Consider the following 71,241-nt stretch of genomic DNA (forward strand, 5'->3'; position numbering starts at 1 on the left):
CTTTCTGGGAGCCTGGAGCCGGTGCCTGCTCCCTGCCCACGGCTCTCCGTGTCCTGCACCTGCTCAGCCATCCATCACTTGCCAAGTACCTGCTAAGCCACATATTCCTTTCCTGGAGGTCCCAGCTGGCTCTGGGAACACCAGGAGAGAACACTGGATCCTCAGCAGCACCAGGCACTGCTCGCCCTGCTGTCACATCAGACCACGGCAGCATGGTCCTGGCATACCCGTGTTTGCTTCCACTCCTTCCCAAATCTTACAATTAATTTCACTTGCTCAATGCTACTAGAAAATGTAAATACAACTCGTTCAGACTCTGTTTTGGTTCACAGCATGGAATTATTCTGCTTTTCCACGTAAAGGAAGACATAAAAGTAGGAATTATGTAATTATTCTTCAGTTTAAGGAAGAAAATGTACAGAATACGTTCACTCACGCTTTGCAGAAGCGATGAAAAGAGTAACCCTGCACTTGTAAAGAAGGAGAATCAAAGCTTTTATTAAACAAAATATATACATACTCAGGGACCTGAAGGTTTGGGTGCTGGTTATCCATCACCACTGAGCCTTCACCCTGTGCCTGATCTTCTGATATTATTCAGTGCAACATAAAAATTACTCTGTGCAAATTCCCAGTGCAAAAGAACAACTAAATAAACTAGCGCACCACAACACCAGGCCTTTGACACAACAAGCACCAGCAGAAACCAAAAGAACAACAAGAACAACAAAGGGATGGGAGGGGGGGAACCCCCAGCACGCTCTGAGGCTGTTGTGACATTGTGACACAAAAGTGTCCCCAGTTCAGCCGCCTGCATGCATGGCTCACGGGGGCAGGAACAGCCTGTCCTGGGGATTTAAGAGTCTTTGGAAATAGGTACCACCAGAGAAACTTCTGCTGACTGAAAGCACTTCTAGGGTTGGCCACAAGCCGAGAATTTGGTTTTGTAATTTGTTTTGCTCCGCATCAGGACAAAAGCAAGATCTACTGAAATTTTGTGCAAGAGAAACCAAAGGGAATCCACGAGCACCCCGGCACGGGCAGCAGGTCAGCAGTTACCCCTCCCTTGGTCCTCTGCCTCCCACATCAGTGTCCTGGCCACAGAGCAGCCTTGCACTCTGCTCATCCAGAAATGCCATAAAACCATCAACAAATTTTTGATCAGGATGATACATTCTGGCAAAAGCATAATATTTTTGGCTGTGGCACTTAGAACAAGAGGTGAAAAATTCCCAAACTGTCCCAAGAAACATTTTATAATTCTTTAGTCAAGGTGTTGATGCTGCTTCCTATGGCTCTGAAATCAAATACACAGTAGCCCATAAATGTCCTGGAAGGGTCACACTACAGTGGGTGGGGGCCTTTCTGATGAGCAGGGTAGTAATGGAACTGCTTGGAGAATTTGAGCATCAGGCATAAGTGTTCAAAGAGTGAGCAGCAGTGTAGTTAAAAAGTTATTTAATCGTGGAATGGGTTGGGTTGGAAGGACCTTAAAGTCCAGCCAGTGCCACCCCTGCCATGGCAGGGACACCTCCCTCTGTCCCAGGCTGCTCCAAGGCCCAGTGTCCAACCCAGCCTGGGACACTGCCAGGGATCCAGGGGCATTCTTCCCACCTAAGCCCAACCCACCATATTTCCAATGGGAAGTTTCAGTGGCCCAGTTTGGAGCCATCTCCCAGGGGACTGAGAGGAGATTTGCCAGAAACAGCAACAGGGAAAGAGAACCATCCACCTGTAAAGGCTGCAATGGCCAAAGGCACCAAACTGGAATAAGGGAGAGGGCAGAGCCCTTCTCCTAAGGGTTTAATTTGAATTCAAGATCCTCATAAAACCGAGCAAAAGACATGGAGAACATGGAGCTGTGTCAAGATTCGCATGCAAATTCTTTTTAAAAGTGCTTGCAGAGGAGACACAACTGCAGGTTCTCTCAGTTCAGCAAACAATTAGAAACAGCAAAATACCTTTGATTATTTCCTGGTTTCAGCATCCTTTCTCCCAGTGGAGAGGGGCTGTCACACGTTTCAGATTCCCACAGACTCTGGTCACAAGAGCCTTGGCAGTGACTGTGCCCAGTGTGAGCGTGTCTCAGGGAAAGCTGAAACAGCCGGGGCACCTCTGGCCACGGCACGGATCCACGCCGGGCTGGCACGGCCAGGGCTGGAGCCCGGGCACGGAGCAGCCCTGCCCAGCTCCTCGGGGCTGCCCCAGCTCCTGGGCAGCTCCAGCTGTGCTCAGCTCCCTGCGCTGCCCGTCCTGCACACGGGAAACAGCCAAACCACAACTGCAGGCACTACATGGGAGCGCGTTCAAGGCTCCGGCTTTTCCAGAACACGGCAAGAATGAAAAGAGAGCCATGCTGTGAATCTGAAATATCCATGAGACTTGGGAAAAGGATTTTTGGGTGGTGAAAATTGGAGAAAACTGCTGTAGAGACCCATGGGGGAGGAGATGGGGGCGATGCAAAGTCCTTGACTCCAGCTGGCAGCGCAGTAAGGGTGTCATCATCTTTTAAGATCCAAAGAGCAAGCTGACTGCAAGTTTTAATGTCTTTAACCAAAAAATCCATGGCCTTGCTAGGTACGATTTCCTTCTGGCACAGTTTTTCACAGTTGACACAGGGCTTATCTCTGAGCTTGAACAGAAGAAGAACAATACACAGGGATGAGAGGAAGGTATGCGTGACCTTTTCCATGCCGTGAAAGCCACCAAAAAACACCCAAAAGAACCTTTTTCAAAAATCTCTCCATGATACCCATGGGAAGAAGAAAAATCCAGGTGTTGAAGCTTTTCATTTTTTGAGAGGAAAATATTTTAGCACAGAAAAGCCAAGACCAAAAAACAGAAACCAAGACCTGGACTTGCTGACACTGATGCCAGTATCTGAATGCTGTTGATTTTAGGAGATCAGGGTAGTTTGGTGACAGTAGAAGTGGCAGTCACTGCACTGGAGAAGGTGGTCAGTGTTTGAGTGGGGGCTGCAGATGGAGACAAATTATTGATTACTAATGTTAGATACTTTTTAAAATCCACCTCAGAGGTTCAGACCTGGGAGAGCAGAGCCCTGAGGAAGGGACAGGAGCTCCAGGGCTGACTCTGGGTTTTGACACAGAGCTGGATGTCACACAGCATGACACAGGGCAGTCACTGTGGTACCGAGGGGACACTGGGCTGTGTCCCCCTCGGCACCACATCCCAAAGGGACACCCCCCAGTCTGAGAGCTGGCAGACACTTTGGTGTGCTGTCCCATAGGCACCATCCCGGCCCCTGGCCCCGAGCCCCGCGCAGTCGGGCTGGCACAGAGCAGGGTGATCCAGGGTCAGGCACCATCCCAGCCCTGGCCCCGAGCCCCACGCAGTCGGGCTGGCACAGAGCAGGGTGATCCAGGGCCAGGTGTCCCAAAGCCCCGGCAGATCCCTCCCACAGCACCAGGAGCTGCAGCTCACACATCCAGGGGCTGCAGCTCACACACCCAGAGGCTGCAGGACACAGCTCACACACCCAGGAGCTGCAGGACACAGCATCTTGGAGCTGCAGCACACACACCCAGGGGCTGCAGCACACAGCACACAGCACACACACCCAGGAGCTGCAGCACACACACCCAGGGCTGCAGCTCACACACCCAGAGGCTGCAGGACACAGCTCACACACCCAGGGGCTGCAGCACACAGCACACACACCCAGGGCTGCAGCACACATCACACACACCCAGGGGCTGCAGCACACAGCTCACACACCCTGGGCTGCAGGACAAGGCCGTGCCCCCTGAGAAGCCGCAGCCATGGGGCAGGTCCCAGCCCTCACCTGCAGCCTGCTCCTCCAGGAGGGGCTGGCTGGACACGAGCTGGGTCCAGCAGAGCTCGGCCCTCCCTGGCAGGCTCTGGCTCTGTCCTGGCACAGCTCCGTGGGCCAGGCACTGAAGGGTGCTGGGGTTTTTCCTTCTAACTGGGAATGTAAGGCCCAGGTGCTATTCCCAGGTGAGAGCACCTGCTACAGTACCTCAGTAGCTCGACACTGGATGAAACACTTACTTTTCCCACACAGACCTTATCTTTTAAATGTATGCTGTGCTTGAGATTCTCTCTCTATAAATGGAACAGCACCTGGACTGTCTTTGCTTCCTTTCTCCAGTGCCAAGCACTGCGCCAAGGCTCAGCATTTTGTACAGCAGACATTTTGCCTCACAGGGAAGAGAACTGTTCCTATCAAAACAGTTTAATTCAGGTAAATAAAATTCTGGAAGCCTTCATATGGATTTTTGATGGATAATTCCAGCCCAGAAGGCCCACAAGGGAAGTTCCAGCTGAAGGGGAGGAAGCCTTCAGTGACTTCTCAGTGCCCAGCCTGAGGCTGCTCCCAGCAGCTGTCTGTCCCCAGGACACCTTGGAGTGCCCCATATTCCTGACCAGTAACAAACCAGCCTCCTGTGTATGGAATCGTGGAATCACAGGATGGTTTGGGTTGGAAGGTCCATCCCATTCCTTCCCCTGCCATGGCAGGGACATCTTCCATTATCCCCGGCTGCCTCAAACCCCATTGAACCTGGCCTTGGAAACCTCCAGGGATGGGGCAGCCACAGCCTCTCTGGGCAACAGAAATCCAAACAAAAAATCTACATTTCCTGTTCCCCTCAAAACCTGACACACCTCTGGTGCCATCCAGCCTTCCTCGCGTGACTGCTGGGGACCGTCCCCACCGGCAGGACAGCTGAACCCCAGGGCAGTGCTGCTCATCAGAGCCCTTTTTCCAGGCAGGGCCTCCCCCAGCAGGCTCAGATCCCCAGCAGGCAGGGCTGGAGCAGCTCTGTCCTGGCTGGTGCAGTGCAAACCCGCCAGACACATGAATAATTCAGCAGCAGCAGCAGGGAACTGCCTGTGCCATCGCCATAGTAATAAAGGCAGCGACGCCCTGACTGCAGCAGATTATGTATAAGAATTCCAAATCTCTTTAGAAGATTAGATTTTTGTGGAGGTACTAGAGGAACAGTGATTAATGAACGCGCTGGAAAGCAGCATGGGAGGCTGGGGTGTTCCCTTCACGTGGAACCTCCCCCTGTGCCCAGGCACCTCCAGGGAAAAGCAGCAACAAATGTTCTCCTGTGACCGTGCAGACACCTGGAGACGAGGGTAAATCACACAGGCAGCACTTCCCGGCTGTCACCGAGCTTTCCCTTCTCTGCTCCCAGGCCTGCCACACTCCAGCTCCCGGTTATTCCCGCTGGCTTTGGGCCGCACAGACCCTGCCTGTCCTCAGCAGCAGCTGCACACCAGGACAGCACAGTGCTGCCTGACTTATCCCAACCAAGGGATGAGAACTTGCCAAGAAATAACTCCCAGTGATCACTTTCCTCTTCACTTTCTTGATTCACATTTGCCAAATAGCAAAACAATTCCAACACACACACTAGCTAACACTTCAAATAGTTTGGTCGATGCCTGGACCAGAAGCATTCAGTAGCAGGGGGGAAAGTGAAAAATGTTTAAAATAAGCCCTGGATGCTTTGCTATGCAGAGGGCACTCTCAGAGCAGCAGCAGTGACTGTGACCCTGCCCAGCACACCCAGGAGTGCCCAGGACTCCCAGCACTGACAGACTCTGCTACCCTACCAGTGGCTTTTCCAGATAATCTCCTTTACCTGACACAGGATAAAGAGTATTACTGGGGTGTTCCCGTGGTTGTGGTTTTATCCTTCTGTTGGTTATCCCGTGTGTTCAGAGAAGGGAAAGGAGCCCCAGGAGCAGCTGAGGGAGCTGGAAAGGGGCTCAGTCTGGAGAAAAGGAGGCTCGGGGGGACCTTGTGTCTCTGCACAATTCCCTGACAGGGGTGGAGAGAGAACCGTGGTGTTCTTGCTGCAGGCCCCGTATCCTGCAGCATCCCAAGCAGCCCCAGCACAGCTGACAGCCAGCACCCAGCGCTGGGGCTGGAAAACCCAAACCCCACCCAGAGCTGCTCCCAGCCTGCAGCCAGCGCTGCTCTAGGACACAGCCCTTTGCAGAGGATGCTGCAGTGCAAAGAAGAGCTGGAGCAGGTATCTAACAGCTATTTACCCATCTCCCTAATGCCCAGTGAGATGCTGTGACTCAGTGGCAGGGCTGGAGGGACGCAGCCCAGCTTCCAGCAGCACAGCCAGAGCTGTCACTAACCCTTCAGCACAGCAGGTTCCCTCTCTCTTCCAAGCCCTGCGCTGGAAAACACTGGAGAGGTGAAAACTCCAACCAAAACCTGACCCCACACACCACATTCACACTGAACTGCCACCTCTGCCCCTGTCCCCACTCTGCAGTGCCACCTCCTGTCCCCCCAGCCTGCCCAGACACCCTGCTGGCCTCACCCCAAGCGCCTCCACAAGAGCCTGCCTTGCCTCCCGCTCGGTTTGAGTCCTGCTGCCCGTCCCACCAGGGGCTCCAGAAAGGCAGCTGTCCCAGCAGGGCCACTGCAAGCTTCAGGCAGTGCCCACAGAGCTCCCAGCACTGGCTGCTCTGCTCACAGCTGTGCTTGTCACCAGCGAGCTCCCCCTTCCAGCAGCGCCAGCCCAGCCCCGACTCCCTGACACTGAGAGCCCATCCCAGGGCACAGCTCACACACACCAGCTTGGGGCAAACCTAAACACGTTCAGGCATTTGAACTCCTGTTACAAGCTAAGAGAAAAACTCATCGAATCCCACTTCTCCTGGTTTTTTTCTCATCACATATAATTAGAGACCTGTCAGCCGGTGCCAGCTGCGGCTCTGCAGAGCTCCACGCCGTCTCTCAGCCCCAGGCAGCACCTACCCCACACACTTGGCTGCTGCTGCTGCTCCTGCACCGGGAACGAGGCACCGCGCTCGGCTGGCACGGGACAGGGAGGATGGGGCTGAGCAGGAAAAGCGACAGAGAGGCAGCAGAGCAGAACCTGGTAGAGCTGAAGGGAGCCTCAGGGAAGTGCTTCAGCCCAGAGGGGAAGCGTGGAGAGGCTTGGGATCCCCCAGGTGATCCAAGGCACTCTCCGCCCAGAGTCACCCGGGGGATCCCAAGCCTGTGAATGCAAGAGCTCTTCCCCACGGGTGAGAGGGCACTGCCACTCCTGCTGCCCCACGGGGTGTAAGGAAGGAGGGCATGGAGAGGGGGATGGAGAGTGATGGGAAGCCTTGGTGCCCACCGAACCGGCCCCAGGGCTGGGACAGATCCAGGCAGAGCCCTGCACCTCCTGCTGCACCTCCTGCTGCACCTCCTGCTGCACCTCTGCAGCCTCAGCACCTGGCAGGGCACCAGCAGCCCCCGGGACCCTGCGGGGACACCTGCTCACTGACAGGCAGTAACACAACTGAAACACTCCCACGTTTGACTTGAAAACATTCTATTTAATTTATACAAATAACTACTAAATAGAAAAAGTAGATTAAAACAAAATAGTTATTTTTCTGGCAGAGTTTAAATGCATATTATATAGCTTAGAAGAAATAAAATGCATTTTCCCCACAGCATTCATGACCTAATATTCTAGTTAACTCCTCCACTGCTGTCCTTTCCCAGATCACTAAGATGCCAGACACAAGGTCCTGGGGGAAGTGGCTATATACGTTCCATATTCCAACTGAAAATATGGTACAGACCACACACCTACAAATGTGAAGCACTTAAAATGTGACTATCGAGTTGTAATATGATAATACAGAAAACAATTCATGTTTCAGGTTATATTGTGTTACAAAAACGTCTGTGTAAGAAATCATGAAAGAGGCCACATAAAAATAAGCTTTAACTTTATGCACTTATCTTACAGTTTAAAAAACTGTCAAGTGCACTAGTAATAAATAATTTGCAAGTTTTGGATAAACAAGAATTTCCTAATGTTCAGCATTATTGTAAACATCAGTACACATGTAAAATGCAGCTAAAGTCTGACTGTTATATTTTCAGTTTACCGAATTCTTTTCCTATTACTCAGGCATAGATCAATGCAGGATACAGCCAATCATATTTTTGGCAAGTCATGTCGTTAAAATTAACAGTGACAGTGCAAGTAAGGAATGCAAAGAATTCCTAGTGCAATAAAGAAGAGAAGCACAGGCAATATTGCTGATTAAAATTTACCACTTCCATGTGTTCACCTTGGGAGTGATTAGGAGAATTAAAATAAAGTATTAAAAAAAAAAAAAGGGAAAAAAAAGGAGAAAAAAAAAAAAAAAAAAAGGGGAAAAAAAAGGAAAAAAAAAGAAAAAAAAAAGTAAAGGAGTTCGTTCTAAAGCCCATCTCATTCCCCTGATCTTGTCTTAGGATTTCTCTGTCTTCCTTCAGGCCACTAGCTCAGCCACAGCACGCCCAGCTGAGTCCTCGGCGCTCGCCCAGGTGTGCTCGGGGCAGTGGGGTCCCCAGCTGCCCCCCAGAGCTCCTTGGGGACCAGGGCTAGGAACTGCCTGGCCAGAGCCTCCGGGCCAGCCCAGCGCCTTCCTGCCGGGAGAGCACCACGAGGAGAGGTCAACAGTCAGCTTTCAGTTTGTCCAAGGAATTGTCAATTTTGGTCAAAGTCTTTTTGATGCGCAGGGCTGTCAGTCTGGCCGAGGGGTTCTGGTACCAGCACTCCTTCATCAGCTTGGCAAGGGACGTCAACGTCTGGGGAAGAACAGAAACCACACAGCACAGGGTCACTCACAAATAGCAAGGCAAGGAAGCACTGGCGGGGGCCAAGCACCCACACAGAGGGGTTTTATTGCCTAATGAACACCCCATTCTCAGGGCTTCCCACTGTTTATCAAGTACAGAGCTTACATGTTTTGAAAAGCTCCTGAATCTGATAACTTGATTAAACCAAGAGCACAACTGGCCCATGGGCTGACTGGAGTCACCAGCTAGTACACCTTTAAACAACTGAGTGCTGGGGTTTTTCTAAGTAAACATTACACAGAATTTCTCTTCAATGAAACCAACTCCAGCAGACCCACAAAGGCAGCTGAGAAGGTTCTGTCTGTGATTTCATCCTGCCCAGCAGGATTTAACTGGCTGGGCTCCCAGCACAGGGCACAGCTCCACACCCAAACCTCAGAGATGGGCACTCTGCCTGCCCAGCCCTACAGATTTCAAACTGACTTCCCCAGCTCCAAGGGGAAGGGCAAAACAGCTGGGCAGCCTGGAGAGGCCAGACTGATACTGATGAAGAAAAATTAACTTGAGCATCAGTCTGAAAAAGAACAACAGCCCCTATCCTGCAAGCAGGAAAGCCCAGCATTCTCTTGTGTGTGCCTGTAAGCCACAGAAAGCCCTGGACAGCTTCTCTTCCCTTCCCTTCCCCTCTGAGGGAAAACAACCACCAGGAAAAGCAGCTGTAAGGTTTTTTGCTAAATCACGTTCCCAAGAGGCCAGTCTGTGAGTGGCTCAGACCTGGCAGCTGCGTGCTCAGTGCTCCCCAAGGCAGGCCAGCACACCCCAGCCCTGATGAGGCCATCGAGAGCCTCCCCAGCGAGTGACAACGGAGAAAGCTTCCCTGGCAGTGCCAGAGAGACAGCACACACTGACCGGGTCTGAGAACCATCTGTTGGGAATGTTGGGCCTCTGCTGATCCACACAGACCACCTTCCTCATGTCTTCAAAACTGGGGTCGTTCGGAACCAAGTCATAAAAGGGTGGTTTGTAGTCTTCCACGATTCCTGGTGAGACACAAACAGACATCACTCAATGACGGTGACAGTGAGCAGCATTTCTGCAGGGACACAGGGAACACAAAACCCACCTGTCCAAGAGGCACAGAAATCCTTTAGAACTCAGCCCTACAGGCCATGCAGCCTCCGAACAACAGAACAGCTCTCACTGCCCCAGGAACAGCTTCTTCTACTCAAAGGTTAATTAACTGGCTCATATTGTAAGTCCACAAAGTATGAGCTATACCCACTTTGCAGATGCTGCAGCTGAAAGGAGGAGAACTAAATCCCTTGCCAAAGGGCTGTGTTTTGTAATGTACACAGCTTTCCTGCCTACCAAAAACTGGGATTTCTACGAGCAAATGGGAAAATGTAAAGTCTGTACTGGGGTTTCTAGCAGGCTCAACACACACTTTGGTGCTTCTGTAATTCCTGAAAGAGTCCAATAGGCATTTCAGCATCCACAGACCCTCAAGCTGGTGCTTCAAAGCATTTCATTCCTTGCTATGAAAACAGTAAAATCCCCAGGGTAACTGGCACCACATGCCATCACAAAACCAAACACCCAAGAGCCTGTGGCACTAGGAGTTCAATGCATCTTCATAAAATCACAAACTGGTTTGGGCTGGGAGGGACCCTAAAGCCCATCTCATTCCACCCCTGCCATGGGCAGGAACATCTTCCACTGTCCCAGGTTGCTTCAAGCCCCATCCAGCCTGGTCTTGAAACCACCAACCAGGCCATGTCCTAGGGTTTGGCACTGAAACCCTTGTGTGTGTGTGTGTGAGCTGCCCCAGCCCGTCACCCGCTCACAGAACTGCCAGGCTGGAGCCCTCCTGCCTGCTCCCCAGGACACACATGCAGCTCTCTGATTCCTCACTGGATCAGGCTCACCAACCATCTGCAGGGAGCCCAGCCTCCTCAGGAAGCCAATTTACAAACTGGTGTTCAAAGACTGGCATCTGGGTCAGCAGTGTGGGAAAAGCCAGAGCTAATGAGGCCCTCTGTGTCCAGCAGGAACATCAAATAGCTGCTGCTGACAGCAATTCAACAGACTGAAATCTGCTGTCCCACAGCCAGACATGAAATCCAGGAGAATCTCTGCTGCTTTGGATACCCTGAAACTGAAAAGAGGTTTTCAATCTTTCCTACAGCAGTTGAATTCTAGTTTTCCTGTTCTACTGGAGATGAAGATCAAAGTCCATAGATATTCCTGTGCATACTCCACAGAAGTCTGTAAACCCCTGTCTGTGATGATTAGTCAAAAAGGGAAACAGGAGATTACAAGTGCCTTGGAGAGCAGTAGGGCAATTTTTGGAGACCTGGCTACCCAAGCAAGCTCCCACAGAAGCACCAGGCAGCCTGCAGTTTGCCCGGTGCTGTTCTGACATGGACACAGGACAAGTGACATGTGACAGCGTCACCCACCCTCCTGCTCAGAGCGATTCCCAACCACAACTACCAAACATCACCTGCTGGGCTCAATTCCTACCTTAAGAATCCCCTTTACTGTGAGACCTCATGAACACAACCCCCCCCGTGCCCTTGCTGCCACACCTGTCCTGCAGGTAAGGCCAGGGCTTGGTGAGGGATCAGCGCCCAGATCCGGCTGTCACACAGCTCTGGACACGCTCCCAGGGCCACGAGGACATCACAGATGAACTTTATCTCTGCAGGGAGCGCTGGCTCTGCTTCACTGCTGTCATGTGCTCTTTCCCCAGCACGGGACACACAACTGGCTGCTGCAAAGACACGCAGTCCTAAGACAAAGGCAGCAGGGCTGGCCTTTACTCCAGTGGTGGCTGCGGAGCGCTCCGAGCTCTGTCCAGCCTGGCGGGAGCCCTCGTGGTGCCAGGAGCCACCCGACCTCTGTCCCACAGCACGTCCCTGACCCGGGACACGCTGCCCTCGCCCGCTGCCCGGGGACAGCCACAGCCTGGGCTTCCTGCCCTGCCTGGAGCTGACTCCTGGCACTGCCAGCACACCCTCCTGCTCTGCTGGGGCTGCTGGCTTGCTGCTCTCCAGCCACCTACAATCCACAGGCGCCACAGTGGCTTCTTACCTTTGCTCCTTGTTACTTCACAGACTCCCAGAATGGTCTGAGAGGGAAGGGACCTTAAATCCCACCCCATTCCACCCCTGCCATGGCAGAGCCCCCCCTGCCCTAACCCAGGCTGCTCCAAGCCCCATCCAGCCTGGCCTTGGACACTGCCAGGGATCCAGGGGCAGCCACAGCTGCTCTGGGTACCCTCTGTCAGGGCCTCACCTCCCTCACAGCCAAGAAGAACTTCCCAATCTCCCATCCATCCCTGCCCTCTGGGTCCTGTCCCTCCATCCCTTGTCCCCAGTCCCTCTCCAGCTCTCCTGGAGCCCCTTCAGGCTCTGCCAGGGGCTCTGAGCTCTGCCTGGAGCCTTCTCCAGGTGAGCACCCCCAGCTGCCCAGCCTGGCTCCAGCCCTGGGACATGTCCATGGCCCTGAGCTGACTTTAAGTCCAGCTCGTCCTGGACAAGTCTCACTGCTCAACCTGACACAAAGCACGGGAACAACAACCAGGGTTCCTCTGAGCAGGAACAACCTCTGAGCTTCTGGTGTCACAGCCCTGGGAACAAGCATGACAACTCCCAAGGATGTGAGCTGTGAGTGCCAGGCTCCAGGTAAGTGCTGAACCAAGGGAGCACATTCCAAGAGCAGGGGACACCCTACAGGGAACCAGCACTGCTCCATTTGAATGGAGGCAAACACAGCTTTGGGGACCAAAATCACATTCTGAGTACAGAGAAAATGCTGGTTGGCTCCTACTGCAGCACACAGACAACACACAAGTAGTTCTTTGTGCCAAAGGAGTTTCCTATCACGTTTCCCTCCTCTTATTAAACAAGAAAATACAAAGAACCATTGTGTCACCTGGAAGATCACTGGGTAAGTTTTTAAAAATAAAAAAAATTAAATTAGAGTAAATAAATAAAAATTACTAACTACCAGACTTAGTAGTCATGTTAGAACAATTTCAAGGTCTCTGTGAGCTGAGTTACTGGAAGGCTGCCCACGAGCCCAGGAGAGCACAGGGAGCTGATGAGTGCCTCTGGCCCCCCAAGACACCACCCTCCCTTGCTCCTGCAGGCTCACTCCCAGTGCCAAAGTCTCACTGCAAAGCAAACAGGGTTATCAGCATGACCACCTGACCAGCAATGATTCCCACACAGCTCAACACACGGAGGCCAGGGAAGATGTTTACTCCATCCCAACCAGTGCAAGGGCATGGAATGACTTACAGCAACAGCCAGGTGCACAGAGCAACTGGTCCTGTGCAATTAGAGTCACCAGCACCTGAAACTTCACACTGTCCTGGTGTGACCAATGCAGGGACAGATCTGCATCACCTGAAGTGTTCCCATGGTGGCACTGAGCTCAGAATCAAATCCCCAGAGCATGCACCTATAAGCAGGTAGGTCTGCAGTCCCATGAGGTCCACACCAACCTGGGGAAGCTGCCAGCACCATCCACCCTTTCTTGTCCAAGAGCAGCTCAGGTAAAGCCTCTGTGAGCTGTACCTGTGTCCAGTACCAGACCTGTACCTGTGCACAGGCCAGTGCTACTTTCCAACTTGGTAAAGCAGAAGCAGTCCTGAATTCTGATACCTTCTGCACTGCCTTTCTTTCTCTGTCTTTTAGGGTCTGTCATGAGAAACAGACACCTACAAATAATCACTATGGTTTAATGACACAAGACAGAAGGATAGAGACCTTCTGATCTAAAATTTTAACTTAGCTATTTGCTCCGAATATGTCCCACCAGGACTCAGAACGAGCAGGGACTCTGTTCTCTGTGCCTTGACAGGAGCGGCAACAGGCATGACCCACTGCACCCAAGACACCAACAGCTCCCTGGCGTGTCAGGGATCGGAGCAGTGCGGGGCCCAGCGCGCTGCTGGGCTGTGAATTCCCCCGTGGCCAGCTCTCCTGGAGCCAAGGGAAGCAGCCCCAGGCACCCACCGTTGCTGACCATGCGCCTGGCCACCTCCCAGAGGACCAGCCCGAAGGCCCAGATGTCCACGCGCTTGTAGGAGTCGAAGCAGTCGGCCTGGATGGTCTCGTCCAGCACCTCCGGAGCCATGTAGCGCTTGGTGCCCACACGGGGATTGTTCCCCACATCCAGCTGGTTGGTGCTTTGGGAGTGCATGACTGCAAGGCCTGAAGGACAGAGAAAACAAAGCGTTAGGGTCCCTTCAGCTGCAGCAGCACGCGCCTAAGGGCCGCGGAGCAGCGACCCCGTCAGACGGTTTCTGAAAGAGGAGCCAAGGGCCCAAAGAGCAACGGGGTCAGCTCCAAACCTGCCAGCAAAACCAGCCCCTGGGGCCACAGCCAGGCCCGCTATCTCCTAAGGGATTATCATCAAGCATTTTATTGCACTCTTGCAAAACACTGTCATGAAGTGTTTTGCAGCCACTGGATGTCCCCAGCACTCTGGGCACGGACACGCAGAGGCCAAACAGCTGCTGCTCAGAACAAAACAACTTTACACAGCATTCAAATTTATTTATAGACCTTTTGGGTAGGTGGATACACCTGAACTGTGGGGAAAGGAGAAGAAAAACACTGCACGAAGGATACACACAAGTTAAAAAAAAATAAAGCTGGAAAACAAAAACACCGTATTTGCAGCAACCTGAAAAATAAACATCCTCAAGCAGATCTAAAATGAGTCAGACAAAACCACTCTACCTGGTTTCTACTAATTACTAAACATTTAAGCAGAGAACATTATGTGAGGGACCAAATTACTGTAAATTTGGAAACACACAGAGCACTCATTTGGCCATGGTAAACAGAGAGCACTGCAAATTGAGCAGCAGTGGGTGCATGGCAGAGCCAAGCGACAGAGAGGGCGACGCAAACTCTCCCTAATTTCCTCAACAAATCTTCTAAGAATGACATATACTATTTACATTTAACAGGAGTTTATTTCAGGTGAACCTTAAAAGGCTTTTTACCTCAGTCCCACAAAAACTAACCTATCACCAGATCATTCATTTGCCTCTCTTTCCAAAGAACAGTCTGTTCTTTAACGCAATAAAACTTTGGAAAACACTCTTCTGCAATTCAAATGCACTTCAATATATTTCAAGCTGATAAGAATAGGCTTATGGCACCTCTAGAAATATCACAGAATACTTTGGTTTGGAAGGGATCTTAAAGTTCATCCAGTCATACCCTCTGCCGTGGCAGGGGCATGTCCCACAGTCCCAGGCTGCTCCAGCCCTGTCCAGCCTGGCCTTGGCACTGCCAGGGATCCAGGGGCAGCCCCAGCTGCTCTGGGCACCTGTGCCAGGGCCTGCCCACCCCCACTGTAAAACACTTCTTACATTGATGTAAATCAATCCTCTTTCAGTTTCAAACCACCTCCCCTTGGCCTATCACAACAAGCACTGCTAAAATGTTTGTCCCACCCTTGTCAGGGACACTTTATGTACCATCTCACGACCCCAGACTGATGAGAAGAAGCCTGCTCCCAGATCCAAGTACTTCTGTCTCATACTGACACATGTGCTTTTATGTGCGACTTTAAATTAATATTAGATTATATTAAACAATATGTATGGTTTATAATTTTTTCCTTTAAAAAAGCTTGCAACAGCAAACAAAGGTCAGAAACCGCATTTTCTGGCCAAGTCTGGAAAAATCAGGACCTCGGAGAACACGCTGATAAAAGTTGTAAAACTTCACCCAAACTAAGCCGAACAGCTTGCAGAGGCCCAGAGGTCAAGGCCCACAGCTGAGGGAGGCCAGCAGCACACACAGAGCCCGGGGCACGCAGGGGGCAGGCAGGGGCTGTCACCCACAGAGGCAGCCCTGCTGTCTGCAGATGGGCAGCGCTGCTGTCTGTAGATGGGCAGCGCTGCTGTCTGCAGATGGGCAGCACTGCTGTCTGCAGATGGGCAGCACTGCTGTCTGCAGATGGGCAGCACGTCCTGCCCACCCCAGGGCACTGAGCCACGGCACAGCAGCCCCCAAACAGCATCCTGCTGGTGTGACACGGCCCTTGGGCATGCAGAGCTGCCCTGCACCAGACACCAGCACGGCTTTGGAAGGACACAGCTGCAGCTCCCAAACAGCATCCTGCTGGTGTGACACGGCCCTTGGGCATGCAGAGCTGCCCTGCACCAGACACCAGCACGGCTTTGGAAGGACACAGCAAGGCTCCCAGCTGGCAGGGTGAGCAGCAGTGAATGACATCCTGTCACTCTGTCACACAGCACACGTGAGCCGCTGCAGCTCCTGATCCCGGGGTGCCACGGCAGCCCCAGCTCCAGGCCCTGACAGGAAGGGACCCGAGAGTGGAAACAGGACAGAGCCCACAGCAGGAAGGGCAGGAATGCATGCCACAAGCAACAAACTCTTTGGTCAGCTTCCCTTACAAAGCAGGAACGTAGGAAAAATGGGACAGGTATGGGTCTGAAGAGCTCACATTTTAAAAAATAGCTATTTTAACCACCATAAAAACTAATGGGAAATGTTTACTGCTGTGCTCTCTCAGAAAAGTCTCTCAGACATCTGAAACCTCTAGATAAAGAGTGTAATAGACTTCACTGTACCAGTGCCAGGTCAATCAATGCCTGGACGTGCTGCACCTCCTCAGAGTGAACTACAAATTTATTTGAAAGCCAGTCTCTAACACTTTGTATTTCCAACTTACTGCTGCATTTGCTACCCTTCCCACAGCAAATTTCCAGAGGCCCAAGTATGTGGCTTTCATGTTTTCCCTGTCTGTATCTCAAGTCCCTCGGGCACAAGTGACAGAAATTATGCAGTAGAATTACTATTTTAAAAATTCCCATCCCTGATACACTTTTTGCCTAGGCAACAGTGCCCCAATTCAGTTCTACCACTATTTTCTCCCTTTTCTGCAGAGAAAAGCAAAAAAACCGTTACTGTCAGACATCCCTCCAAGGTGTGAACAAGGCACACTGCTGTGAGTGCTCCTCAGCACGGGTGCCTCGAGCTTCCACTCCAAACCAGCTGGTCCCAGGGAACTGCTTCTGGGCCCACGAGCGCTCTGCACCAGCGAGCTGACTGAGCTACGGCACCGCGACAGCGAGCACACGGCTCAGACTGTCTGTGGAGGACACGCACTGTCCCAGAAATGAAGCCTGAGCGCCGCGTGCTCTGGGATCCGGAAATGGGATTCAAGCACGGAAAACCAGGAAAAGGCCCCAAAAGCGTGGCTGGGCTGCAGGCGCCACCTGGCGGCCGCGGCGGGCACTGCGGGAGCGCCCGCGAGGGGACACGGACGGGGACAGGGACACGGACACGGACGGGGGACAGGGACACGGACAGGGGACAGGGACAGGGGACAGGGACAGGGGACACGGACAGGGGACAGGGATGGGGGACACTGCACACGGACAGAGGGCACTGCGGGCACACAGACAGGGGGCACAGACAGGTCACTCCGGGCACACACACAGGTGGCACAGAGGGCACAGCGGGCACACAGACAGGTGGCACAGGGGTCACTGCGGGCACACAGGTGGCACAGAGGTCACTGCGGGCACACAGACAGGGGTCACTCCGGGCACACAGACAGGGGGCACGGAGGGCACTGCGGGCACACAGACAGGGGGCACTGAGGGCACTGCGGGCACACAGACAGGGGGCACTGAGGGCACACAGACAGGTGGCACAGGGGTCACTGCGGGCACACAGGTGGCACAGACAGAGGTCACTGCAGGCACACAGACAGGTGGCACAGGGGTCACTGCGGGCACACAGACAGGGGTCATGGACAGGGGTCACTGCGGGCACACAGACAGGGGGCACAGGGGTCACTGCAGGCACACAGACAGGTGACACAGGGGTCACTGCGGGCACACAGACAGGTGGCACAGGGAGCACTGCAGGCACACAGACAGGTCACTGCAGGCACACAGGTGGCACAGGGGTCACAGTGGGCACACAGACAGGGGGCACAGAGGTCACAGTGGGCACACAGACAGGGAGCACACACACACCACCCCGGGCCCACAGCCCCCCTCGCTCCTCCAGCGCAGCCACAACAGGGACACGGACAGGGGACACGGACGGGGGACAGGGATGGGGGACACTGCAAGCACACGGACAGGGGGTACTGCGGGTCACAGACAGGGGGCACAGAGGGCACTGCGGGCACAAGGACAGAGGGCACTGCGGGCACACGGAAAGGGGCACAGACAGGTCACTGCAGGCACACAGACAGGTGGCACAGGGGTCACTGTGGGCACACAGACAGGTGGCACAGACAGAGGTCACTGCGGGCACACAGGTGGCACAGAGGGCACTGCGGGCACACAGACAGGGGGCACAGAGGTCACTGCGGGCACACGGACAGAGGTCACTGCGGGCACACAGACAGGTGGCACAGGGGTCACTGCGGGCACACAGACAGGGGGCACAGAGGGCACTGCGGGCACACAGACAGAGGTCACTACGGGCACACGGACAGGGAGCACAGAGGGCACTGCGGGCACACGGACAGGTGGCACAGACAGGTCACTGTGGGCACACAGACAGGGGGCACAGGGAGCACTGCGGGCACACAGGGGACACAGAGGGCACTGCGGGCACACAGACAGGGCACAGGGAGCACTGCAGGCACACAGACAGCTGGCACAGAGGTCACAGCTAGCACACAGACAGGGAGCACAGACAGGTCACTGTGGGCACACAGGTGGCACAGGGGTCACAGCGGGCACACGGACAGGGGGCACAGAGGTCACTGAGGGCACACAGACAGGAAGCACAGACAGGGGGCACTGCGGGCACACAGACAGGGGGCACACACACACCACCCCGGCCCACAGCCCCCCCTCGCTCCTCCAGCGCAGCCACCCGCCCCCCGGCTGGGCAGCAGCAGGCACTCACCCAGGTCGGCGATGCAGCACTGCCCGTTCTTCTTGACGAGGATGTTCTTGCTCTTGAGGTCGCGGTGGGAGATGGCCGGCTTGCCCTGCGTGCCGAAGATCTCGATGTGCAGGTGCGCCAGGCCGCTGGCGATGGACAGCACCATGCGCAGGCAGCTCACCGTGTCCAGCGTGGTCAGCTGCAGGTAGTCGTACAGAGAGCCCATCTCGTGGTAGTGGGTGATCAGCCACAGCTGCGTGCTGGAGTTCCTGGAAGTCATGTCGGATGCAATAAAACCTAGAGGGGGAGGAAGAAGGAGAAACACGCAGATGAACTGACGGGGGTCCTTCAGGACTCCCCGAGAAAAGCAGCTCAGCTAGCCAGAGCGGGTGCTCAGAGTGCCAAGGCTGTGGGTGTGACCCCATACAGCCTATCCACCCAGGAGCTGGACTCCATGATCCCTGTGGGTCCCTTCCAGCTCTGGATATTCTGTGATCAACACTGCTGGCCCCTCGTGCAATGCACAACTTGTTTAATTACAACTGCACTGCAGACAACTGCAGGTACTGCTGTGATGAAAGGAAATGCTGGAGCTCTAACTCACATTATTCACAAGAACCCATTCACATATTTGTCAGTCTCATCGAAAAACTACTTCTTAGGACCACACACTTTAAAAATATTTTTATTTTTCCTTCTTTTTGAAGGACTTGGGGGTGGGGAAGTTCCCAGTCAAGCAGAAAGACCCCAAGTCTGTAGCACATTTGCTGCTGCCCACTTGAGAGGGTCACACTGGAAAGCAGAAACACCTCAGACATCAAGCCAGGAACAACCATTTCCATTTTTAGAGTCCACAGGCAGCCAGTGCAGGCTGCTGAGAACAGGGTTAAATGTGTGGCCCAACCACAATGATCTTCTATGAAGAAACAAGAGAAAATTTTCTGTTCAAAACTCAAAACTCATGAACCTCAAGAACTGCCTTCAAAATTGCCATGTCTTAAAACTGGACCCCAAATTCAGGGGAAGCTCCCTTCCTGTCACCTCTGCATATATCCACACAGTGACCTCAACAGCTTTAGCTGGGAACAACACAGGTTTTATTCCCAAGTCAGAGGAACAAATCATGCTTATGAAAAGCTCACATTTGTCAGAAAGAACATCCACTGCCTTCTCTCCTAAAGTCAGACTTGTGCACAATGTGACATTTCTGTAATCTGTGATATTGTTTAATATTGCATCTAAAAAAAGTCTCTAAAATAGCCAACAAATTTGACAGTCATCAAGAAAGACTAAACACAGGCAAAGCATCAAGGAAAACAGGCAATGTAATTTCAGCCAAGTCACTTACTCTCTTGGGAAGGGAAGTTCAATAATTCACATTTCAGGAGGCCACCAAATTATTTTGTAGCAGCAAAGGAACTGCTTCAGGAAACACACAAATGACTAGCAGAGTGAGCTAGAGAGCCAAGGAACATTCTCTGACAGGAAGCAAGAAAAAGGAGCCAAAGGAAAACTGACTGAAGACAGATATTGGGTGAGGCAGTGTCAGCACTCAAAATGTGCTGCTGCTTTTATTTGCAGAGGTGGCATACCAGCGACAGCAGGGCACATCTATGAGGAATCAAAGGGCTGCTTAAACCTCAGACATGGCTCAACACAACAAAGCCACTTTCCCAGTTCTCAGCACCAAGCACATGAGGTATGAGTGATGCACAAGGTTCATTTACTTTCCTAGTTCCAGGGAAAAAGATACATCACGCAGCTATAACTGAAGTTTAAACACCAAAAGAGCTTACTCTCACCTTGAGCAGAACAGTTGAACAGAAGAGAATACTGGATTCATATTGCACTTTACTTAGCCATAAGGAAAAGTATTAAATGCCTAAATCTCATTATGAACTCCTCCCCACCTTTTCTCCCTCCATTTCCTCCAACACAGATCCACCAGAGCTTCCCCTTGCAGGGAAACTGAGATTACAACCCAACACAGATCCACCAGAGCTTCCCCTGACACACTGGGCAGGACTCTGCCACGAGAGCTGCAGGAGCCAGTCCCTTCCACAGGGCTCTGTGGCACCTCCACTGCTTTCTGTGTGCTCAGCTGCCAACACCTGATTCATCTGGCTGATTAACTGCTTCCTGCTGGAATACTGCAGAGCAGCAAGTCTCAGCTGCTATGACACATTCCCCATTTGAGACTCAGCCCCTCCTGGAAGTCTCTCCCTGAAAATTTCTCTTCAGCTCTTTATCAGAACACAAGAACCTGCAGACTGTGAGCCGCCTGGTGAGTGTGCAGTGCTTGACAGGTGACCTGTCCAGGTAACTCACCTTTACACCAGACACACCAGGATACAGAACCTGCTTGTCCTACTTACCTAAAATATTCTCGTGCCGCAGCAGTACAGTGTTGTACAGCTCAGTTTCCCTGAACCAGGACTTTTCATCCCTAGAAGAGAAGATCTTCACAGCAACATTTTCTCCTTGCCACTGACCCCTCCAAACTTCTCCATAACGGCCCTTTCCTGGTGGGGGGAAAGCACAGGAGAAGCTGTCAACCAACAAACAGCCTTCAGCAGGCAGAACTCGACTGTCAGGAACCCAGCACCACACCAGCTGGCCTGACCTCCCCTGCATGCAGGTCTTACCACTGGAGTCACACTGTGCTCCAGCATCCCTCATTTTTCCTGGCTGCTTTGCCTGCAAGCCCTGAGAGTGTGGATCTCCCCTCCCTGCACACCAGTGCAGCACAGAGGGGTTGAACTGGCAGGTGTCACCACACAATGAAAGTGGTTTTGCAGCTGAAGTGACTCAGGCAGCACAGGGCAAGGTCAGCGTGCCCAACACAGAGCTGTGAATTCTGCAGCAAGGAGGGCAGGAAGGAAATGCAATGCTGGGGATACAGCCCTTACATTTCTATTCCATCATCACCCCTTGCAAAATGAAGATTTAAAGAAAACAAAAACCTAAAGCCATCCACAAACAAACAAAAAAAGGATTAAAAACCACCAGCCCCACCAAAACCAAGCCCTGTCCTGTGGAGATCAGGACATACTGTCTGCAAGCCAAACTTTTCAGCCCAACAGCTTCCTCATCTCTTCAGTGCCTGCACCGAATCTTGGCTCAATGTCAATGCCTCCAGGTATCTTTGACCCAAATGCCTCCTAAACTCAATTAACACTACGCAGTTAATAATAAAAATATGCTGAAGAAAAACTGAATGAATCAATAAAATTAACACTAAAGCCCTACAAAAAAACTAAGCACCCAGAAGACACTGACCTACACACTCCACAAGTGTGATCTGGCGAGCCACCGTTCTTTGCACCAAGAAAGGAAGCCCAGAGCCACTTCCAGATGTGCAGGAATGGTCCAACAAATCCTGTTCAGAAGGAAAAGCAGAAGTTTAGGACCCGTGAGAAACCCCATTTTTCCCTGTTTACATGCACAAAGGACAGGTTAGGTTAAAGCTCGGGGTATCTGTGTGACTCTGGGGATGCCATTTGGTCACTTGGGGTGAAAGAGCATTTGTTTAGTAAGTCATTATTTCTTTAATAAGTGTAATAAATACATGACTACAGATGTCTGCACTGGAAGCCCACTCCTGGCATACCAGCTATCCTCTATCAGGAGATTCTGCCCTTTTTCAGCACTTCACTCTTCTTTTACTTACCTTATGTCCTCTCAGTTCTGTTTCTGAAGCCTATTCAAGCTTGATGCAGGTATTTAAAATCAAAACCAGTTTTCAAATTAATGAGGTGAGGGGATTTTCCAGCATCACCAGTGGCAAATCACACAAGATTTGCCACTGACACTCCAGAAAAACTTCTGTAACAAATCTTTCTTAAAAGCTTTATCAGTTTCTGGTATTTTTAGTGCATAGAAAGCAGACTTTGAGCTGTAAAGCTTATAACAAACATAAGTGAGATCCTGATTGAATGTTAAAATCCCATTAGCCTTGTAAAATGCTAATGTCCAGCTGCTTTTACAGCCAGGAGTTTTGTATTAGTTCAAAGCATTAACAACTATTGCTGGACTCTTTTTTACAAAGGAAAATAGGATTAAAAAGCCTAAGTGTAACTAACTTTCTATTATTTCAGAAAACTGCATTGCAGTGCTTGGACCAGATATCCATGAAATCTCATTTCTTCTAAGAGCCTCTTAACGAGCGCTCAAGAAAAAGAATCTGGGAGTGACAGAGACTGCCTTACTTTTTAACACAAACTGAGGGCTCATTTTCCTTCCTGCTTGCATCAGAGCAAAACAAAAGCAACAAAAACAAAAATCCATCCCCAAACTTATCTACAGCAACTGTAAAAACAAGATTTGAAGAGGCCAGAGCTCCTTCCACTAAGCAGCTTAGGGCTTTAAGCACTTGCTACACTGCAGAGACTAATCCTAAATGTAAACTTACCTAATGTGTGACAAAGCCAGTGACTTAAAACACAATGGAGAAGAAAAATCTGGAATCTAGAAGACTTGCTGTTTAGATGAATGTTTGGGCACAGGAGCCACCAATTACATGTTGTGCATCAGCCACACTGGGAGGCAGGGCAGCAGCACTGGCACCACTCAGCACTGGCTCAGAGGGTCTGACAGCTCCCAGCTTCTCCCAGCTCTTTGAAACAGAATTGTGATTTTTTTCTTCACAGATGCTATCCCCGTTTCCAAGTAACATTAAATAACTAGAAGCACAAAAGGTCTGCAATTGGCTTGAAATGATCTTGCACAGGTAAGACAGAGGAGCTGGTAAAAGTTGGAAGTCAGTGCTTAAGGACAGATCACCAGCTGCACACATGCCTGGGCCATGTGGATACATCAAGACTGGCTGTTTTAAACCAGTAACATGGAATCAACCTTTGTGGGCTCATTAAACAGAGCCAAAGGCATTACAAAAAGAAAGAAAAAAAATATTAACAGACACAGGCCACTCCTTGCAGTGAAAGCACATTATGGTGGGACAGCACCAAAATAGAAAATGTCTTCCAGCCTCTTAATGCTGGGGGGACATTTTATCTCTGCAATGCAAGGAGAAAACTCTGCATTGCTTCAGAAACACACTCCACCTGCCTGAAGCTTTACTTGCTCTGCTCAGATAAAGTGAGGGACAGCTGCTGGGACATTTGTGCTCTGGCCTCAGGGAAGGGGGAAGGGACAGTCACCCTGCAGAAAGGGAACTTCCCAGCTCATCACATTTTGCAGAGACCACATGAGTAAGATTGTATTTTGAAAACTGAGCTTTGAGTAAGAACTGCCCATTTCTTAGAACTCCCACTGCTCCTCCATCAGCAAAATGTCACTGATACCCCAGCCCTTCAGGCTGTTGTATATCAAACATGCAGCACAGTTCTTCACCTCTGCCATCACTGCAGGCCACACAACAGCCAGGCACACTCTGTTTTGATGTACTGACACTGTTTCACAGTACAGGTCAAAGGACCTACACTTGCCAAACCCACCTTTTGGTTAAAATTCATTAGTACTACAGTTTTGGGAGCACAGGAACAGCACCACTCAAGTCCTGAGGCCAACTGGCATCAAAACATGCTCTCAGTGATGCAGCCACACAGAAGGAAGAGAGGGGAGTTTGGAAGTGAGGAAAACTCACACCCTGCACACAGGCAGGTCACTTACTGCCAGCGTGCTGTCCCCCACGTTCGAGGCAATGAGGCCCTCGATTGTGCCATACTCTGCATCCCTAGAATTGAGCCTCTCCATGTGGTTTTTCTGTATTCTCCGTATGATCAGCACAGCTACTGCAGAAAAAACTATCAACACCACCACAGGAGCCAGGATAACGATGATTAGTGTTTCCATGCTGTAACCTGCAGCTTCTCCTTGAAAGGTTTGCCCTTGGAAAAGAGGGGGGAAGGGAAAAAGGTGTGAAAAGAGAGAAAAAAATAATTTTGCAGATTCCCAGAGAAAGTCTTTAAACCCATTAGCAGTGACACCAAGGCTGACCTCGGTACCCACCCAGCATGACAGAGGCCGTGCCCCAGCCAGGTGTGAGCACACCTGCATGGAGGATGCACTCCCTGTGGAGCAGCACAGCCCCCACCTGCACCGAGCCACTTCTCACACGCAGTGCCTCCATCCTGACCCCAGCCACACACTGCAACCCTCACTGCCCCAGCACAGAGACCAGTCCAGCCACACACTGCAACCCTCACTGCCCCAGCACAGAGACCAGTCCAGCCGTGGGCACAGAGGTGTGCCAGCAGGCCCCAGGGTGGGGACCAGGGCACCAAGGGCATGCTGTGCCCATGAAACCCTTCCTTCAGCCAGCACTGGGGTCATCTCTCTCCCAGCACAGCAGATCACAGCCTCTGCCTGGAAAGGCACCAGTGCAGAACTGAGCTCACCCTTGGAAGAGGGCAGCTGCGCAGTGATGTTCATGTTGCACAGGTGCCCCTGGCAGCACTCCACGGCCTGGCTGGGGGATGGAGGCGTTTTGCAGGTCATTTTCCGTTGCTCATAGACCTGGAAGCAGCCTTTCTGGTAGACCTTGGCCCCATCATTAATGCTCAGGGAAGCAAAGCAGCGCTGGCCTTGGCACCGATCCCCGTTCCCACAGGATATGCCTTCACACACACATTCGTAGGGGATCATCTTGAGCTTCCGCTCATCATCTGCAAAAGGGAAGAGTCGAGGAAAAAACATCATCCTGTTCCTAACAGCTTCAGTTAGAGGTAAAGAAATCATAAGACAATCAAATCTGCTTAAGGGAAGTGACATTGTTTTCAGGTAGTGCTGAAGAACCACTAAGTAGGAGGTAACAATTCTAATTCAGCTGTTGCAGCATGACAAAGACATGCCACAGCAGACACAGAGATCTCTCTCAAGTAAGTTAAAATATAAAACTGAGAAAACCAAGTTACTCCCACAAAGCCTTTATTCAATGTTTTCCAAAGGCTGTTTGTGAAGTACACACATCTTTCAGGGGCTTCTCTCTCAGAACATCCAAGAGATCTTCAAGTGAACCATTCCTTCCTTTCTGTGGCAGTGGAAATACTACTTCCTTTTTTTTCAGGCAAACCTCATGTGACATTGTGATGTCACAAAAGCTTCACGTGCACACAGCTGTGTAAACCATTACACAAGTCACTTTCCAAAGCCAATGCCTCACTGGAGCAATGATGGAAGAGCTACCAAACAGCACCCTGGGAACCCTGCCCCACACAGCACTCACCTTGCCAGCTCGGAGATGGGAACGCCATCACCATCAGTACAGGGAGAATCATAACTCCATCAACACCCTGGAGCTGCAGGAAGGAGAGACAACAGTTCTGTATGCTTCCACTGCTGTCTAAAAATGCAACCACCCCAAAAGCAGTGTTTAGCCTTTCATCAGTTCCTTACACAAAACACAACCCAACGATGATTGGACTCCTTTTCAACTCTGTCTTGTTTACTAAATAATTTCCTTCACTTATAAAATCCATGCATTTACTGCAACATTCACAGAGACATCACATGCAACTACCATGTAGATACAGAAGCTTGTAGTAGGGGAACATGAACCCTCCAGTACCAAGCAGGCATGTAATAACAATGACACATTCTTTGAACCAGTTACTAGAAAGCTAAATTATTGTTAGACTGAGGAGGTGGTCTGTAAAACTGTATTATCTGGGCTTTGAGGGGAAACAGAAAAGATCTCCACCAGAAAACTCAGAATAACTTCCATTAACCACCAAAAACCATTGCTGGATGGCAAGAAAAAGATTGAGATGTATTTAAGGAAGATGCTGCTCTCTAAAGAGCAATTTCTCAGTTTAAGTTGCCTCTCCAAGGATTTTCCTTTTGATGGGCCAAGTCCATTTCCCTGCTGCTGAAGACAGGTCACTACACCTTGTGCAACAGTCCTGGCTGATTCCAGCACAGAGCAGAGGCACATGCTCCCTCTAAAACAGGAAATAAAGGAGTGAATTTGCCTTTGTATTTCCAGCCTTTGCCATGATACTTTCTTCACAAGAAAATACAGACCACTCTTTACTCCACTTTTTACTGTGAAACAAGGCTTCTGAAAAGAAACTCTTCTGCAGTTTCTCAGGATTTAACCCAACAGACAGGGCTGGTGACTCAGAATGGTTTGCCTGTCCTGTGTTGGTTGGTTCCTGCAGAGACTGTGTAGTCACATGGAACAAAATGCCCCTTATGTGCAGGTATTAGTCTTAATTTTTCAGATTTAATTCTAATTGAAGCAGATGAAAATTGAAAATACATCTGATATTGTCATTTTCCTTTCAGATCTCTTCTGTTGTGCCTTTTCAAATCATCAGCACTTCTTCAGTGCTCAGTGATGAAAGCCAAGCCATTACCTCTGTATTTATTTCCAGTAATTGATTAGTCACCAGTTAAAATGATCAGAAATTTCTCACCCAAGTATTCAGTTTTTGCCTTCACAGAAAGGCCCAGGCAGCACTGACCACCTCCCGTCCCAGAACAACTCTCCCTTCCAAATCCCCAAGGAAGCTTTCCCTGGTTGTCCTTGATGCACCCAAGGGTAATCCCTGCCGATATCTGACCCTCAACAACCGTGCTGGGACACGATCACACCGAGCTGAACAGCACGGGCAGGGAGCAATCCAGGGAGCAGCCCAAAGCAGAGGAGAGCTGTCCCAAGGAACCATCAGTGGCCAAGTGCTCGGGATCAGCTCCAAGGGGTCGGTGCCCTGCTCCCCAGGCAGGGAGGTGTCGGGATCCCCGCTCTGCCTTGGGCACAACAGCCCCGAGCAGCCCTGCCCTGCTCACCCACTCAGCAAGTCAGAGGTGGCTCCTGGCACCGCTCTCCTTTCCAGACACGGGCACTTCAAAGAGCCAAAGCCAGCCAGGGGCTGCATGGATGGGAGTGCTCCAGGGGATCCTGGCAGGGACAGGTCCCCCCGAGAGCCCTTCAGACAGCAGGGACATCCAGCTCAAGGAAAAGGTGCTTCAAAAAGACAAAATCTGAGTTTCACACTGCTGGGCAGCTTCAGAGGTTAGCCAGCAGCACCAGCAGCTCCCAGGCACAGCCAGCTCTTCCACAGCTAACTCAGGGCTGCAGCCCCCGGGCCAGTTAAAACCAGCAGGGGTTGTTTTGCGCTGGTGGGAGCTGCCCCACCTCTGACACGCGTGGGGCAGCCCGAGACCCCCACACCTTGACCCCCTCGGCCATTCCAGCCCCTCTCCTGCCAGACCTGGCTGAGGGAGAGGAGGCTGAGCACACGGACCAGGAGCCGGCCACGGTGTGGGACTGAAGTCACGGGAAGCACACACCAGTCCAAACACCGGGAAAACTCTGCCAGCTGCATGGACTCACCTGGTGTCTGTTCAACCAGTTTATCTGAATTCCCGAAAAGAAACAAATACACACAAGTAAATCTGTACACATAAGTCCCTGCCCTGTATTTCTCAGAGGGAGGATGAGGATGGCAATCAGACCCACTCCCCCAAAGAGGCAAGGAAACCATACTGGACTTTTAACAGATTTTATGCATTTCACAGCATGCACGGTCCTCCCAAGGGAAAAAAGCCCGATACTTCCATTTAAACCCTGCTTCTATAAAGCTGTTCCTCCAGCTGTTGATTGTCCCAAAAGCCTCAAGGAGTATCTCGTCTGCCTGTGCTGAGGAGAGCTGTGCACACTGGCAGCAGCGTCTGTGCAGCCCAGGACACGCCGGGCTCACAGCCCCCAGCCACACTGGAGGAGGCAAGGAGCTGGGAGGGAGACTCTGACCTTTACAAAACACTGATTTTCCCTTAAAAATTATTTGAGAGCATGAGTTCAAAGGTGTTGTCCTCACTGCTTTAAAAAAAAATTACTTTTTCAAAGCAATTAATGCACACACATAAGCACCAAAGTCTGGTCCTAGTGACACCAGCAAGCACACCCCTTCCAGTTACTGCTTGTTTAGAGAGAAAGAAAATATACATTTTAATGTAAGGAACAAAACATTCTTTAATAAATCCCCACAGAAAACTGCTATGGATTTAAAGATCCATCAGATATCCAGTTACGATCTGGTACCTGAATTCACAAGAACCTTTTTCCCCAAGGGAAGACTTGGGATTTAACCCAGATAAAGGAAGAGGAATTAACAAGTAACCAGCAGAAATTCACAAAAGGTATTTTCCTTTTGCCGTTCGACTGGAGCTGCAGGCCGGGCCCTGTGGAACTGCAGCACAGCGGCAAGAGCCACTAGAGGGCATCGGGAACATGGGCAGGGATGCCAGCGCCCGGGATGCAGGGATCCAGCCTTCCCAGCGCCCCGTGGTGCTCCACACACGCGGATGGAGCTGCCAGCGCTCCCTGACACTCTCCACACAGGGATCCGGGATCACTGTGCCACTCCACACAGGGATCCGGGACCACTGTGCCCCGCTCCATACCCACACAGGGATCCGGGATCCTAGTGCCCAGTGCCACACTCCATACCCACACAGGGATCCGGGATCCTAGTGCCCAGTGCCACACTCCATACCCACACAGGGATCCGGGATCCTAGTGCCCAGTGCCACACTCCATACCCACACAGGGATCCGGGATCCTAGTGCCCAGTGCCACACTCCATACCCACACAGGGATCCGGGATCCTAGTGCCCAGTGCCACACTCCATACCCACACAGGGATCCGGGATCCTAGTGCCCAGTGCCACACTCCATACCCACACAGGGATCCGGGATCCTAGTGCCCAGTGCCACACTCCATACCCACACAGGGATCCGGGATCCTAGTGCCCAGTGCCACACTCCATACCCACACAGGGATCCGGGATCCTAGTGCCCAGTGCCACACTCCATACCCACACAGGGATCCGGGATCCTAGTGCCCAGTGCCACACTCCATACCCACACAGGGATCCGGGATCCTAGTGCCCAGTGCCACACTCCATACCCACACAGGGATCCGGGATCCTAGTGCCCAGTGCCACACTCCATACCCACACAGGGATCCGGGATCCTAGTGCCCAGTGCCACACTCCATACCCACACAGGGATCCGGGATCCTAGTGCCCAGTGCCACACTCCATACCCACACAGGGATCCGGGATCCTAGTGCCCAGTGCCACACTCCATACCCACACAGGGATCCGGGATCCTAGTGCCCAGTGCCACACTCCATACCCACACAGGGATCCGGGATCCTAGTGCCCAGTGCCACACTCCATACCCACACAGGGATCCGGGATCCTAGTGCCCAGTGCCACACTCCATACCCACACAGGGATCCGGGATCCTAGTGCCCAGTGCCACACTCCATACCCACACAGGGATCCGGGATCCTAGTGCCCAGTGCCACACTCCATACCCACACAGGGATCCGGGATCCTAGTGCCCAGTGCCACACTCCATACCCACACAGGGATCCGGGATCCTAGTGCCCAGTGCCACACTCCATACCCACACAGGGATCCGGGATCCTAGTGCCCAGTGCCACACTCCATACCCACACAGGGATCCGGGATCCTAGTGCCCAGTGCCACACTCCATACCCACACAGGGATCCGGGATCCTAGTGCCCAGTGCCACACTCCATACCCACACAGGGATCCGGGATCCTAGTGCCCAGTGCCACACTCCATACCCACACAGGGATCCGGGATCCTAGTGCCCAGTGCCACACTCCATACCCACACAGGGATCCGGGATCCTAGTGCCCAGTGCCACACTCCATACCCACACAGGGATCCGGGATCCTAGTGCCCAGTGCCACACTCCATACCCACACAGGGATCCGGGATCCTAGTGCCCAGTGCCACACTCCATACCCACACAGGGATCCGGGATCCTAGTGCCCAGTGCCACACTCCATACCCACACAGGGATCCGGGATCCTAGTGCCCAGTGCCACACTCCATACCCACACAGGGATCCGGGATCCCAGTGCCACACTCCATACCCAAACAGGGATCCAGGGAACCCAGCATCCCATGCCACACTCCAGATGCAGCAGTACTGGACACCCCAAGGCAGAGCTGGATGCTGGACACTGTGTCTGAGCTTCAGCCACACACAGGAAAATGTGGATCATCTGGGTTTAACCTCCTCCTGCAAAAGCACATTATCATTGGAAAACTACAACTTGCTATTGATGGAAAAGTCTCTTTCAAAGTGGCAGCTCCCAGATTTCCAAACAAACCTGCCACGCAGTGCAGGCAAGGAAGGGACCCTGGCTCCTGGGCAGGCCAGCATCTGCTCCAAGGCCAGCTTTGGATTCTGAAGAAGTCCTTTAAATTTGCTTTGGAAGCCCAAGTGAACAATAAGCCAAGCACAAGGCAGATCAGACACTTGGTGAAGACACCCAGCATAACACAGAGACACACACCTGGTTCAGGTAACAGAGTCTATAGAATCCTTATGCTCTGTAGTCATAAAGTCCCTTCAAAATCCACCCTGAAACTCCAATGCTTGTTCCACTTTCACAGCTAATATTGCTCTCTCCTTTCTTCCTAAGAAAACTGCGTCCTGCCAAATCCTGTATGGCCTTACAGCAATGTGGGGTGAAGTTCTGTACTGGGACTGTCAGGACAGCAGCTGCAAGAAGCCAGAGGGGAGAGAAGAACCAGTTCAGACAACCTGAAACACCACAAGGACCCCTGAGGGCACTGGCTGCTGAAGTGGCCTTCAGTCCCCAGAGCCAGCACTGAGCACAGACCACAGCAGACAGAGTGAGCCCATCAGTGCAGGAACTTCAGGTTGCATTTCATCTCCATATGACACAGACATGGGAACATGAACATGAGAGCAGCTCAGACTTTCCAGATGAGATCAGAAGCACCCAGATATCGCTGACAGTCCCAGTGGCCCCCTGCCAAGAGCCCAAGGGCTGTACATATTTTGCATGTACCTCACCAGATTCCTATCAAAAGAAAACATCCATAACACTGGATCACACTCATGCCATCCACAACAGCCACACACGAGCTGAATTCATCCACAGCTGTGTCTTCAGAAGGAGAAATGTGCATTTAAAGGCAATAATTCACAGCTTGCTCTTTAACTGAATCTCACACAAAGGAGGTGCAGCCCCACAAAGGCATTCCTTGCGTCAGAGAGCGACAACCTTGGGCAGTCCTTTCTTACGGTCTAAACTTGGGTGCCAGAATTCAGAAGATGGAAGCCAGCCACCAACTCCATTTGGTACTCACCTGCAAATGCACAAGGCACACATCCACACTTCACAGCTCCAAAAATGTGCCAAAGTGCCACCCAGAAAGAACAAATGTCTCAGATTCGAGTGACCACAAACACAGAAAGAGTGAAGGACAGAATATGGTTCTTCTGTGCTCGTGTACAAAGCAAAATCACAGCAGTGCTGGGGAAGAATGAAAACACCACACGAAAGGGAGCCACACAGTGTAAAGTGTCCTGGAAGTTTCTCCCAGTCGGTAACTCTGACACATTCAGAAAGAGCCAATCTCTTGGTCCTTGTAAGAAAAAGAAAAGGTAGCAAAGCATGAGCGTCACATAAAAATAAAAACAGCCTGCTCCCAGGGAACAGGAGAAAATGGCATCAAGCTGTACCAGCGGAGGTTCAGGTTGTATACTGGGGAAAATCCCTTCCCAGAAATGGTCGTATGGCCTCGGCACAGGCTGCCTGGCACTGTCCAGGGCAGTGGTGGAATCCCCATCCCTGCAGGGATTTACAAGTTGTGCAGATGTGGAACATTGGGTTAGTGGTGGCCTTGGCACTGCCAGAGGAATGATCTGACCTCATGATCTTAGAGGGCTTTTCCACCACAAAGCATTCAGTGATTCCATGTGGGCAGCAGAACGCCCCTGTGGCTGCAGGAGGCAGAAGGCATTTGCCCCAGTGTAAGAGCTCAGGCTGTGTGTCGCTATTGCATCAGTACATGGGTCTTAGGCAACTCAAACAATGACGCAAGCACAAACACTTTTAAATTGAACTGCAACTTCCCAGTGCCTTTGAAGACACGTGTGTATCTTTCCATATCATTTGTTGCATTGTGGGTGCAATAACTTCACCAGGAGGCAAGTACCAAGGATTGGCGTTGCCCTGCGGAACAGCCCGTGTTCAGCAGCATCGCTTAAAACCCCCGTCCACCAAGTCCCCGGCGGTGGCTCAGGGACCATGCACCGCTGGCAGCACCTGCACGGTGAGGGGTGCAGCTCCACACGTGCAGAGGCAGCACACAATGAACACGGGGGCTGTGCAGGCTCAGGGAATGCTCAGGCTCAGCCTCACCTCACACGAACGAGGCACCGCACAGGTATCTGCTCAGACACTCAGATACACGTGAACTACTGCGGCTTCTCACACATTTCACATACAGACAAAGGTGTTATTTTATTACGCTACACATGTTTCCTTGCTGTACAGGTATTCTTACATGGCACACAGACAGCTCCTACCGGAGGAACATTCTGTAACTACCAGGATAAAAGGCTCCATCACACTGCTGCAAAGCTCCTTGGACACTTTCCCTGTCAGACACAAGTCACAGCTATAGACAACTCTGAATACCACTCTGGCAAGGACATTCTAGATGCCCACAAAGTGAGGAAAATCCCCATCAGCGTCTGGGGACTATCTGTGCTGAGGCCTTGGGCTTAGGAGGCAGAGTGCACCCCTGCACATCCCACTGCCAGACTGCCACACTTTCCCCCTGGAATGGTTCTCTCTCCAGAAGTATACTCTCACACCTCAATACAAAACTGCCAATGAAGATACAAACTGTCCAAACAGAACACCCGGATTTATCCAGCAGCTGTGACTAAGTCCCAAAACACAAACATTTTCAACCGAGAGATAATTGGGAATTGCCTGTAAAAGTTGTTTCTGAATAGTTTAGGTAAAAAATATTAAAATAGCCAACAAACTCAAAATGCACCCAGTAACAGCGACTTACTTTGAACTTACTCAAGCCTACCTCTGTGAGCCTTGGCGTGCTTTCCTGCAGCCAGCAATGGTGCGTCTATCTAGTGCAGATGTTATCTGTGCGATGAAGGAGCTCAGGCAGGAACACAGCCCCGGGCACTCCAGGATTGCCCATCACACACGGCTCGTACCCCGCTCTGTCCTGGCAGGGCGAGCACGAGCACGGCCCCAGGGGCAGGGGCACAGCCGGTGCCAGCAGGACACGGCTCCTGTCCCCAGAGCTGGGGGAACCCGCATCGCCCCCCGCTCTCCGAATAAACATCCTCTGCCCGGAGCCGCCCACCATCCCACCGAGAAACCGAGACGGTCCAGCTCACAGCCCCAGCGACAGCACCCACTGCTAATCATTTTCAAACGCTTTTTAGTAACTAGTTAAATATTACACAGCTCGCCTGCTCAGAGTTTCTGCAGAACACTCCAGCCAACCAAAACAACATTTCCAGAAACAAATTTTGGCTCGGTTATCACCAACAAAAGTCCTATTTTTTACCTTAACAAAAAAAAAAAAAAAAAAAAAGCCTGGGTTTACTTTCCCTGGTTTTCCCTGGCTTTCCTTACACAAATTTTAAATACTCATTTCTTTATTCCGGGTTGCAGAGAAGCCTGGGTCTGATGAGGTGCACAGCTTTTAGAACCATCTCTCACTGGGACACACCCTGCTGCAAGATAACAACATCATCTAGTTCCTACAAACGCATCAATTCAGCAGCATCTCCCTACAGCCTCTGTGCCTTCACACATGCAGGAACCTAGAGAGGTGCAAATGCTTTTAATTCTCAGTCCCTGATGCTATCAGCCCAGGTCATTCAGAGCCAAACTCTGACTGAGGTGAAGGCACTTCCTCGGCCACAGCAGTCTCCAGGTGACCCCTCAGCTGTGTTGATATTTCACTCCAGTGAGGACCCTCATTTGCACATCAATAAACCCAGCAGATTTAGCAGATTTACCCTGGGTAAACCTGAACCTCCAGAGTTATTGTCACAGGCTCAACACCAGGAGAAAATTCTACTTCTGCCCTTTAGCCCAAGCACCCTATCCTGAGTGTAGTCTGGGGTATTTTAGTAAAAATTAGTCAAAACTTTTTTCTTAAAAAATCCATTTCATTGCATTGCCAGAATAATACAATGGCAGCATGACTCAGCAAACACATCCACTAGTTAACATGGAACCATCAAAACTGGAAATACTACAAACATATACAAACATATTTTTATTTGTGTATTATATATAAATCTATAAACCTGAGCAGGGCAAGAGCAGGAGAGGTGCAGAGGAACACAGTATATGGCAGGAGTACCGAGGAGAGACAGGAGAGCCTGGCTTCACACCACCAGCTCACTGCCGAGGGATTAAACTGGGATAAGAGCAGCATTCCTCAGGAGTGATGGGCTGCTACAAAGTCAGAAAGGTTAAGGGACATGGAAAAGTCAAGTATTCATTCTGCACCCCACTTACAGCTCAACTGCTCCTAGCCTCAGCCAGCCAAAGAAAATTAACCAACATTTATAGAGCAATCGGACTGAGAACAGCAGTTGCTGGCACTCCATGGGCACAAGTCATGAAACAGCATTTCCTCTTTTCGTTAACTGTTACTCTGGAGTCCAGAAAACTGAATGCAATTAGCAATCTGAAGAAGAAGGAAACACCCTGCTGCATAAGAAAGTCAAGTCTTCAGAGATTACACTAGAGCACCCCAGAATTTTAGCAGTACTGTTCTACAGTTTGGACAGGCCAGAGGCACATTCTTCTGTCCTTAAATCCAAGATACAAACAAAGCTCCTCAGCCTCCCGTCTCCCACCTGTGCAAATGGGACACCCAGCAGCAAGGACGTGCAGAGCTCATGAAATCCAGCAACAACAGGGAGGGGCACTCACCGCTAAGGGAAACGCAACCCAAAGCTGACTTGGAGAAGACAGACAGTAAGGTGAAGAGCAGCTCAGCCTTTTCTGCATCCTTGAACCTTCCAGTGGTATTTCTGCTCTCCCCACATCAGCAACAACTCAGTGCTGCAGTTCTCAGCTTTACCCGGTTCTCTCCCTCAAAGCACCCTGCAAGCTGTCCCCCTTTCTCACCTGAGGCTTCTTAAGGTACCACAGCCTCCACCACAGGTCTCTGTTCCGCTCACACCTCACCTGTGGCAGTCTCACCTGGGACACTGATCCATCTAGCATTCAGGCCTGTGTGCTAAAACAGCTCGAGAACTTTACAAATCACTTTGTCCTGACACTCCTCAGCTGCTGTTACAGCTGTGTCTACTTTGACCTCTCAGGCAAAGCCCTGTGCTCCCCCTGGGACAGGAGCTCCCCATCACTGTCCCAGCCAATGCCCATCACTGCCTGCTGTGTACCCCTCAGCCCAATCATCAGGCACCCGGTCACCTCTCCGAACACCCAGTGTATCCCAATCACACACAATTCTGACACTTCTTTCCAGAGCTGTTTCAAGTATTCCCTTTCCACCTATTTAGCTGAACGCTGTCAAACTCACACATCTCCCATGGCCTTGCCAAACCCAACTGTAAATTGCAGATCTTCTGAAAACCATTCCATGGATTCATACAGACCTTTGGTTTAACTGCTGCAGAAGCCAGAAGCAGCCAGTCTCATCCCTATTTAACAGCTAAACTCCCATGTCTGACCTCACACACAGTCAGCTGCAGGTGTGAAGCTGTCCTTGGGGACCAGTCTGCCTTTGGAGCTCTGCACAGACTGCCCGAGAGCACCACACCTTTCAGCAGCTGGGAACAAGGCCACACTCACGATTGCAGGGAGCTTATGACACATACCCAGTGGCTATTTCCAAGGGCCAACATCTCTGCACAGAGCACCCAGCCGTGACTGGGAGAGCAACACACTGAGGACAGTGAGCCAAAGACCACCTTCACCAACTGCTCCTGAACACAGTAAGCACCCAAATATGCTTTGGGCCAACAGCCCTCCTCACTCATGGGCTGTGAGGGAGGAAGGGATCGTTCTGAACAGGACACAAGGCAGCACTTGCTCACACACAGCAGATGACCATTCCACTCTTTTTCAAACAACATCAAGCCATTTTCCTCAGAGGAGAACTCAAGCTCAAGAAGTGAATGTACTTCCCGCAAATAACCTGCTATACAAACTGCTCCTACAAAGGGTCAAAAAGCACTGTCAAAGGCATGAGGAAATAGATTTTGGATACTCTGGATAGTAACTGTCATCAACCCAAAGGAAAGGACCAACAGTCAGCACAAAATGGAAAGCCAGGTTGGTCAACAAGGCCAGATGTGACTTCACAGAAACCTTCAGCATTTTCACTCATCTTCTGGCCACAAGACAGACTCTTCTGGGTTTCATGCTCTAAAGCTTTCCACTCAAAAAACAAAAAGCAGCATCTAAACTCTACCCCAGGTTCTCACCAGCATAGCTCTATTTGTGAGTGCTCTGAAGTCAGCAGGAACACAGCTGCAGAGAGAAAGCAGAAGCTGCCATGTTTGCCTGTGAGCATTCAGCTAGGCCAGGAATCATCTGAACTTCAGCTGGACTAGACACCAAGAAAACCACAATAAAATGGACTGAGGCATCCAAAATTATTCTCAGAAAATAGGCCAGACCAGGCATGAAAACATCTGGGCTTGGCTTGAGTCATGAAGCACATGAGCAAGACACCCCACTGCTGCCTGCGGGCCCAAGTGAGGAATGTGAGCAGCACAAAGGTAGGCAGCAGCAGTCTCCCACACCCAGATTCCCTTTCTGCATCTTCCTCCACCCAACATGCAACAGGCCCTTTATTCTGACATGTCCTGCACATCCCACTCCAATGGGATTTCTAAGGATGGTATTTCTGGGATGTCAGGTAATGCAAACATGATCACAGCTGGTCAGCCAGCCAGCTCCAGGCACATATTCCCACTTCTGAGACAAAAACAAGGCCAAAAAGGGTTAAACCATTCCAATCCTGGCCCATGCTGGCACACATGTCCAGCTGGCCAACACTGTACATGTTCCAAGGATCCCTTACTCTGCTACACCAACACACAGCAGCTCCCCCACCTCCCTCCCACCCAGACCCTCGTCCCAGTAACTTACACAAGCTGACGAGGACAAGTTTATCCCAGCTCTAAGCAGCAAACAGCCAAGACTTCATATACCAGAAGGACTGCAGCAGCCCAGCTCCTCTGTCCCTCAGATGAGTCCGTGTCAGCACTATTCCCTTTTGGCTTTGCAGCATTAAGGCAAGTGAAGTGAGCATTCTCACCAGAACTGCTCTCTCAGGCCAGAAAGCCCCAAAGGACTCTACACCACGGTGGGAAAGACAGGCGTGGGGATGGGCCATTGACCAGAAACTCTTACTGCCTAGACTCAGTAATGAAAGAGGGGAAAAAGGATTAAGGAGGAAGTCACCAGAACTTCAGCAATTAATTAAAAACAATCTGCTCATACATTTTGGAAATAAGCCTGACAGGACGAACAGGTATGAAAGAGACACAGGACACAGTATATTTATGCACTTAATATAACACAGAAAATTGATAGACTATGATGCATATAACCTATGGACTAATCCAGCACTAATTCTGGCCACCACATGTACTCCTCACATGCATTTCAGCACTCTTACTTGAGAGTGGATTGACCTGGGTCCCCTCACTGGAAGGTGCTACCACACATGGCTCCAAGCTGCCCAGCAGAGGCTGAGAACTTGGCGCCCACGTTTCAGGACAGAGCACATCTGCCATACACCAGGAACAGAGCCTGCAGCTTAGTCTCCTCTAGAAGAAATCCAGCATACACACGCCCAAACCACTCTGCAACTCACAATACATGGAGCTCCTGGCAGGGACAAGCTTCCAAAAACCCAGTGGTGCTCCAAGAGAGAGGCCCAACGCGGGTAAGAGCCATAGAGCCACCTGACCCCAAAAGTGTGTTTGACCTACAGCCCCTCGCCTCAGCTCTGCATCCCCCAAAACCCAGAGGCAGCTGCTGAGGGCAAGCAGGATGCCAAGAGGGGTAAGAATTAACTTTTAACAGGCATGGGGGGATGCACACCCGAAGCAAGTCACGGTGGTGGCCCCAGCCCGGCACTGCTTTCCAGGGACAGTATTAATGAAGGTTTTATCTCTCCCTTTTCCTGTCAGCTCAGATCCAGACAGGCTGACTCTGTTAACATTAGAATGCTTATTTTTCCCCTATCCACTATCTCCAAGCCAAAACAACATCTGGAACTTCAGCCTGCCACACAAAGAGAGACAGATTGTAACTGGAAAAAGCTACACATCAGCTTCCCAAGCTTTATACGTTTCTGCTTTTATCTGAACTTCCCACATGTACCTTCCGAACAGCTCCACAGGGAGAAGAACTGATTCCTTCATAGAGACTCCCAAACACAATGTAAGGCCCCTTCCATTTCAGAATAACCTCAAATGATTATCAGAAAAATAACAGGAGCAAAACCGATAGGGAAGTTTAGAGTAAGAATTTACCATCTGCTCCTTGCACAAAAGAGAGGTGACATACCAGTGACCTAGAAAAGGAAATTAAACAAAGAATATTACTTGTGTGTGTTACTTGATAAAGTAATGAAAGAAAAACCTGGCGCCATTTCAGACTACATAAAGGTCCTACTTTAACAGACAGCTGTCTCCAGTGTCATTTAAGTGTGCTTTTTGCTTAGATCATGGTCAATGAATCATGAAAATCAATACAGATGGAAAACATAAAACCACGCTGCAGACAGGCTCAGCAGCGGAGCGTGTACCAACTAGCACCAGCCTCGGCTGGAGAGAGACGTGCCAAATAAACACAGACTAGTTTTTCCAACAACATTTATTTAACTCTTAGTAGTTAATTAACAGAAGTCATGACTACTGGTTATTTTCTAACCAGCCATCCACTGCAGTTACACACGGCAGGCTCACCAGCCCAGCTCTCCTCTCCCCCGCGTGTGCCGGCGCTCCCGGCCTCACCCACAGCTGGACACAGGGCCAGGCAGTGGTGGCCCAGATGTTCTCCAGATGTTCTCCAGATGGTGCCGAGATGCTCTCCCAGCTCCCCCCCACTGGCAGGCAGCTCCAGGTCCCAGCACACGGAGCTGCCCGCCAAGGCCAGCCGGGGTGCCGGGACAGCCCTTGCCCAAGGCCACACTGCTGCCTGCTAAGCAACCAACGCTCTCGGAGCAGGAATTCTCATTTCCCAGCCCCCCTGGACGAGTTACCCCACTGCTGGTCCCGGGCTGCAGGAAGCTGCCATGCTGCTGCCAATCGCAGCATTATTTTCAGCTGACAATCACGTAAAACCGATTTGAATGGCCAAAGCAGAATGAAGTGTATGTTTTCAGGAACAAACAAAACAAGTGTCACAGGTTTCTGTGCCTAGCATCAGAGTTTTAACATAACACAGAGCAGAACCCAATTAAAATAGTTCTCGTTGAACAGAATGGGCCGTACTGCAAGTGGAAGGACAGAGAGCCAACCTCTCATTGTACCAATGCTTTGACAGTCTCATAGCAATGACCATCAGTTCAAACACACAGCTCATGCCAACTCCAGTGAAGCAACAGCAGCACAAGCTCAAAATGGTAATTTGCTGCTGAATACAGACAGAAACTCTATGCAACATTCAGAAATTAGTCATGTTTTAGCAGATTTTTGCTTTGCACCCAGCTGTTGCTTGTTCACAAGGCACCTACTCACACATTAGCCATTTCCCCTCTGAAAAGCAGGATTAACTCACAGCAATAGTACTCAGCAGCAATGACACTTGGCCTGCCCAGCCCGTCCCCGTGGGTCCCCAGCCTGCCCTGAAGCAGCCAGGCACTCCAAAGGAAGCTGAGCAGTGCCAGCAAACAAGCAGATCTGAGCTGAATAAACAAATGCTCTATCAGTGCTTTTAATACATTATTTTTCTGACAGTAGGCTGAAAAAAAAATTACTAAATCCTCTCCAAAACCCCCAGAACTGACTGAATAATACGAAGTCACTTGAAGAGTATGAGCTAGTAAAAACAGAAGTCACCCCTACTGATGTGCACAGTCCTTTGGGAACGTTCACCACAAACATGGACAAGACTGAGTTCCTCTGTACCAGAGCTTTGCCCAAACATGTCTCACTGAGGTCTGATGGCAAGGACTTCCCGTGTGTCCCTCTCACCATTTTCAGGACAGATTATCTGCCATTCCTCACAGCTTCCCAGAGCAAAGATAACCACAACCTGGCCTAGCAGAGCTTGAAGCTAAAACCAGCGAGTCACTGTGACCCTGGTTATCGGTTGGGTTTGTCTCTCATGAAGAGACATTTATGCAGTCAAACAAAATCTGCCGTGCCCAGCATCTCCCTGAATCCCAAGAGCACTGCAGCAGCATTCTCCCAATACCCATTTCATGAGCACGCAGGAAACTGAACCGTAGCGACCTACACAAGTTACACCACTGAACTGCTTAACCAAGAAAAGCACTTTGATCTCGTCTCTTCTTCTGGTCCCATTCTTAACACCATGATCATTTCCACTCACTCCAAGTTCCTCAAAGTGATCATTTGGGGAAGACAAAGGTTGCTGGACACCACTCAACACTGACCTACTGATACAAACACACTGCTGCAAGAAACCCTACTGCTAACAACAGAGCTTTGGCTAAGAACTCTGCTAAGAGATGACTCCTCACCTGCAGCTGCTCAGACACCTATTTTTGGACCTGAGACTGCACATTACCTCCTCCAGCAGCAATAAACCCCGCAGGTCCCTGCAGCACTCGGTGCTCTGGAGTCCTGCCACTGTCCCACCTCCATACAGCCAGAGGCACACAGGCTCCTCTCAGCACCACAGGCAAGCCTGGAGCACAAGGCAGGTCTTGTGTGCAAACTGCTGGGAACACAAATTCCAAGCAGAGGCTCTGCTCCATGGTCTGTATTTGAACAACACAGCCTCAGCTCACCTGCCACAAGGTGAGGAGGAGAGGGCAGCAGATGTTTCAACAGCTCTGCTGTCACCCCTGCAAAGGCCTGAGATGTCACTGCACCACGACAGAGGTACCAGCAGCACCAGCTTGGAGCAGGCAGAACGAGCCACAAAATAACCCCCAAAACACTGAGTTCCCACAGCAGGGCTGCGAAGAAATCAAACAGCTTCAAAATAATTCTGTGGTAAACCTCCCAGGGGCAGAGTTGCCAAACGAGCAATTCTAGGGAGGGCTGGAGAAGCCAGAGCTCTCTGCAGGTTTGCACGGCTGCCTGGGAGAAAGCAACCCCTGGCCACCCGAAAATCCAGCCAGGCTGCACAAGCTGCTCCCAGCAAGGAGCACCACGCTGACTGACTTCAGCACTACCTGGAGTATTTCACTCCACCTGAGCAGGGATGTACTCGGGATGGAACTTTCTTTGGACTACTACCAGGAAAAAAACCAGCTACAGAAATGAAAAATAAACCCAACTGAGTAATTGTGTGAGCATAATGACTCAAAATTCAAAGTTTAAAACAAACAAAACAAAAAATTCCCCCACAACCCACACACTTGGAATTTTACCTGGTTACCTGAAATTTTCAAAACAGCATTTTACATTTGTATGGGTGGAATATTCATTTCAGGTTTTGGTGTGTCGTTAAATGCTTCCAAGTTGATCAAGGTGATTTAAGTCAGGAAGTTGAGAACAATTTAAATAACCAATTTTAGATCTGATTTTGTACTTATTTTTGTTCTTTTCTAAGAAAGGTTTAATTGTTGCTGAAGGCAAATGAACATCTTGTTAAGACTAACTAAATAGTCTTTAAAGACCGTTTCCCTCTCCATCCCTCTACTCCAACACCCAGAAACTCGCGTCCTCATTTTTATGGAAAAGGAAACTTTTGTTTTGATTCCTCACTCTTGTAAATACAATACTTTAATGTTTATTTTTAATAGGAGAATAGTCAGTGGCCTGACTGTGCGCATCATGCAAGAAAAACGACCAAGGCCTTTTGCAAGCAAGACCCCATTCTAGCCCAAGGGAGACAAGAGCACCCTGCATCTCAGCTCCTGGATCTGCTCTGCTGCCTGTGGGAGCCCCTGTGCACGGCCCCCACACTGCCACGACAGCGTGGAAGGTCTGAAACACCCCCCAAAAACCTGACCTCTTAGATGGGAGTGTTTAACCACCGTTAAACCCTCCTCATGATGCAGCTGGGCTGAGCATTTAGCAAACTCTATTTAGCATTTGCTGTGGGTTTTTATGAAAAACAAGTAAACAAAAATACAAATTAAAGTAAACCCAAAACACTTCAGCCATTTAAAGTAATTTTTACTTTTATACTCCAGACGCACAACCCCAAAGGTGCCGCCTGTTTCTGCACGACCTTCAGGGCAGAGTCAGCTCAGCAATGAAAATCTCATGAATTCCTCAAATCTTTCCAAAAAGATTTGTTCCAAGTCTAATTTAGTCTAAGTTTTAGCTTGCTAGTTCATAAATCAGAACTAAATCAGATGCTATTTTTTTTGCATGTTTTACATGCAAAATATTTACTATGCTCTATTACCGTATTTAAACATTTTAAATTCCTTTAACAGAGAAGACATGTTCTTAGTGGGTTTTTTGTTTGTTTGTTTCGTAAGCCTTTCAAGATCAGAGAATGAACAGAATCTCCCTTTAAGATCAGATACTCAAACATTTCCTTGGTGTTTCAGGAAGCTGACCAACTGTTACACCAGAAAACCCACCTTCATGCTCAGCTCTAGCTCATACTGGCCATGCAAGCCTCTTTGGCCTTGGTTTCCTCCTTGACACAGTAGCTACTCAAAACTCGTAATTATCTCCAAAAAGAAGGTAACACATTAAGCACTTTTCTCCTCCAGCTGTGGTCCTAAGAACAATTTGGGTAAAACCTGCAAGCTGTGCCAAGCTGTCAGCCAGCACACTCACAGGCGTCTTTCAAACAATTATGACATGCAAGTGTTTTTTGGCTTGTCCAACATTCATTTTTTAATTAATATTGGGTGGAATATTCATTTCAGGTTTTGGTGTGTCGTTAAATGCTTCCAAGTTGATCAAGGTGATTTAAGTCAGGAAGTTGAGAACAATTTAAATAACCAATTTTAGATCTGATTTTGTACTTATTTTTGTTCTTTTCTAAGAAAGGTTTAATTGTTGCTGAAGGCAAATGAACATCTTGTTAAGACTAACTAAATAGTCTTTAAAGACCGTTTCCCTCTCCATCCCTCTACTCCAACACCCAGAAACTCGCGTCCTCATTTTTATGGAAAAGGAAACTTTTGTTTTGATTCCTCACTCTTGTAAATACAATACTTTAATGTTTATTTTTAATAGGAGAATAGTCAGTGGCCTGACTGCGCATTATGCAAGAAAAATGACCAAGGCCTTTTGCAAGCAAGACCCCATTCTAGCCCAAGGGAGACAAGAGCACCCTGCATCTCAGCTCCTGGATCTGCTCTGCTGCCTGTGGGAGCCCCTGTGCACGGCCCCCACACTGCCACGACAGCGTGGAAGGTCTGAAACACCCCCCAAAAATCTGACCTCTTAGATGGGAGGGAGTGTTTAACCACCGTTAAACCCGCCTCATGATGCAGCTGGGCTGAGCATTTAGCAAACTCTATTTAGCATTTGCTGTGGGTTTTTATGAAAAACAAGTAAACAAAAATACAAATTAAAGTAAACCCAAAACACTTCAGCCATTTAAAGTAATTTTTACTTTCCTGACCTCTTAGATGGGAGTGTTTAACCACCGTTAAACCCTCCTCATGATGCAGCTGGGCTGAGCATTTAGCAAACTCTATTTAGCATTTGCTGTGGGTTTTTATGAAAAACAAGTAAACAAAAATACAAATTAAAGTAAACCCAAAACACTTCAGCCATTTAAAGTAATTTTTACTTTTATACTCCAGACGCACAACCCCAAAGGTGCCACCTGTTTCTGCACGACCTTCAGGGCAGAGTCAGCTCAGCAATGAAAATCTCATGAATTCCTCAAATCTTTCCAAAAAGATTTGTTCCAAGTCTAATTTAGTCTAAGTTTTAGCTTGCTAGTTCATAAATCAGAACTAAATCAGATGCTATTTTTTTTGCATGTTTTACATGCAAAATATTTACTATGCTCTATTACCGTATTTAAACATTTTAAATTCCTTTAACAGAGAAGACATGTTCTTAGTGGGTTTTTTGTTTGTTTGTTTCGTAAGCCTTTCAAGATCAGAGAATGAACAGAATCTCCCTTTAAGATCAGATACTCAAACATTTCCTTGGTGTTTCAGGAAGCTGACCAACTGTTACACCAGAAAACCCACCTTCATGCTCAGCTCTAGCTCATACTGGCCATACAAGCCTCTTTGGCCTTGGTTTCCTCCTTGACACAGTAGCTACTCAAAACTCGTAATTATCTCCAAAAAGAAGGTAACACATTAAGCACTTTTCTCCTCCAGCTGTGGTCCTAAGAACAATTTGGGTAAAACCTGCAAGCTGTGCCAAGCTGTCAGCCAGCACACTCACAGGCGTCTTTCAAACAATTATGACATGCAAGTGTTTTTTGGCTTGTCCAACATTCATTTTTTAATTAATATGCCTTTATGAACTCAAGTTCAGAAGAATTCTTCTTTCACATACAACCAAACACACCTGTGGGACTGAAACAAGATCAATCATGCCAAAAAAGCCCAAAGATTTTTGGAAGAATATTTCAGAACTTGGAGAAAAAAACCCCACATTTGGTATCCTTTATCCTTTCCCACTGCTGGCACGCCATCCCCTCAGAGACTTCACTTAACGGCCTCTGGGTCACTGCTGTTTGTGGCTCTGGTTTGGGTTCACGTCCCTTTGCGTTCACACTGGCCAGCATTTCAGAACAAAGCTTTTCTACGCCCGCTCAGGCTGGGCTGGGGGGGCCGTGCCGCTCTGGGGGACCCCGCAGCCCCCCAGGGGGGTCCCAGCCAGCGCAGGCACAAAGGGCTGTGCTCTGCAGCATCCGCGCCCGGAGCAGAGCCCGTGCACTGCCTACAACAACAGCTGCAAAAACCACAGTCCCACCCTGCGAGACGTCACAAGCGCCCCGGGAGCCTCTCAGGCAAGGCCATCCCCACCAAACACAGCGATCCTTGGCCATCATGTTTCTCCTGACTTGCCAGCAAGGACCTTGCCACGCCGCCGGGGCACCACACCTGTGGTCACCAGAACAAGGCAGCCCACCCAGGACCTCACTGACGTGCTTCCACTGTTTCATCCACACTCCCAGGACAAGAAGCACGTGCAGAGGTGAACAGCACCAGTTATCAGCTGGAAAGCAGTAACTTACTGTGTCAGAGACACCTGGCCACAGGCCTGACCTTTGCCACCCCCTCCTCTGACCAAGTCCCACAAAGTGTCCCTGAGTGCCCCTCTTGCACACTGACCCCCTAGTTTCTTGCACCTGTAATGGGGGCCAAACACCATCTTGGTTCTCCAGAACTCTCCTAAAGGAGACCCCTACAGCAGAGACCACCTTCACTCCCAGCACAAGGACTCTTCACCCCATAAACCTCGCAGCCCCAGAGCCAGGGCCACTTTCAGTTCACAAACATGTGAATTCCTACCAGGAGGCAGCCAAAAGCTCTGCATGAGGCTCCTTCCCTCCCAGAAAAACAAGGATTTGCCAGTTTGTTTTGCTCAGTCACCCTGTGGCACACACAGCCCTGAAGAAGCGCACATGCTCCTTTTTCCAGATTTCCATCACAGACAGCAAAACTGAATCTCTGTCTTCAAGGAGGAAACCTGTTGATGTTTACACCCAGGTCTCAGGAGAGCCATCAAGTACCAGGAGACAAACACGGCAGACTTTCCAGAGCCGCCAGGAACGGTTCTCACTCACAGGAAGCTTGCTGGGGCCACCCAGGACTGATGCTGCAGAGCAGGAACAATGGTGACAGAACCCCGTGCAGAGGAACAGCAGCCTCTGAATTGCACCTCCTGCACACCAGGCTCAGAGCACAAGCGAGCTCTCAAAGCCTTTCTTCTGCCTCCATCTGCCACTGTGTTGCTGTGCTGCAGCTCTATGGACCCAGCCTTGCGGAACAGCTTCCAGTTAATTCACCTTTTCCATTTGCTTTAGTCCACTCCCCAGAGCTCCATATCCAGTAGATATTTATTTTAAAGCTAAGCCAAAACCATTCAAACGCTAACACTTCAGGGCCTTCAATACTCCTGGTTGCACACAGTAGGGCCTCTTTTAGAATAAAGAGCGTCCACTTTGGGAACTAAACCAACATAATTATAATTGGGCTGCATGTCAAAGTTTTACAAATCCCCAGACTGGAAATAAAGTAGGTTTTACTCCTCACAGATCCTTTGTTACAGAAGGCATAAAACTGCACTGCAGCCTCAGGAACACCAATTCCTCACCAGAGATTCCAGTAACTGTGTAAGAAAACTGAGCTTCAAAACCCAGCTTGCTGTTCTGGCTCCTCACTGCAAGGCATTCTGGCTTTCTTAATGGAGAAACAAGACTAAGTTCCCTCAAAATCCTGGACACTGTTCCACATGAAAGTCCAATACATATTTTCTTTGAATGCCTAAACAATGTCCAGGATCAAATCCCAACCAAAAAGATGAAGTCAAAGACTTTTCCAGTCATTAAAACATGCCACTTTTGCATCAGGCATGGAAATACCGTATTTCTTTCAGACTTCTGATGGTGTTCAGATTTTTAGTTCCATAATTTAGGAACAGTCATATTGATTCACTCATTCTTCAAATATTACTTGTGCCATAAAGAAGCTGTATGGAAGGAAGGGAATAAACAGGTTTAGATTTTAGAACAGGTTTTGCAGAACAACCATGCCCAGGTTTGCTTTAGAGGTATGACATGAGTCTTACAAATGTGTAAAATACTTACACCAAGACAGAAAAAAACACCGCATTGTTTCAGCAAGCTGGGACATGTTTCTCAGATTATTCTCCACTGGAGGCTGATGCAAACACGCCGGGTCCACAAACACACACAAAAGTGTCTACGTGGCATTTCTGGCACATTTGTAGAGGCCCAACTGACAACCAGCTAATGTGGGAGAGCAAAAGGAGTTGTTCAAGAATTCAAGCAGTGCACAGGCTCAAGGGCCATGAGAACAGACAGGGAGCAAAGGCCAAGGAAGCCAGCAGCCACCTCCCAGCCAGGCTGTCACAGCACATGAGCCGGGGTTCGAGGTGGGGCAGCACGGCCCACCCCGCTGAGCAGCCTTTCAGGTGGAGCTTTTTCTTCTATCCCAGTGACTTGAAATAACTTGAATGTTTCCTTCTGGACAGAGACGGGCTCCAATTATGCAAGGAAGCTGGAGGACAGCCAAGACTCAAAGGCTTTAACCTTCATCCCAACCACAAAGGTGCACCTCCGCTCTCACAGACGGGCGTTTGCAGCTGGCCTGGGCACAAAGCGCTGCCCAACTCAGCTAAAGGCAGAGGAACACGACATCAAAGTAAGATCCTGTGCTGCCTCTGGCACGGAGGACAGCTCCGAGCCCAGAGATAAGCAGAGATGGTCCCACACCACATACACACCTAGTCACCCCTCAGAAGGAGAACGGGTGGAGTAAAAAGGTGCTTGCATGGCAATTTTCATCATCATCATTTCATTCAGACTCAGGATCCAGACAGGTTTTGCAACTCAGCCCAAAAATAAAGGTCAAGTGGAATAAAAGTTACTTAGATCAATGCTCAATATGTAAGAATGCATGTCCAGAAAAGAATTTCCTAAGTTTTTCAAGTATTTATTTTTTCTACTGTAATCACAATCCCCAAGAGAACACACCCCTCCATTTTGTTGTGTTTTTTTTTTAATTCACAAGGATCAGTATTTTTTTCATGTGCTAAGGGTACATCTCAAATGCTCTTTCTTATCATTTAACTTGAGCCAGTATTTAGAAGTCAAATTAAAAATAGCGTTTTTTAATGCACAACCTATTGTAATTCTACTCCTAAGGAGATATGAATTTGTTAGTTTAACACTCAGACTGGTGCACTAGAAGTTGTACATGGTTTTGTTCTGAGAACAGAAAATGAGGAGTAGAACACAGTATAATCCTACAAGACTGACTGCCACAAACTCCACTGCCAAATCATCCTCCTGATCCTGAAATCAGCTGGAATTGTCCTTTTTTTCTATTTTTTCCCCAATGGTTCCACTCACATTTATCATCCTGTGCACATACTTATATATCTCTATCTTTATTGTCAGTTGGTCTTTTAAGTTCTATTCAGCAACTTTTGGAGAATGGAAAATTTTATTCTCTATGTTGTTTATCACTCCAGCCTGGGATTTACCCAGCCCAATGCCATCAAAGTCGATGTTTTAGCAGGCTGCTACCCACAACTGCAGCAAGCAGTTTACTCTCCAGCAGCAGTAAGGGCCGCAATTAAATGGATTTTTTTTTAAAATTACTCCTTATGAAGTCAAGAAGAGTTTTAATGTGTAGTACAGACATGCAGCATGAACATGGCTTTTACCAATAACCAACCTGCAGCATATCCCCATCTCTTCTCTAACATAAGAGTATTATAACGTAATACGATACAATTAATATTCTCTTAAACCAAACCATTACATTTTCATTTTGTTTTCACTTTTAAAATTCAGCCTTAAAATTACTTTAATTGTTGCAGTCCTCCCACACAAATACAAGAGACAAGTTTATTGCAACGGAGAGCCCTAAATAGCACGGTCTGGTTGAGGCTGACTAATACAAACACGCATTTTGTTTAATTTTACCTTTGTTCCTAGGGAGATGTCGCTCCCATCTCTCTACCTCGCGTTCACAGCACCTGAGAGCACAGGACATCCCAGCGGGCTGAGCAGCGTGGGCAGCTCGGGGGACAGGCTGGCCAGGCTGTCACCGTCCTGCAGAGAAGGGAGGGCAGGCAGGCGTGTGGGGCAGCCCAAAATGCGTGTCCGAGCACAGCCTGGTGTCACGGCCAGAGCCAGAGCACGCAGCAGCAAGGGGACCTGCGGGAACTGTCCCTGCGGAGCGGAGCACAGCGGGCCCGGCAGGACGAGGCACTCAAGGAAGGCACCAGCCTGCACAGACACTCCGGGGCAGCTCAGTCCTCTGCATCTGCTCAGCCACTCATTCCCTCAGAAATCCCCCCTCAGCACCAGCACAACACCTGGGAATTAACCCGGGTTAGAAGTAACCTGGCAGAGGCAGACCAAGTTTCAACCAAATGAATGCCTTATCCAGTATATCACACGGCCAGAGACGCCAGAACTGGAAAAAGAACAGAACATGGAGGAGGAGAAGCAGGACTACTTGCTCTCCTGCCATTAGTAGCCAGTGAAAAGGTTTGTGCAGCCACAGCCCCAAGTGCCTCAAACCACCGGGCCAGGAAGCCCAAGCCGTTCGGGGGAGGGCTCTGCTGAGGCACAGCGGCTCCTGCAAGCAGGGCTCAGCAGCTCCCAGCACTTCAAAGCGAAGCCACCTCTAGGCTCGGAGCGATCCTGCTGTCACAGGAGCCTCGCCAGGCAAACAGCAGACCCGCAATCACCAGAGGTGTTTGTCGGCCTCTCCTCTGCAGCTCATCAGCAGAGGTGAGCTCTGCAGTCAGAACAAGAAAGCCCCGACCCCCAGCGAGCGAGCTCACTACAACTGCCCTGCAAGACAAGGAACAACTCCTCCCACCAGCTTCCATTCAACAGGATGACCAGCTTCAGCGTGCTGAGAAGGAACATTCCAGGCACTCAGGACAGAAGGCTCAGTGCTGCAGCAACACACCTTCTGTAAAAAGGCCCAGATAACAGCTTTTGATGTTCCCCCTCACAATCTTCTATCTCCATCTTGGTTATTTCACACATCAGAAATTACTCCAAAGGCAGCCTTGGACAATCACCAAACTGGAGGTCTTGGTTTTAATAAGCTTTTCTTAACAAAGCCAAAGCCTTCCTTTCTCTAAAGCAGACTGGAATTAGTCTACAAGAGGCTCCAGACACTTTCAGACCCATCTTTCCAGCAGCATCATGGGCAGGGAACAGTGACTCGGTCTGACCCTCCAGGAGTGTTTCAGAACGAGGGATGCAGCACAGGACTTGTGTGGTGAGAGCCACTGAATGCCTCTGCACACCAAAGGGAGGAACAGCCAACACCACCAGCCCCAGCCAGCAATAACCTGACTCCAGAAGAGGCCAGGAGCAGATGCTCAGGAAAAAGCATAAAAGGGTCATTCTTCCACCCTCCTCTCATTCCAACCCCACACCTCCCAGTTGGAGGTAAATTCCCAAGCCCAAAACTGCATCTGAATCACTGCATTTACTGGCCCCCCACAGGCCTACCAACAGATCCAACTGTTCCTCAAAAGAAGGATAAGGCTCCTGAATATCCCACCTCAATCAGTCTATAGCTTAACTACACAAAAACTATTGGTTTTCATTTTAAAGCTGCTGACAATTGATTACACCCAGTATTCCCCATTTCTTGCATAATAAGGAATTACCTAAGACCATCCCTTCCCATTTACTCACATCAATTGTGACTTTAAGATCTCTACAGTATTTCCTTTCAAGCGTTTATCCCCTTAGCAAGTCAGTTTATTTACACACCACCTCACCCAGCCTTGCAAAACCAGGCTGAGCCAACGTCCTGTAAAGCTAAACCAGGTCCCAAGCTTGAAGAAACCGTGGAGCTGAAGGATACTGATTATCCCAATTGCTTAGGGACTTTGAATGCCTTTGTATTCAAACAGAACTCCATCCCTTGGGATAAGGGACCTTGATCCGGGGGGCTTGAGAGGTGTTTCAGAGCTGGTGGCACAACAATTTGCAGGCACAAGGAATGCAAAGCACGTTCTCACCAGCGCTGGCAGAATCCTGTGTCCAGGAAGCCCTGGCCCAGCACGCTGCCAGGCACAGCCAGCAAGGTGAGGCACTGCAGGGAAGGCAGGAGCACAGCACAGGAGGGATCTGCACTACCTGCCACACTGATCCAGCACCTGATGCTGAGCATTCAGGAGCAGATGGACCACGAGGGCAGCTCGGGCCTTCCAGGGGAGCAGCAGCACGGGAAGGGCCAGCAGAGAACGCCGGCACTGAACTGCAGTGCTGCTTTCTCCCACACACAGAACAGCTGTGTGCTTACTGCACTGGGAGCACAGGCACGCTCCTTCCAAAAACAGCACCCATGCGCTTCACGGCAAAGGTGTGCTCCAGTGCTGCTTTACAACTGCAGCTCCTTCTCTGGCATCTGCTCACCAGAGCACAAATTTGGGAGTGTGTTCTGATCTCAATCTACAGGGGCAAATCATCTGGAGTAGGAAGCTGTGAGCACTGTACACAGACAATTCCAGATGAACACGTGTTAAGGAGGGGATTACCATCACCTGAGACTGGGTCAGGTGCAATGGTCCAGTGTAACACAGAAAACTATTGCACTACAACCACTTACTGTTATTGGACTGTACTTCTACACTTTTGAAAGCATTACTCTAAAACCATGTTTTGGCTGCAAACATAGTGGGGGAAAAAAGGAATTTCTTGAAAGCATTTCCATGGAATTCCATACATCTTGTAGTCAACAACATTTTATAAATTTGTGATCCCAGAACAGTTTTCAAACACATGTGAATTCAGCTTTCCAACACTGCCAGAAAACACCATCATTCCTGATTTTTACAGATATGTACAGGATATAAATGCCTTACACCCACAACATGCGGCCACAGAATTTGTCCACAGCAGCGCTCAAAAGGTGAAGATCTTGATAGCACCTGATATCTCTGTAACTAAGATGCTTTTAAACTCTCAGTCCTGACTGCCCTCAGGTTCCAAAGTAACTAATCCGTGCCCTAACCCACATGCACACCCCGCTGAGGCCAGCCTGTCACCCCGCTCTGCCATATCCCTGAATCCTCATGCAGAGGCCCTCGGCAATTACCCGCGTTCAACACCACCACTGCGACCTGCTGCAGCTCCTGACAGCTGCACAGGTGAGTGGGACAAGTTTTCAACCTGTTTATACACACCAGAGCAGGTACCAAGACGCCCATTTGAGAGCTCCAATACCAAGAATGTAAATGAATTCAAGTAGCTTTTTTTTGGCAGGGACAAGAAGGGCTGAACGGGTGCCTAATTATTTCACAACGGCTGTCCCTAGATCCTATTTTAGCATCGGGCTTTCATTAAATTTAAGCATGACTTCAGAGTACCAGCTGGCTGGAAAAAACAAAAACCACAAACACAGCCCACTCACAACACCCCACGGGTGTTCTTTCCCCCGCCCATGTTCTCTTCCTACCCTCACGGAGGGCTTGGAAGACACCAGGTCCATTTGGAAAGCCAGCCTCAAAAGCAGATAAGTTCTGCAGGAAATGGCTATATTTAGCCCTCCCCTTTCACCTCAGCTCCTCCACACACTTGCATTCTCCTGCAAAAGGATCTTTCTACTCAGTGTTAGAGGTGATCTTCAGCAGGTCACCTCAGCAGAAAGAATGCAACCAGCTTCATAGGTGTTAAGAGAAGAGCGTGAACATTCACCAGAATATCAAATATTCAGCTACTAAGGCATACAATAAAATTCTCACGTCTCAAAGCGTGTTGAATTGCAAGTTCCAGGAACACAATATGCCCAAAATCACTTTCTGAGTGGTGCCCATGGAGGGCAAGGCTGAACCTCCACACATGCTACCACGGTTTTCACCAATTTTGTCAGTAACTAACACAGCCATCCTATTCTCTACAGAATATAAACATGAGGCAACAAACTCAACAGCTCTGCAGCTAAAATATTTTTCTAATAAATAATTTTCTAAATTTGTTTCCTAGTAAATCATAAAAAACCAGTTAACAATGGTTCCCAGGCAGAGAATATCAGCAACACCTCTGGAAACATCATCAGCACCAGGTCAGTAGGATTTCCCTTTCCCAGCTTGAAACTTTGAAACACATTATTAGACTTAAAAATGAAAACGTATAAAGGGGCTTTTTCTCCCCTCAAGTTGTTTTGTTTAAATAACAGCTTCACCTGATATAATTCTGTCCTAACCATGATTTAGGCCTGCAAGGAGGTTGAGGCGTGAACTCAGTCACAGCAACAGACCTTAAAGTTTGTCCCAAAGCCTGCAAGAGCTGATTATTTACAAACTAAGGAGGTTGAGGCGTGAACTCAGTCACAGCAACAGACCTTAAAGTTTGTCCCAAAATGAAGACAGAACAAAACACACCTCTCACTCAGTGTGAGGAGACAAAGAGGCAAAGGGCTACAGTCAGGAACTGCTCCCAAGTCCTGTGCCACTGGGCAAGGAGCACACACCACCCCCTGCAACAGAGGAATGCAGGTCTTATCCCAGCAAACAAACCCCGAGGGAAGGCAAACCTCTGAAACCACTGCACACACTTAACACCTCCTGGGGAGAGCACAGGGCATACAGGAACTTTTTGTTCCCTTAAAACAGATCTCTAACACCTCCTCCTCAAAAAAAAAAAGTAAGTTTCGGCCATCAAAGGCCCCAGCCGTGCACTTGAGAGCTCTCCACAGCCAGGACTCCAGCTCTCCCATTTCAATTGCAGGGCACCCCAGCACTCTTCAAACAGCTCCGGCCCTTCAAGGCCAGGGCTCCGAGAGTATTTGCAAAGTGCCTGCCGCATTCCAGGTCGACACCGTCCCTCTGAAGATGAGTATAAGGATCACAGCAAAGATCGTATTACAGGAAACAAAAGAAAAGTGAAAGTTTAAAAATAGACTTGTCATTGCCCACAGCTAACTGCTACAGCCACAGGGGTCTTCTTCAAGGTGAAGCCGGGCTTCAATGCACACCATTAAAACACACGAGATTTGGAAAGAGAATGTTCTCTCCTGGGAGCTCAAGGCATCGTTTCCAAGCGTGGTTCCGTACAAACGCGCCAGCCCTGCAGCTCCCCGCAGCAAGCTGGTCCCGGGGCACGGAGCCTCCAGCACACCGCCGTGAGCGCTCTTTGGGAGCCCGGCCGAGGGAGCTGCCCTCCCAACGACCGGCAAACAAACTGGATCAGCTTCAATCTACGTAAAAGCACTGCTAGAAACGACTTCTTTTAGCACTTTTAACAGACGGAGTTGGAAACACTGCCTGGGCAGCTCCCCCTACTAGATTCCTGGCCCAGATTTCACACACCAGCGTGCGGGTTGAGAGCCGCCAGGTCAGCGTGCACACCTGAGCGGGCCGAGAGCCCCTGTCTGCCGCAGGCCCGTCCTGCCCTGCACCCGAGCCGGCAGGAGCCAGCCCCGGAGCCCCGGAGCCCCGGAGCCCCCGAGCCCCGGAGCCCAGGCCGGGCCGGGCCCGCGGCAGCAGCCCCTTCAGCAGACGGCCTGGCACCAGGGACTTCGGCCTGTGCCTCTGCTATCCCCACCAACCCTCGGAGCTCCAGCGCGCTGCCGTGGGCAGCGGCAGCACACCCACCGGAGCTCGCCGCGCTCCGCGCCTCCCTCCCGGGAGGCTCCGGCAGCCGCCCGGCCAGTGAGAGCACTCTGCCCGGCCGAACACACGGCGAGCTGGTCAAAGCAGGGAGAAGGGGAAGCCCAGCCCCGCCGGCGCCCCGAGCGCGGCCGCGGCACCGCGGGGCCTTTGTGCGCCCCCCGCCCGGACCGGACCCCGCGGCGTCGCCCCCGCCAGCGCTCCCGGCGGCGGCGCCGACCTGCTCCGGCGGCAGGGACTCACCCGCTGGGCCGGCAGCACGGGGCGGGACGGAGCCGGACGGAGCTGGCCGTGCTGCGGCGCTGCCCCGCTCGGGCCAGCGGGGCCGGGGGCGGCCGCGGGCGGCGGCGGCTCCGCTGACAAAGGAGCGCGGGCGGGGCAGCGCCCGCACCGGCAATGGCCGCGCGTCACTTCCGCCCGCCGCCCCGCCCAGCGCCCCCTGCCGGCGCCGCGGGGCCACGGCGGGCTCGGGTTCGGGTTCGGGTGCCGGTGCCGGTTCGGGCTCGGGCTCGGGTTCGGGGGAACGGAAAGCCCGTCCCGAGCAGCGGGAAGGAGGCACAGAAGCGTCCAGGGGCGGTGGGCAGCCTGAGAGCCCGGGTCCGGTTCCGATACTGGCAGAGCCCATGGGGTCACTGGTGCCACTCCAGGGCTCGGGGCACAGCCGTGTCCCTGCTGTGTCCGATACTGGCAGAGCCCAGGGGTCACTGGTGCCCCTCCAGAGCTCGGGGCACAGCCGTGTCCCCGCTGTGTCCGGGTGGCTCCGGATGGCCCGGGAGGAGACTCCAGCCCTCCCCGGGCTCTGCTCGGGGCAGGAGCTCTGCCCCTGTGCCGGGAGCTCCTGGGCTCAGCCCTGCCCGCGGCCCTGGGGCCATCACTGGGCCCGAGCACAGCCTGGGCCTGCTCCGACCTCCCTGCACGGAGGGACACACTGGGAGAGACGGACACACGGGGACAGACGGACACACGGGGACAGCCAGGGCTGAGCCCCTCTCACTGCGGCTCCCCTCCAGGCTGAGCAGCCCCAGCTCCCTCAGCCTTTCCTGGGCACTGAGCTGCTCCAGGCCCTTGCTCAGATCCAGGAGCTCCTGTCCCTGCTGTGCTGAGGAGCCAGAGCTGGTCACAGCACCCAGAGGTGCCTCCAGGGTTCAGCCAGACTCGTGTGCTAAATTTTATTTAAAAAAAAAAATCTGACTGCAATTTTCACACCAAGTTATTCATAAACTAGTTATTGTCACATCATGACTTTTAAGGTCAAAGGTGTCTTCCTTCATCTGGAAGTTTTAGCCCTCCGTCATCCACCTGAATTAATTCCCCAAAATCATACATTCTTCCAACAACCGTGGTCCTTCAATCACACTCCGAGTCCCAGGATCCCAGAATGGTTTGTGTTGGGAGGGATCTTGGAGCCCATCTTGTTCCACCGCCTGCCATGGGCAGGTCACCGTGATGCAAACAGGCTGACTTTGGGTGGAAGCAGTGTCCCTGTGCCAGCTGCACTAAGCCAGCCTCACTGAGGTTCCTGCAAAGGCACGGGCTTCTTCCTAAGCAGGAAAGGGGAGCGGATTTCCAGAATAACTACATCTAATTACTGTCAACAGAGCTCCTATACTGTGATGTGATGGATCAAGGACATGACATCCCACATTTTAAATAAATCCGGACGATCCTGAGAAATTCCCAAACATGACTGACCTGATGCTGCACGCACGTTCTGCCCAGCCCCATGGTGCAGGGTGTGTGCCCCGGCACTGCTCTGTGCCTCCCCAGGGCAGTGGGGGATGCCAGAGCCCCGGGGGCACTGGGAGGCACTGGGAGGCACTGGGGGGCAAGTCCCACCAGCCCAGGGTCAGACTGGTGGCCCATTGTCCCAGCTGCCACATTCCCTCAGGGTCAGCCGGGGCTGCCCTCACGGTCCCCGAGCTCGCCCTGCCAGTGCCCCGGACCAGGCCGCGTGTGTTCCTAGGCACCGCTGCAGCACTGCTCTGCTGCATGCAGGTGAGCCTGCAGCTGCAGCACCCCGCAGCAGCCTGCACAGGGCTCCTCCCGGCCAGGCACGGCGGGGCTGCGCCAGGGGCTGTTCTGCAAGGACGTCCCTGCTGTCCCCGGCACGGCAGCGAGCCCCAGGGCTGCCCGAACCACCACCAGGGGCTGTGCAAGGACAGCCACAGGCTGTCCTGCAAGGACGTCCCTGCTGTCCCCGGCACGGCAGCGAGCCCCAGGGCTGCCCGAACCACCTCCTGCAGCTGTGGAGGCCCAGGCACGGGCCTCCTTAGGAGAGACCACTCCAAAGCCTTTGAGACGTTGGCAGGGGCTGCCCAGGGAGGTCTGGAGTCCCCGTCCTGGGGGTGCTCCAGGCAGGGCTGGATGTGGCACTCAGCGCTCTGGTCACAGTGACAAGGTGGGGATCAGGCACAGGTCGGACTCGACGATCTCGGCGGTCTTTTCCAACCTGGCTCAGAGTGGTTGTGCTCCCCTGTCACAAGGGATGTGGTTGTGCTTTTCCTCCACACAGGCAGCGCTTCCCGAGCAGCAGCATGAGCATCTGCAAGACAGGAGGTGAGGAGCTCGGAGGAGAACGTGGCACAGCCCGCCTGGGACAGCAGGGGCAGCAGGCACAGCGGTGGGGCCAGCAGGCAAGTGCTCGTTCCCTCGGGAACAGGCAGGTGGACAGAGGGTTTGGAAAGTGCTCCCAATGAAGCTCCTTTGTGCATACAGCCCATTTATGCACAGCCCTCCAAACGGGGCCAGGATTTGACTCACTATGAGTAATAGGAATGTTTTAAACAGAGAAAAGAATACTAATTCCCTTAAAAATACAAATAGGTCTACATTTGGCTCAACAGCACAAGGCCAGTGATTTTCCACAGTGTACTGCCAAGTAGCTGAATGTGACATTCAAGTAGCTGAAGTGTAGGTGTTCCTCGGGAGAAAATACAGCTCTAACAAGGACCATTTTCCAAAAGAGAAGACTAAAGATTGGGTATCTAATAGCTTTTCAAAATTTAACCAAACGGCTCCATTTCCAGAAGTGCCAAGTCTCCCTTGAGGCCCCACAGGTGGTGTTGGCAGCCAACACTCCTGAACACCCACCTGCTTATTTGCAGCCTGAAGCACTTTTGACAGTGGTAGCCCATGTGGTTATCCCAGCTCCCAGGAAAGGGTGACACTGCTGGGCTAAGAGCCACCCCTCACTAAAGCCTGCGGGGCTCCCAGGAGACACGAGGAGCCACGTGGGTTAGGAGCACTTTGCATGAAAAAGTTTCTGCTTTACATCTGGTAGAAGAATATGAATTTTGGAACCTGTCATTGAGTAACCCACGCATGGCTCACCAAGGGACAGCTGTTGCTAAGTGCTCATTCACAGCCACGGGGGGAACCAGTGCTGGGAACTGGAATTGGGCAGCTCCTGCCCACAGCCTCCTGTAGCTGGATCACGTACAGTTTACATGCCACTGATTTCTAATTAATAGTGAAGCAGAGGGAATAATTAAGTTACTGAAGTAATCTCAGCATCATCTATAAACAGGGCTATTTTTCTGTTCTTTTGAATGCCACTTCTTATTTATCATCATAAGCATCCTTACAAATAAATTTGCTTTACCAACAGTGCAGGGTTTTTTCAATTATCTTTTCTATAGGTAACATGATTGTTGATAGGAAATTCCAGCTGTAAGTAGGATTTAATCTGTAATGACATTACAGATTATTTGGGGAGAAAACCAGGGCTGCAGTCTGAGAGGGATATCATGACAAAGTGTTTGGGTTAGTGGCTGGCAGTGTCAGAAGTGCCAGTTCTGAGATCTGGGGAGGATCCCAGGGCTGTCTCTGTGCCTCAGATGCCGTGCTGGCACAGTGAGGGTACTAAAGCACCTGGCTTGACAGGTATTTTACAGTCCCCCGAGGAAAGGTGGAGTGGATCTGATGGGGGTATTCATACACAGCTGACTTTGCACAGCTTTGCAAGGAGTAGAGTGTGGTTAAATGTGGGGTCTTCCAGCAGGAATGAGGTTGTCCTCATGTGGCTTTTTCCGTGCTGGGGAACAGTCTGGAACTTCTTCCTGGACAATGTTTGCATTAATCAGGTGTAATAATGGCATGTCCATGTGAAAGGAGCACTGTGGGCACAAATTGCCACCCACAGACATCAGAATGAACACATCAATATTATGCAAATACCGTGGTGTTCAGGAGTCTGTGGGCCCCAGAACACAGCGCACACAGAGCACACCTTGAGCTATGGGGCAGGTTCACCCTGTCATCCTCCCACACAGAAAACCCTCCCAAGACAGCAAGTATAGCAAAATCAGGCTTCTCTGTTTTGAAACAATTTCCATGGCAACTTGAACTGCCTTGGTTCTTCATAAATTCTGCCTCTCTCTGGAGCAGCTGGGATTTCAAGTCAGACCACTTTGCAATGCTCTGGGAGTGTAGAAACAGCTCACGCAGCTGAAAGATGCCATGGAGGAAATGTTTCAAAGAGGGGGTGGCTGGACCCCAGTCCAGGCCCCTCCTTTGGTAAAACCATCTCCTTCTGGACTGCCTTTTCAGCTCTGCTGAGTGGTGAGCACTGCCCCAGACCAACAGGGGCAGGGTTGGGGTCCAGCCCAGACCAGCAGCACCACACGGGGAGGGCCCTGGGGACAGGCAGAGCCCAACAGCAAAAAAACACCTCTAACAAACACTGTTATTCCTTCTAAAATACACAGTAAAATAAAATTTATTTGTGGCACAGAAAATGAGGCTGTGCATGACAAAGCCAGTCTGATAATTGCCTTCAGAGCTGCTGAGGTTTTTAACTCTTTAGCATTATTAACATCAGCAATAAAGACTTGCTTATATGCTCGAGGTGAGCTGTGGTACAGAAATAATAATCCAGGTGACCTTCCAAGCTGCTGCTTGTCATGAATTATTTTCTTCTGCCTTGAGGAAATTTCTAAATATATATCTGTATATATGCATGCAAACAAGCAAACCTGGCAGTTGCAACGTAGCGAAGTTGCATCACCGCCCCTCCCAGCGCAGCAACTGGCCCGAGCACAGCTGCTGAGAAAACCCCAGGAAGCAGTCGGGTTTGAAATTAAAGAGCTTGTTCTAGTATTTAGCTGTGATGAATGTGACTGGGAGTACATGTGTTTCGTCAGGCGTCCGTGAGTCAGGCATGTGAGTCACAGACGGAGCGCGCTGGGGCCGCTGGAGCAGCCGGCGAGGCCTGTCCCGACAGCTCCACGGCCACAGAGCTCCCACTGGCTCCCAGGACACTCCGTGAGGGTGAGCACAGGACTGGGACATGCCTGCTGTCCCAGCAGCTCTGGAGAGGGCCTCAGCCCAAGCACCTTCCACAGTTCTCCTTTTTCAGGTCCTTACCTCGTGTGCGTCTTTACATGGCAAACCCCACGGACTCTGGGGCATGGGGGAGCCAGGTGCAATTCAGCACAGCAAGGAGAACCCAGCTCCAAGTAATTAACAATAATGTATAATTGCTACCAATTTGGTTTTACACAAATTACACAGTATTATTAAATTAAGCAGACCATGTTCTTGCATCTGAGCATTAGCAGCATAACTCATTTTCATGCCATTTTTTAAAATAGCACTGGTAATTAGTCCTGTGCTTTCCAAGCGCATCACATGCGGTGCTTTGTTTTCAGCAAAACACCCACCAAAAAGTGCTCAAGTTCTCTAATTGCAAAGATTCACTTCACAAGGCTGCACAGTCCCTTTCTGCTCTGGGTGTTATTCAGGAACAGCCAACTGGAATTTATTGAAATTACGCCGAAACATAAACTATGAAAAGTACTCCCCAGCTGAGCGGGGGAGCCTTTGCAGGCCAAGGCTGTGCCCATGGGAACTCTCACCACGGAGTGCACGGGCACGGGGGATCAGGGTGGAAATGTTGGCAAGCTCATTTCCATTTCACACGCCAGGCGCGGGACTGGAGGAGCTGTCCCTTGGGCCACCGTGGTGGCTCCCGTGGCCCTCGGGTGCTGGTGACTCGCTCGCCCAGTGCCCCCCTCGTGCCCTGCCCGGTGCCACGCTCATCACGCTGGCCAATGCAGCAGCAGTGCCCTTTCCATCGAGGCACCGCAGCCCGGCTGTGCCCCGTGCCCGCCCTTGCCCACAGTGGGTGTCCCCAGTGCCAGCCCCGTGTCCCGCCGGCCCCAGCGGCGCAGTCGCCCCCTCTCCTTCTGCTTGGCTGGGAAGGAGCTTTTTTTGGCCTCCGCTTCTGTCATCTGGCATTTGAATGTAACGAGAGCTCTCGTTGCTAACATTTATAGCAGCAAAATATTTGAGTTCCAGGGCTTGTAACACGTGTTGTTCGTGTCCCCTTGCCAGCCCCAGCCGCAGGCTCCCACAGCCTCCCCTGGCTCGTTCGGGAGAGCCAGGGAGAGCCACCAGCACCGGCACCGGCACACCCCGCTGGGTGCCGGCACACGAAGGGCAGTGGAGAGTTTGTCGAGCTGGCCCATGTGGTGGAGAGGAGGACAGAGAAGGACAGGGCTCAGCCACCAGCCTGCCACGACTGCAGCCACGGCAGCAGCTGGGAGCGTGGTGCAAAGGGCCCGGTTCGGTCCCAGCAGTGCCAGGGCGCGCGTGGATGCTCCGCGCTCCTGCGCAGCGCCGGCTGTCAGCCACAGAACCGGCCGAAAGGGAGGGAAGGTGGCGGGCAAGCACAGCGCACCGTGCCCACGTGCAGCCCCGTCCCTCGCCGCCTGCTCGGAGCCCGTGTGCCAGGCTGCCCCGGGTGCTCCTGCTTCCAGCAGGTGTAGGGCGAGGGGACTCGGAAGCAGAAAGCCCCAGCCCTACAGCAATCCAGTAAAGATGTTCCTGGCTTCCAGGAACCCTAAAGCACCTTCAGCTGTTACCAAGGAGTCTCTTCCTCCTGCTCCTTTTCTATCTGCCCTTTGCTAGGGCAGCCTCAGAGAGCTGGTTTGATCCACCTGCAGCAGTGGCTCCCAGCCTGGCCCCAGTGGCTTAGGGTCATCCCAAAGCCATAGGTCCTGGACACACTGGACACCTCAGGGGCTGTGCAGAACAAGAAATGACACTTCTGACCCTTAGGGCCACAGAAGCAGCTCGAGATGCTGACACCAAAGGCTCAGTCAAACAATACAGAAAAAACCCCATTTTTTAACCTGCAGATTTTTGAGCCGGTCTTCAGATCTCTCTCCCTGGGGTTGAACCAAGGGAGCCCTCACCTCTGCAGGAGCAAAGCAGGGGCCAGCCGCCATCTCAGCCACCAGCATCTTCTTCTCCCACTTGTCTCAAGACGCCCCATCTCATGTAGGCTCAGGAGGGTCTCATCACCTGCACCTCTCTGTGACAGGCTGCTTCTGCTTGGAGACAGTGGCCAGGTTCTGAGCTGGAAAACCATATTGAGTACTTTGAAGCAGGTTTGACATGTGCTTTTCCATCCTGAGAGCAGACACAGGGGAAAGGAGTGAGCTGCAGAACCAGGAGGGAGGTGCTGGATGCATGGTCTCAGCCTGATACCTTCCAGCAGAGACTAGGACATTGATGCCTCCATAGCATCAAGGAGTGGGGTCAGAGCAGCAAGAAACAGGGCCTGAGCAGCTGACAGGGAGGACAGGCTGAGGGAGTAGCAGCCATAGTGAGGACAGTTCTCATCATTTTGATCTTCTAAAGCCAGGCGTCAAGTTTATTTTCCTCTCTGATAGCTGATTAAGAGGCTGCTTAGGGGAAGACAAGTAATTCATCGTCTGACTCGGGACAGGGAACTGAAGACTGCTCACTGTGATGCTTCTGGACAGCTGGAATGGGACAGGGGCAGAACGTCTGTCAATACTGGAAGTGACCAAAATAACCCAGCAGTGTAGCAGAGGGCAGACAGCCCAGCACAGCCAGAGTGTGCCATGAGATGCTGTTGTATTTAAATAAACACTTTGGGAGGGCCCAGATTTCTTCAGCTCTTCTGAGACCGGCACAGCTGAGGGCACAGCCTGACTCGTGTCCTCCTCCCTGGGTGAGCCCAGTGCGATCCAGCTGGCTGCTAACCCGCAGGGTCCTTTCTGGGAGCACAGCTCTCCTGTGGCTTAAACTATGGCTGGAATGTGGTGTGGCACATAGCAGGGTGCTGCTGCCACAGCTCAGCTCCAGCGCACAGGGAGAGCGGGGCGAGGGGATGGAAAGCAGGGACAAACACCTGTGTAAACATTTCCAGGAATGGGGCAGCCACAGCTTCTCTGGGCACCCTGTGCCAGGGCCTCACCACCCTCACAGCCAAGAACTTCTTCCTAATCTTTAATCTGAATCTCTCTCTCTCTCCTCTTTCAGTTTACACCTTGTCCTATCACAAAAGGCTCTGCTAAAAAGTTTGTCCCCAGCTGGAGCCCCTTCAGGCCCTGCAAGGAGCTCTGAGCTCTGCCTGGAGCCTTCCCTTCTCCAGGGAACATTCCCAGCTCTCCCAGCCTGGCTCCAGAGGGTTCCAGCCCTGCAGTCTGGATCTCTCCAGCAGCTCCAGGTCCCTCTGATGTGCGAGCCCAGGGCTGGGGCAGCTCTGCAGGTGGGGTCTCACCTGAGCACAGGGGCAGAATCCCCCCTCCCCTGCTGCCCACACCGGGATCAGCCCAGGACACCGGGGGTCTCCGGGCTGCCAGCGCACGTTTCCAGGTCGTGTCCAGCCTCCGGCAGCCCCTCCTGTTCCTTGGGGTTTCACTCGCCGTAAGTGAGCGAGCAGCGCCCTGCGAGGGCTCCGGGCTGCTGTGCGCCTTTGAACAGCTGGCAGGGCTGGTGGGGGGCTGGCTGCTTCTGCCTCTGGGAGGAGTTTGCAATGACGCCACCGAAAAGAAAAGGGGGAAAGGAATTCCGTCTGTGCCCGCTGCATGGAGAAACGTTTCCACACAAGGTGGCACCTGTCTCCTTCCTTCCAGTCTGGAGCCGGAGTCGCTGAAAGGCGCCTGGAAATGTTCTCTGAAAATTAACTCCTGGTAAATGGGATGCAGAATCCGTCATTAATTCCCTCGTTAGTGGGGGAATCGCTTTTCGCTGGGCACTCGGGCACCGCGGGAATTGCTGCCAGTCCGCGCTGGGGCTGGGCAGCAGGGAACGGGCAGGAGGGCTGGGGTGACAGCAGCTGCCTGCACTCCAAGTGCCGGGCTCTGGGACACACGGACACCCCCGGAGCCTCCCAGCACCAGGAGGGGCCTCGGAGCTGAAGGGGATCCCTGCCCAGTCCCCACGTGCAGCACTGCACATCCCACTGCAGATGGGCAGAGGTTTATGTGCTCCAGATCTGACAGAGGTTAATGCTCTGTGCCCGTAATTTAAATCACAATTAAGGTATTTTAGAATATCTCTTCCTGCACTCTGCAGACCAGTGCAAGCACTGCTGACATGAAGTGCTTTTGCATTCCCATGCAGGATGCTGGAGAGGCCTGCCTTCCACTGCAGGGCTTTGCTTCTGATCCTGACCTTTCCACACCAGGAAAATGCACAGTATTATTGCATATCAGAAATGCAGCGTAGCTAGAACAGCTGTGGCACCAAGCAGTGAGGCAGTACCACCGCTGGCAGGCCAAGGAAGGAGCTGGGCTGTCATGCACCCCATGCACCTGCACAGAGCCCACTGGGCACCCACAGGAGCCCTCAGCACAGCCAGGGAGCCGGGCAGAGATGCTCCTGCTGAGCATCCCCTCTGGCAGCACAGCCAGCAGTGCCACAGGATGTGCACAACTGAGCATGGTGGTTTTAAACCTTAAAAACCTTGCTGAAGCATGGTGCCAGATCCTTACTTGCATCAAGGTCCTTGGTCCTCAGAGTTGCAGAGAAAGGCAGGGATCTGTCTTGAAGGCTGCAAGAGACCACTTTGATTTTCATGTGATTATTTTTAACCCCTATCATGCTTCTCCCACCTGTCTCCAGCTCCATGGTCTCTGCCTGCCCTGTGCTGGCCCAGTGCCTGTGGCCTCAGTCTCCCATGTTGGTAGAGCATGACAGCAGGTCGAGGTGGGGTGCAGGACAAACTCTCCCTCTCCAGTCTTCCTGGAGGAGAAGGAGAAAGGAGACAGGGACAGAAAATATGATAAACATAGGGAAAAGGCAAAGAATTGTTTGAAAAGGGAAAAAAAAAACCAAAAAACCCAGACTTCAAGCCTTCTTGGTTTACCTAAGTGCAGGGAGGAAAGGCAGGGATGGTTTTGCTGGGGTCTTCCATGTATCTCCACAGGGCACTGAAATGCAGAGCCAGCACCAGCAGAAGTAAGTGCCTCCTCTGCAACCAGCATTTTTTCCCTTTAGCTGTTTCCATCACAATAAAGTTGGATAAAGTAGGGTTTGGATGCATCATTTTGAAGTAGTGAGGCCAGTGTAAGTCTGCCCTTGCATGGAAGCCCCTGATCCCCCACGGAGTGCAGGAAAGTGTCTGAACAGCCGTGCTCAGTGAGCTCAGATCCTGGCAAATCCAGCACATGAGGTGATGCAGCAGCTGCCACCAAGACCGCCACACTGCCAGGGCCAAGGAGCCCGTCCTGCCACGCTCCAGCCCTGCACCAGCTGTGGGCACTCCATCCGTGTGGGGCACACAGGCAGGAGGGCAGCTTGGGGGGCACAGTGCTGGGGCTCAGCCACCCAAACCTCCACGTGTTTCCTGATGGGAAATTGTTCCTTGTCCTGTTTCTGAGACATGATTGGGCTTGACAAGCAGCATGGCTTTATGAACTGTGCTCGGGCCTTGCATCATTTGCCTTATTGTGGCCGAAATCTCCTCCCAGCCCTCCCTCCTGCCTGCACCCACAGGCACCAGCAGTTGCAACAGGCACCCACAAGTCCAAAGAGTCAAAGACAAAAGGATAAAAATACCCATGTAATAAAAATAAAAGAAAAAGTGAGGAAAAACCCAGGCACCATCTGAGTTCTAAGCCTTGAGAGCAGAGAAGCCCTGGGCAGGAAGGGAGCAAGCAGAGAGGGGCTCACTTGCAGGTTCTGATTCTGTGTCTGCTCCCACCACAGCCAGTCTCTGGAGCCACCTCCCTGCCCTGTCACAGCAAACTGGGCATTTACACAAACCTCTGAGGGTACTCCCAGCAGGCAATGGCTCACCCATCCCTGCAGGGTGGGAAGGGTTGGAGCAGCTCACCCACCCCTGCAGTGTGAAGGGAACGAGAAGCAGCATGGAGGAAGGCAAGGGGGAACCTACCCCGGAGCAGATGAGAGGTCCCTGTTGCCAAACTTGCCCACTGTTCATCTTCTTTCTCACCAATTTCATCCTGCCTGGCAGCATGAAAGGAGCTAGCCTTGGGAGAAGCAAGATGCCAGAAGCAACATTTCCTGCTGAAGTGGATCCATGTGGGGCCAGGGAAGGCATCTGTCCAGGATGGGAAGCAGCAATCCATATGGAGACAGGCGGAGCCAGGAGCAAGCCAGCACCAACCCCAGCCAGAAACTGGGTTTAAAGCTCAGCAGAACCCTTTTCCCAAGGCTTGTGCGGGGCCAGCCTGGTGCTCCTTGAACCTGCAAGGGCAGACGTGTGTGGCTGCCACCCTAGTGTCCTCACCTCCTGGGCTTGGGCACAGCCTCCCGCCTGCCCTGGGGCAGGGCAGAAAATCCCTGCCTCTTCCCAGGGTGAATCCCACCTGCCGTGGGCAAGGCTGCAGAGAGGGAATGGTGGGAAGAGAGGCTTGTCCACAACTCTAAGGGACATTCCTGCAGTGGAGCAGCAGCACTCTCAGCCCCTCCTGTGGAGCGACTCGGGACTGGCAGATCAGCAGCTCCCGAATAAACCCTGAATGGCGACAAGGGTCAGGCAGCTGCTATCTGCCTGAAATAAATGGCTTTGCGGCAGTGCTTCCCCCCAGGGGAAACATGTCCTGACAAGCGGCAGTCACTCTAGTGCCCCGAGGGTTTGTGGAGCCTGGTTCCTTTGGGGAGTGTTTTACTGTCTGCTCCCAATGCCAAGAGCAGCTTTATACCAGTAATAAACAAGGCAAAACATGGAGCCAGAGCAAACAGCTGATAAAAATCCACATTTTGGTTTCCTGGCTCCGCAGAACACGCTGGGTAGGGGGAGCAGGAAATCTTTGTGCTGCTGGCACATGGCCTTCCTCCTGTCAGGTAAAACACTCCCCGCTGCTTCTGCTGCTCCCTCATGCCGACTGCCAGCAGTCATCGCTAGAGGAACGCACAAGACATCCCTCGGACTGTGAATGTTCCTCAGCTCTCTGCCGTTGAAGCAGGACTGAGGCCGAGCACAGGCTCACACGCCGTGCCGGGGTGGTGGCGCCGGGGCTCACTCCTGCGACGGGCACCACCTGCCCCTCCTGCCCAGCCCGACCGGCGGCCGGGGCAGGGCTGAGCTCCGGGCTGCTGGAACATCTCATCCAGCCGCAGCAGCACGGCGGGAGGGAAGGCAGAGCCGAGCCGAGTGGAGCAAGGCTGCAGAGCCCTGGCGGGCACGGCGGGTGCGAGCTCCCTGCCGCGCACAGGCTGCCATCGCTGTCTGTTCTAAAATAGCGTTTAACATGACAAGAGGTGTCGGATGGGCGCGGGGAGCGCTGGCTCTCCCCATCTCTTCCCTTGCCGAGAGCCTGTCTACACTGCCATATGTTATTCTGCCGTACTTTATACTTCATCGTGCTTTATTTGTCATCCTCTAGCACATATGGTAACAGCTCCACTGCCTGGCACTTGGAGAGGCTGGATTTAGCTCTGAATCAGGCACAAACAAACACTCACTCGGGGCAGTGCTCTTTGCTTCTCACCATCCCTACCTCCCCGCACTCCTCTGAGGAAGGGAAACAGGCAGGCAGCACTGCAGGTCCCTTTTAACTGAAAGCATTTTATTTTAGTATTTTATCATATCCTAGTCCATTATTCTATTCTATTCTATTCTATTCTATTCTATTCTATTCTATTCATGTTACTCTATTCCATTCCATTCTGCAGCCTCTGCCATGGAAAGCAGGAGAGGTAGGAAAAGAACAGCCACACTTCAGTTTGGGATTTACTGAAAGCCATCCCAAAGAAGAACAACCATAGGAAAAATAATCACGGACAAAGGAACCAAAGGTGATGGACTGCTCATCCTGGACAGACAGGGAACTGACCTGAGCCAGATAGGCCCTGAAACCTGAATGGCCATGGTGGTGGCTGCTGTCCCTTCTCTTCCACGTCACTTCTGGGAAGCCAAAAGCACAATCCAACCATCTCCCTTGGTGCAATCATGTTTACTTAAACAGAACACACTGGCTCCTTTTACCTTGGGCACAGCAGGGACAAACACCGCAGGAACATTGCTTGCCCACGAGTTCTCAGCCTGACATTCCAGACAGAGCTGTGGCTCCAGGGGACTCTGTCCCTGCTCACTCAGCAGGGACACCCTCCAAAATTTAGCCCTTTTGCCAGCACAGGGGAGGTCCCTGCCTGCGACTGAGCACACCAGGGGCAGAGGCTGCAGCAGGGCAGGGCAGGGGCTTTGCTGGCCACCAGGCAGGGATGTCCCAGCTGGTTGTGCTGCAACACTATTTTTCATAAGAAAATATTTAAGAAGTATTCCATGTGCTTGGGAAAATTGTTTTATCACGGGATGGTTTGAACCGTGCAGGTGTGGACCCTTCCAGGTATGCCCAGAAATACTCTGCCATGGAAGGCAGGCAGAGAAAGGGGAGACATGGAAGCACTGCCTTTACCAGCCCAGGCAGCATGTGGGAACGCTCATACCCTGCCACAGAGTCACTCAGGTGTCCAGCTGTCTGTCCATCTGCCCACACATCCATCCACCATTCTGCTGAACCCTCACTCCCTGATGGAAGCCCTGCCCAGCCGTGCTGGAGGTGCAGGGCCAGGGCCTCATGTTCCCCCACCAAACAAGACCAGAGAAGGAGAATCCAAAGGAAGCCTCAGCCTGACCCCACCTCCCCCAGAGCGTTCCCAGCCACCTCTGGCAAACAGCAGCAAACCTTCTCCTTCTGCTCCTCAGAGCAGGTAACTCTCACTGGACACGTCGGGGAGCTCTGCATGGAGCCCACCGCACAATCCGCTGTGCGCCTGAAACCGCAGCAATCACACCAAGGGGCTTCGGCAGGCAGAAGGTGTGGGCAGCCCAAGGGAAATTTTTCTGTGCCCCTTGCAGAAATCTGGTGCTGAAAGGGAGAAGAGTCTCCAGATCCTTATTCTTCAGGAGTGCTGTGGAGCGTCAGTAATAAGTCATTTTTGGCAGGCATATGTGAACAGCATCCAGGAAGGGAGAACTTCATCAGAGCAGAGAAATTCTTCCAGCCTGCCTTGGTATGACTCCAGCAAGCCTGAAATATCTCTGAGAGCTCTGCTCCTGACCCTATCTTGGCCAAGGTACCCAATTTACATGTTCCCAGCCACTGTTCCCACTGGCTCGCAGTGTTTGCTTATTTTTGTACAGGGTTTTGCAATTTGAAGGGTTTGGATTGGTAGCAAAATGGGCATTTGCTCAGGGAAAGGCTTCCTCAGTTACAACAATTTCTGTCCCTCGCCATTAGGAAAACAGGACCACGTCACTGCCTGAATGCAGGGTGCAAGTGAGCCCCACACAATGTGCTTTCACCCAATAATTAATTACCTATCACTTCTCTAATTATCAGACCTCCCAGTGACAATTCCCAGAGGCCAACAGCAAATTCCAGACTGTGCCCATCCAGCAGCTGCCTGAAATATCTTCCAGGGAAGTGCCTCCTGTCACTGGGACAGGAAGCAGGACCAGTATCTCCAGTCTCCTGCCCCTGCAGGAGCATCACACACTTGCTCCGCAGCCCCACAAGCACTCTGGCTGCCCTGGACTGGAGCTGTGCAAGGCTGTCCCTGGCACTCTGCACACTGTTCTGACAGGATCCTGGGCTGAGACAGGGCTGGGTGGACCATGAGAGCCAACAGTGCTGTCTGGGTATTGCTGAGAGGGAAATCAGCCTCCCCAGGCCAGCCTGGTGGTCCAGGAGCTGTTCTGAGCAGGACTGGAGGTTGGCTACAGCCCAAATTCCGGTTTTGTGCACCCCAGAAAAATGCAGGGACATTTTGGATTTGCACCTTCTGGGGCCAGAGAATGGCTCAGCTGGCAGAAGTGTCCAGGCCAGCAGCAGTTGCCAGGCTGTCAGTGTCCTTCAGTCCCCAGGGCCAAGGAAACACAGCCCAAGGTGGGAGCATAGCAACATCCAGCTCAGACAAACCATTTCCCCATGGCGCACATGTGCAGCCGCGTGCCCGGTGCCCTCCCCACTGACCAGAGGGCACAATGTCACCGGCCAGAGGGCCAGCAGGTCACTGGCCCCAGCCCTAGGGCTGCCAGTCAAGGTTACTGGTGACGCACCTGCCCAAAAAGCCAGTCTGGGAGGAACCATGCCAGCCAAGGAGGAACCTTGGCACACAGGAGCGGGCAGTGGGGTGGGGGGGACTGGCCACTGTTGACTGGGAGCTGCACAAAGCACAGGAGGTATTTAACCCCCTGCAGAGCCCCTTGAAACCTCTTCTGAGCTCTAAACCTCGACAGCTGAGAACACGGGCCGTGTTTTCCTCACCTTTTTGGCAGGGTATCGCTTTCAGCTGACTCTGGCGGAGCCGCTATGACCGAAACAACGGGTTACTCAGGGTGAGTAACGGCAACATCTGAATCTGCTTTAATAAGAGAAGAAAAATGTTCTCCAGGTTTCATTTAAGCCTCATTTATAAAAGTAACCTGCACTGTTAGTCAGTTGCTTCCCATCCCTTACAGCACGTGGAAAGGGACAGCAAGCTGGCCTCTGGCTGCCTGCAGTGTCTGCACTCATCCTGCCAGGCAGTTATTTGGGACAAGCGTGAAATCCTGATTTGCTAAGAGCTTAATAAACTGTCACATAGAAAATAGCACAGTATATCTCCCGTGGACATTGCTGGCAATACAATATGAAGAAAAGAGCTAAGGTAGCCATTGTCAAAATTGATAAATACTGAGACATATTTTTTGCCAAATACATAGATATAATAACAGACGTGTCAAAGAGGTTACCTGGAGCAGAAAGACAGCTGGTCCAAACACCACACACAGCTGGCTTGTCCCTTGTCCCTTGCCCCTGTCCCACCCCCTGTCTAACACCAGGGCTGTGTGTACCCTTGTGAAGCTTCCAGGCTGCCCTGTGCCCCTCCCTTCAGCCTGGTGCCCCAACCCATCTCCTTGTTGTCTCCCTGCAGGAGTGGGCTTGTCCTTGTTAAAAACCCACACCTGGATTTGATGGAGGAGGATGTCCTGTACCACTTGGACTTGGGAACGAAGACGCACAACCTGCCAGCAATGTTTGGGGACATTAAGGTAAAGAGCAGGTCCAAAAGCGAGGCAGCAGCTCCCCCTGCACAGGCTCTCCAGCTGTGCATCCCCCGGTGCTACCGGCCCGTGCTGGGCTCCCGTGGGGTGGGCTCTGGCTGCTCAGCTAAGGGACTTTGCAGCCAAAGCAGCCTGGGCAAGGAGGTTATCTGTCCTTGTTTGTTTTGGGCAGAAATCACAACAGAAAATTATCCTTTTAAAAACCTGTAGCTCTGTAAAACCTGATTTCATATTGGCCCTATGTTGGAGG

General features: G+C 51.4%; 2 protein-coding genes across 2 annotated transcripts in view; one reads left to right on the top strand and one right to left on the bottom strand.

Moving 5' to 3' along the window:
* Window positions 1-8,246: 8,246 nt before the first annotated feature.
* On the bottom strand, window positions 8,247-55,095 carry ACVR1 (activin A receptor type 1). The gene is made up of 10 exons (XM_041407707.1): window positions 54,962-55,095; window positions 25,679-25,751; window positions 24,852-25,118; window positions 24,124-24,341; window positions 21,772-21,871; window positions 20,868-21,014; window positions 18,514-18,789; window positions 13,609-13,806; window positions 9,494-9,624; window positions 8,247-8,593 (listed from the first exon to the last, which is right to left on the bottom strand). The coding sequence occupies exons 2-10, from the start codon at window positions 25,728-25,730 to the stop codon at window positions 8,459-8,461; spliced, it is 1,524 nt and encodes a 507-aa protein (XP_041263641.1). The 5' UTR covers window positions 25,731-25,751; window positions 54,962-55,095; the 3' UTR covers window positions 8,247-8,458.
* Window positions 55,096-70,257: 15,162 nt separating this feature from the next.
* Window positions 70,258-71,241, top strand: part of UPP2 (uridine phosphorylase 2) — a 7,084-nt gene continuing 6,100 nt past the window's right edge. Inside the window, exons 1-2 of the mRNA XM_041407514.1 lie at window positions 70,258-70,283; window positions 70,862-70,979. Of these exons, the coding sequence (XP_041263448.1) occupies window positions 70,258-70,283; window positions 70,862-70,979 (144 nt within the window). The remainder of the gene's footprint in view (window positions 70,284-70,861; window positions 70,980-71,241) is intronic.

The sequence above is a fragment of the Onychostruthus taczanowskii genome, unplaced genomic scaffold, assembly GCF_017590055.1.
Source record: "Onychostruthus taczanowskii isolate IOZ18803 unplaced genomic scaffold, ASM1759005v1 scaffold10, whole genome shotgun sequence".
Taxonomy (NCBI): domain Eukaryota; kingdom Metazoa; phylum Chordata; class Aves; order Passeriformes; family Passeridae; genus Onychostruthus; species Onychostruthus taczanowskii.

Bases quoted from the DNA above. Each gene is read 5' to 3' on its own strand.
- ACVR1 (XM_041407707.1), bottom strand. From the start codon at position 25,730: ATGATTCTCCCTGTACTGATGGTGATGGCGTTCCCATCTCCGAGCTGG. The intron at 25,119-25,678 runs GTGAGTGCTGTG...TCCCTTTTGCAG, and splicing joins CCCATCTCCGAGCTGGCAAG to ATGATGAGCGGAAGCTCAAG. The intron at 8,594-9,493 runs GTCAGTGTGTGC...GTTCTTCCCCAG, and splicing joins ACAGATGGTTCTCAGACCCG to ACGTTGACGTCCCTTGCCAA.